A 69,055-nucleotide genomic window follows, 5' to 3' on the forward strand; every position below is an offset into this window, starting at 1 on the left:
TATAGCTGATGAACAATGTTGTGATGTTGTGGTAGTTGCAAGTGAACAGCAAAAGGACTCAGCCATATATATATACGTGTAAATATTTAAAACATTTCTTTTAAATGTTTCTCTTGTATGCAACATATTGCTGAAAATAATTTTAAACCCAATCTGAGAATCTTTTAAGAGGTATGTTTCTTTTGTTCGTCTTTATTACAGACACTGGAACTTCCCTGATGGCTCAGACGGTAAAGAATCTGCCTGCAATGCAGGAGACTCAGGTTCTATCTCTGGGTCGGGGAGATTCCCTGGAGAAGGGCATGGCAATCCACTCCAGTATTCTTGCCTGGAGAAGTCCATGGACAGGGGAGCCTGGCAGGCTACAGTCCATGGGGTCTCAAAGAGTCATACAGGACTGAGCTGATAACACACATTACAGATATCTATATAGTATTAAGACTTATTCTGCCATTTTATTTTGATTTTTCATATAGTGTGCTTTTTTGGTCATTTCCCCGCACTTTTTTCTTTCTTGCTTTCCAAAGGGTAAAGCCAACTTTCTTCTTACATTTCAAAAGTTATACCTTCTCTATTTGAAAAATGTTGTGATTGCTTTAACTTGACCCCGTGTTCCTCCTTGGAATAATTTCTAAGTGTATCATTCATTTTATATTTCCCTTAACAGGAAAAGTACTTTTTCACACCCTCATATTCTTTCAGTCTTGTCCTTTCCTCTCTCTCATATCCCATCATCTTGACAGTCCCTAAAATTCAGGTTGATTCTTCTTTTGCTTAAGTCCCCAACCAAATGCTAGCTGTCTTGTCCTTCGAGTGCTTTCCCTCAGGCTAATAATAAAATTCTGTGCCAAGTCCCTTGTCTTTTTCTTTTTGCAAATATAACCTGCAGCAACTGGAGATTCTGCTCTCCAACTAACCATTTCATTCTCTCTCTCCCCATTGCCCTTTGGCCATTTAAAATAATCAGATTTTATTTTATTTTTTTGCCACACTACACAGCTTGTGGGATCTTAGTTCTCTGGAGTTGTCCGCTTTCCCCCGCTCTCCCCTGAAGTGGAATCACAGAGTTCTAACCACTGGACAGCCCTGAGGATATTTTTTAATACCCTCACATTTGATTGACTATTTGGCTCTTTGCAAGATTCCTCTGAATATTTTAAAACTTTGTGGGAACCTGCTATAAAGCACAGGAAGCTCAACTGGCACTCTGTGATGACCTAGATGGGTGGAAAGGAGGTTCAAGAGGGAGGGGATATATGTATACATATAGCTGATTCACTTCATTGTACAGCAGAAGCTAACACAACATTGTAAAGCAATTATATTCCAATAAAAAAAGAAAACTAGGGAAAAAATTGCTATTTTATCTTCTTGCATTTAGTGTTTCTGTTGAGGAGTCTGATGTCACTTTGACTTTTATTTTTTTTATTTCTTTTGAAGATATTTAGAATTTTATCTGATTTGATGTTCTTAAATTTCGATATGAGTTTGAATGTGTTTTCCCCCTCCCCCTCTTAGTTACTCCAATTACCACTTAGCAAATGTGTTCAACCTGAGACCTTTCACCTTTCTCTAATTCTCAGAAATCTATTACCATGTTTCTTCAGCTATATCTGCCCCTTTTTTTTCTTCCGCTCTTTGGGGAATCCTATTATCCTGATCTCACACTTTTTATGTCGTTTAGCATCTTTTGAAATATTCTGTCTCTTTAATCTTTTCTTCTGCCCTCTGGGAGACTTTATTTTCTTGGGTTCCAAAATCACTGCAGATGGTAACTACAGGCATAAAGTTAAAAGATGCTTGCTCCTTGGAAGAAAAGCTATGACAAACCTAAATACCATATTAAAAAGCAGAGACATTACTTTCCTGACAAAGGTCCGTATAGTCAAAGCTATGGTTTTTCCAGTAGTCATGGATGGATGTGAGTTGGACCATAAAGAAGGCTGGGCTCCAAAGAATTGATGCTTTTGAACTGTGGTGTTGGAGAAGACTCCTGAGAGTCCCTTGGACTGCAAGGCGAACCAAACAGTCAATCCTAAAGGAAATCAGTCCTGAATATCCATTTGATATTCAATACTTTGGCCTCCTGATGAGAAGAACTGACTCACTGGAAAAGACCCTGATGCTGGGAAAGATTGAAGGCAGGACAAGGGGACAACAGAAGATGAGATGGTTGGATGACATCACCAACTCAATGAACATGAGTTTGAGCAAGCTCTGGGAGTTGGTGATGGACAGGGAGGCCTGGCGTGCTATAGTTCATGGGGTCACAAAGAGCTGGACATGACTGGGCAACTGAACTGAACTGAACTGGGAGATTTCCTCAGCCTGATCTCCCAGTTCACCCATTTGTTCTCCAGGTGTGTCTATCCTTTATTTTTTCCCCAATTGTTGTGCTTTTAATGTCAGTGAATATGTCTTTTATATTTGATAAGTCTACTCAGTTCTTTTTTTTATGGCTTCTTGTTTTTTATTTCTATCATTTGTTCTTTATATTTTGAGGATATTTATGATCTTATTTTAACTTCTTGGTTCATCAAGTTCAACATTGCTGCTCCAAACAGTTTAGGTTGCTCCTTTATCTATGTCATTATAATAGTTAATCACTTCAGGTTCTGATTGTTTTGGCTTGCAAGTTTCTTGGGCTGGGGTGGGATTTGTTCTCAGTTGGTTCAGAGGGTAAAGTGTCTGCCTGCAATGCGGGAGACCTGGGTTTGATCCCTGGGTCGGGAAGATCCCCCCTGGAGAAGGAAATGGCAACCCACTCCAGTATTCTTGCCTGGAGAATCCCATGGATGAAGGAGCCTGGTAGGCTACAGTCCACGGGGTCGCAGAGTCGGACACAACTGAGTGACTTCACTTCACTGTGTCTGGTGATGGTGTTGGGCCCCTCAGCCAAAGACACCAGAGAACTAGGGTCACTATTCTCTCTGCTGCCACTCTACTAGGCAGCATTGTGGGGAGGGATATACCTTCAAACTTTAATTTAAAACTCTGGGAAGAGGCAGTCTCTTTAATCCTTCAGCTCTGGGGATTTACAGAAGGAGGAGGCTTGGCTGCCTTAGGTCAGTCCACACCTATTTTCATCAGCTTCTTATCTTGACAAGGCTTTTATGTTGTCCTGTTTGTAGTCAGCTGTCAAGAGTTCTTATCTTTCCATGGAGGCAATCATCTTGTTATTCTTTTTCTAATCCTTAGACCTTAAGAAAAATGGTCATAATCTTCAATTTAATGTTGAGTAAGGTGGTAATAGTGGGAATCCTTTCCTTGTTCTTGACTTTTATAATAATTTAAAGCATTCATTTACTATTGAGAATGAAATTCCAGTGGGTTTTTGATAGATACTCTTTGTTAGTTAAGATATTTTTTCCATTCCTGGATCACTAAGAGTTTTTATTATGAATGGGTATTGAATTTATTCTGGCATCTGTTGAAATAATCATATAATTTTAATTTTTAATCTGTTAATGAGGTGACTTACATTAATACAGTTAAAACCATCTCTGCATTCATGGCATTGACCCAACTTAATCATGATGCATTTTTCCTGACTGTAATGCTGGATTCCATTTGCTAATAGCTTATTTAGGCTTCTGCATCTGTAAGCATAATTGAGATGGATTTCTAATTTTCCTGTCTCATATGGTACATTTCTGGTGCTAGCATCTAGGGTGAGCTACTTAGTCCACAGATTTGGCTGTGTGTAACGAATACCAAAAATAGCAGAGGCAAGGAGGAGGCAGAAATTGATTTCTTTATCTTGTACTATCTGGAGGTTTGTGGTGTAGGGCTGGTTTGGTGGTTCTGCTTAGCTGTCTCTGGTTTGTATGGTTCAAATGGCTCATCTTTATTTTAAGCAGCAGTGAAGGAACGATGGCATGTTCTCTGCCATTCAGGGCATGAATCAGAACTTGCATGTATCAAACAAACCAACAAAAGTTGCGTATATCACTGCTACTGGCCGGAGTTGGGACCAAATCCAGGTTCAGCTCAGAAGTCAATGTTTGAGAGACAAGGGTTGATGGGAAAAGACAGATGCTTTATTCAGGAAGCTGGCAACCTAGGAAGATGGATCAGTGTTACCCAAACCATCTCTCAGCTGCCAGTTAGATGGAAAAGGATTTAATAGGGAAAAACTGGGAACTTTCAGGGTGTGCAGGCAGGGGCTACATGCAGAACAGCACAGTCAGCTCTGACAAGCATCTCAAAACCGGCCATGCAGTGACCTGGTCAGTATCAGCGTGTTTTAAACGTAATCTACAGCTCCAGGGTTGATTTGTTCACATTTCCTTGAGGCCCATTTCTGATGTTAGGCAAGCTGTAGATATCAGTACTGCTCAAGATGGAATAGCTTATATCAAGGCTACAGTTTGGTCATCATGCAGCTAGCCTTTTCCCTCTGGTGATGGTTTTAGTATCCACAAAACAACTCAGGAATTTGTATTGGACACTGGTTTCCATGTCCTTCAGGAGAAGCTAAGATTTCTGGGACTGCCAGATGGTTGACCTGTTGTTTAAATTGTTACTGGTTCTCCTGGCCCAGCTTCTTCTATCTTTTGTTATTATATATTCACATTCTTTCAATCCCTGACTCTTGAGCTGGCTTTTTGTGACTCATGGAATGCCTGGGAGACCAAAGGTTTTCTATGAATTAGCAGCAAGTGGAGGGCATGGATGGTGGGGTGCGGTTTGCCCTGGGAAGGCCCCATAGTTTCCTGCTCTGTTCCATCACTTTTATCTACTTCTCTTGGCCAGAGCTTAGTCATGTGGCAAGGAAGACTGGGGACTGTGGCCTTTACTTGAGCTTAAAAGTAACCGTTCTTTTGCTACGAGAGATAAGAGGAGAATAGGTAATGGGACAACCAACAGTCTTTACCTCAAAGATTATTGCATATCTGCCTCATAAAGTAAGCTATGCACTATTTTCTCTTTTTCTGTTTTCTGGAAATATAAATTTTGTATAAGATTTTTTTTTCTTGGCTATTTGGTAAACGTTGGCAAAAATCATCAGGATCTGTTTTATTTTTAATTTTTATCTTTGTTGTGTGGATTTATACTACTAATCAATTTCTTTAATAGTTACAGGGCTTCAGTCTTCTTAGTCCATGTTGATGAGTTTTATATGTAGATATATATTTCTCCCCTGCAAAACTGCCTATTTTATGTAATTTTTCAAATGTCACTCTCAGTTTTATCTGGGGAAATCCTGGTTAATCTGTTTTAAGAGTTTGGGCCTTCAAAATCATTTTGCTTTTATTGAGAACCCCAGGCCATTACCAGTTTAGCACCACTTTTTATGCTAACTTTTTATCTCCAGATTTTCTGAACCATGCCAGCCCCGTAAACTAAAACCCCAAATCTGCACAAAGGCAGACCCAAGGTTAAAATTTCTCTAGGAAGACTATTTTTCCCCATCCAGAGTCCAGATCAAGCTATAGGAGCTTCCTTGTAATCTCATTTTGCTGGTGGGAGATTTTCCTTTCAGGCCATTCTTTCACTATGGAAGCAGTCCTTTGAGGGTCTTTGCTTCGTGTAAAGGGCTTTCCAATTCCCAGCTACTTGCAGATAAAAGACTCATTTCTTCTCAACTGAAGCCCTTTGTTTCTGAGACTAGAAACCACCCCTTCCCAAGGACAGCTGTAGCATTAACTCATACTCACTCCTTAGTTTTTAGCTTCTCCTTTGCTTTGCGCCTCTGAAAATTTCCTTTCTTGTGAGCTTAGCTATGAATTAGAAAAAGTATGAAAGTTACATCTCAATCAGAGGGAAATAGAAGTCTAATTCTTTTTTATTTCTTCCTTTTTTAAACTGACGTATAGTTAATCTACAATGTTATGTTAGTTTCAAGTGTCAGCAGTGATTCAGTTACACATACACATTCCACATACTCTTTTTCAGATTCTTTACCATCAATATAGACATTACAAGACATTGAGTGTAGCTCTTTGTGCCATACAGTAGGTCCTTGTTTTTACTTCTTTTGTGTACAGTAGTGTGTATATACTAATTTGAGATTTTTCTTGTTTCTCGAGGTCAGATTATATTGCTATAAACTGCTCTCTCAGAACTGCTTTTGCTGTGCCCCATGGGTTTTGGACTGCTGTGCTTTCATTGTCATTTGCCTCTACTTACTTTTTGATTGCCTCTTTGATTTCTTCAGAGGTCCATTGGTTATTTGGTAACATACTGTTTAGCCTCTACGTAATTGTGTTTTTTCCAGTTTTTTTTTTTCCTGTAATTGATTTCTAAGCTCATAGCCTTGTGCTTGGAAAAGATGCTTGATATCATTTCAATTTTCTTGAATTTACCGAGGCTTGATTTATGGCCCAATATGTGATCTATCCGGGAGAATATTCCTTATGCACCGAGAAGAAAGTGTATTCTCCTGCTTTTGGGTGCAATGTCCTGTAAGTAGTGCATATATGTTAATCCCAACCTCTTAATTTATCATCCCCCATCCCGTTTGGTAACCATAAGTTTTATGTCTGAGTCTATTTCTGTTTTGTAAATAAGTTCACTTATATCATTTTTTAATTTTATTAAACACTTTTGATTAATTAGTTAATGTTTTGGCCTCACTGTGCGGCATGTGGGATCTCAGTTCCCAGATGAGGGATTGAAGCCATAGGCCGTGCATTGGAAGCTCAGAGTCTTAACTACTGGACTGCCAAGGAAGTCCCCATATCATTTTTTGAGATTCCACGTATTAAGTGATATCATATAATATTTGTTTTAACCTGACTTACTTCACTTAGTTTAATAATCTCTGGTGTTTCCATATTGCTGTATACTCCGCCATTTTTCATGGAGAGTGCCCCAGAGTCATGTTTAAAGACTGAAATTAAATTTTACCATCCTATTACTTAAAATCCTTCCCCGGTTTCCTATTGTGCTTAGAATAAAATCCATAACACCGGCCTACAAGTCTCTGTATGACTCAACCCCCTTCTGACTTCTGCAGCTCTATCTTGCGCTATTCTTTCCCTCGCCATCCACGCCCCATCCACACTGATCTTCATTTGCTTCTTTCACACCCCAAATTCCCTCCCATCTCTGGGTCAATGCCTGGAATGCTCATCCTCCACTCCCTTTGGGGGAACTCCTCACCCCTCAGGAGGCCTTTCCTGACCACCCTGCCCAGGTGATGATTCTCTCTCATTGCACCCATTGGTTTTCATGCATAGCTCTTACTACAACTTGTAATTTACATTTACTTGCTGTTATCCTCACTTGATTACATGCCCCACCAGTGTAAGGAATGTGTCTGTTTTTTTTTCACCAGTGTATCCCCAGGGCCTGCTGCAATGTTACTACTTAATTAACATTTGTTGAGTGTATGAATCAGGAATGAAATAGCTATACCCTTGAGAGCCACACTGAGGAGTTTATTTATTTATTAAAAAAAAAAAACTTTTAATTTTATATTGGAGTATAGCAAATTCACAATGTTTTGACAGGTTCAGGTGCATAGCAAAGAAATTCAGCCACACATATACTTGTATCCATTCTTCCCCAAACTCCCCTCCTATTGAGGCTGCCACATAACATTGAACAGAGTTTCCTATGCTACACAGTGGGTCTTTGTTGATTATCCATTTTCAATACAGCAGTGTGTACATGTAGGTCCCAAACTCCCTAACTATCCCTTCCCCCATCCTTCTTCCCTGTTAACCGTAGGATTGTTCTCTAAGTCTGTGAGTCTGTCTCTGTTTTGTAAATAAGTTCATTTATATAATTTCTTTTTAGATTCTCCATACACACTGAAGAGTTTAAATGATGTGATGGTCAGTGAAGAGCTCCAGAAGTTTCTTGAGTAAGTGAGGGATAGAATGGATAGCTATGATCAGAATGAATGAAAGGAGGGGCTGTGGTCCAGGAAGAGACTGGTGAGGAGGTTGCTCTCCAGGGCAGCTGGGGTGAGGCTGTAGCTACAGGCACAGAGAGGAAGAGCTGGCCAGGTGAGGTTCCCTGGAAAACCCGGCAGCACTTGGTCTCTGCTCAGTGAGGACCTGGGCTGGTGAGGCTGCCTGGCTGGGCCTGGGGTTTCTACAGAAGAAGGCAGGATGATGCCCATTGGATGACCAGGGGAGCAGTGAGAGCCTGAGACTCTCAGGGGAGGGTGGGGCGGCCTGAATGCAGATTCATGCTCTTTCAAGTTGGTAAAGAATCTGCCTGCAATGCAGGAGACCTGGGTTTGATTCCTGGGTCGGGAAGATCCCCTGGAGAAGGAAATGGCAACCCACTCCAATATTGTTGCCTGGAGAATCCCATGGACAGAGGAGCCTGGCAGGCTACAGTCCATGGGGTCACAAGAATCGGACACGACTTAGTGACTAAACCACCACCAAAGTGAAAGGATGATGATGCTGTGAGAAAGAGGGGGAGAAAGAAAGAAGATGGAGGGAAGCAAGCAAGAGAGAAAAGGATAGAACACTAATGTCAGCCACCAGCAGAGATAGGGAGAAGAGCAACCAGGGAAGTGACTAGAGAAGAAACTAGGGTGAAGGAGAGGCAGGCAGTGGGGGTGATTGAGGAGTGGTGCTCTGCAGCCAGACCAAGCTGCGTTTCAGTCCTGGCTCTACGCTTAATCCCCTGAGCTTCTGTTTCCTGATCTATTAATCACAGACATTCCCCACATTACAGGGTGGTTGGGAGGATTAAATTAGATAATGTAGGTATAGTACTTGAAACAATGTTTACACAGAGTAAACACTCAGTACATTTGAATTTCTCCCCTCCTACTTGACTGCTGCCCTCTTTCTGTTTTAGAAGCAGATGTTTATCAAGCCAGAAGCTGGGCAGGTTTAAAAAGTCTTTATTACTTAACTCAAGGATGAGCTTGTTCTGAGAGACTAATTCTTGTGAATTCTTATAACTGTGTGATAAACATAAACATTCCAGAAGCCAGCTCGATTTCTTACAGAAGGAAAGTTTCTGTGAGAATCCAAATAAAAACCAGAGGTTAGTTGCTAAATAAACAGCCAGGAGAACTAGAGGTGGATGATCTTAACATTCTGAGTAACCTGGGATGATGACGTGTGTGTTTCCCCTCTTGTAGGGAATCAATTTCCTTATCCATGACATGGGGCTCAGGGAGGCATTGAACCAGATCAGCCTTGGTTGTCACCAAACTGCTATACGTGAAGCTGGTCCTAGATGTTTTACCAATTATTTGGAGAAAATATGTTCATTTCCAAGCTAGGAGAATGAATGAAGGAAACAAGCAGATTTTCCTCAATTTTAAGATTTTCTTTATTATTTTTATATTAAAAACTGTTAACACCTGATACTGTGGGTGTATGCTCAGTCATGTCTGACTCTTGCTGCCAGGCTTCTCTGTCCATGGGGATTCTCCAGGCAAGAATACTGGAGTGGGTTGCCATTTCCTCCTCCAGGGGATCTTTCTGACCCAGGGATCAAACCCACGTCTTCTGTGTCTCCTGCATTGACAGGCGGATTCTTTACCGTTGAGCCACCTGGGAAATCCCTGAGATTAGCAGAAGACAAGCTAAGAGCTCAAAAAAGTGTATAAATGTTGACAGGGAAACTAGAAATAGACTACGGTCCTTGAGTTTCAGTGGATGTGTGGGGCTTGATCCTGGTTTCATGTTGCTGACATGTCAGACGACCCTATCCGGGCAGTGACATTGTTTCTGAGTGCATATCCTGGCTTCTTTTACTGGTGTATCTAATAACATTCACTGAGGGCTCTCTGGGGCTCTACACGTGTTATCTCGTTTGATCTGTGTGGTAGATGGTGGTGTGCTCATGTTACAGGAGTGATAGGAACCTCCTGATTCTCAGCGGGGGTTAAGTCATGTTTGTAAGGTCACAGGTGAGCATCGTGACTGTGGTAACTTGCTTCCTCCATTTGCAAAGAGATCCTTGATGGTAGGCTGGGTACCTTACCCACGCTGGCCATTGATAACACCCTGCGTCCCTGGAAACAGGGATTGGTCAACAGCTGAACCATATGGGACCATATGGTGAACCATTATGAACCATATGAACCATATGGGACCGATCAAGGCTCTTCCTGGGATATGTGAACCCTGGGTTTATGAAGCTGGAACAGTCTGCGGCTACATTCCTTGATATACAGAGAGACCTTGGTACAGTAAGAGTGAAGCCAGCACGCAGAGAGACAGTGATGAGAGAAGGATGGACAGATAGATGGATGGTCTTAAGACCCCTGTTCTGGGCCCCAGGGCTGTGGCTCATGGACCTGTGAATTATCACAGTGGCCTTACCAGTTATGTAACACAGTATATCCCCCTTTTTCTTCAGTGAGTTTACCTTGGACTGCCATCTCTTATGGCTGAAAGATCTTGATCAATGGAGCTAGAATACAGTGGAGTTAAGATTCAATCTCAGACTCCAGCCTCTTAACTTCTTTGCTACAACCATTTCCTAGTATTATACATTGATCTCTTAGAACATCTCTCTTTAAACCACTTCCTCATGAGCAATACCCTATGCTTTTAAAAATCACTGCTCACTTTCCTGAGTCACGTTTCTTTTACTGAAACTGCTTTTAGCTCCTTTCTGAGATTTGGGAAGTTCCTAGATGTATCAGAACACATCAGAATGCACCTCTCAAGCTGAGCGTCTCTGGGAAGAATGTTAATCACTCCCCTTTGTGTTGACTCTGGTTGGCACTAGTTTCACCAAGTGATATTCTCCATCTGTGGCCCCATCTTCTGGCAAATGGCAGAACCCCACTTCAGACCTAGGTCTGTCTGACACCCAGGCCTGAGTGCTTGGCAACAGGACAGCCAGAATCTAGGCCCCTGAGTCAGGCATCAGACTGTAGCAACTCACAGGCCCCTGTGCTCTGACCTTGTAAGGAGCTGTGGGCTGGAGAGGCAAGTCCCCAAACCTGAAGTCCAGCAGTGCGGGGGAATGGCCCAGAAGGTGCCTGTGCCCCTGGGAGCCCACTCTCATGAGGACACAAATGAGGGTGAGGGCGGCAGGAGGTGGGCAGGTACAAAGAGTGGTTTGTTCCTGGCCAGACCCCTGAGGAATGACCCTGGTTAAAAGGTGTAGATAGCAGTAGAAGGGCCGAGAAGGAGGAGACCTAAGTACTGATTTTTCTGAGGGTACTCATTGTTCACACTCCACCTCCTTTTTGAGTTTGGAGAAAGTGGACCAGAGAATATAATTTAGAACTGGAGGCCAAAGCCCTTTAAGTTCCTCTCCTGCTGCTTCTTGAGTTGACCATCCCCGTCTCATCACAGAGGGCAGCTGCCCTCCTGCCCCTGCCCCTGGGGGCAGTGTGGTCACCAGGGAGGTGAGGACAGGATAGGGCTGGCTGGTGGAAAAAGAGAGCAGCAGGCTAGGAGTGCGGCCTCTTCTATCAGAGCCAGGAGGGAGTGCTGGGGGGAGGCGTGGACCGGCCCCTCCCTCTGAAGAGCCCTTCTGAGGAGTGGGCTGTTAAGTTGCCCCCTCCCCCAAACTGGCGTCAGTAAGAAGGCTGCTTCTGGTGACACTGGAGATGGCTGGATTTGCAGGATTGTAGAAAGTCAGCTTTTATTTGTTTGTTTGCCTGCGCCTTGCAGCTTGTAGTATCTTAGTTCCCTGACCAGGGATCAAACCCAGGCCCCTGACAGTGAGAGTGCTGAGTCCTAAACAGTGGACCACCAGGGAACCTGCAAGTCAGCTTTTAGAAGGTTCAGGGATGGGGGTAGAGGATTTAGAGTCTTGGAAATGTGGGGTCAAAGGGAGGAGAAAGGGTGGTGGCAATGAGGGACTGTGCTTGTGCCTCCTTCTGGCCATTCACGGGACACTTGCTCCGTGTCAAACACCGGGGATCCTAGGAGTTGACCATACTCAGCATCCATGTCCCAGCAGCCTGAGCTAGTTGGGGAAGACATATAAATAAATGGCCACAACTACACGTAAAATGTGCTGTTACAGGGAGATTGGCAAAGGGCTGCAGAAGTACATAGGAGGGACACCTAACTTAGCCCAAAACCCCACTCTGTGTGTGTACACATGAACACACATGTACACCCATGTGCTCTAGTATGTGAGGAGGCTGGGGAGTAGATCCAGGGATGCTGCACAGAGGAGTTGCTCTTTGAGCTAAATTTAAAGGGTGAGTAGGAAGAACTATATAAAAAAGATCTGCACGACCCAGATAACTACGATGGTGTGATCACTCACCCACAGCCAGACATCCTGGAGTGTGAAGTCAAGTGGGCCTTAGGAAGCATCACTACAAACAAAGCTAGTGGAGGTGATGGAATTCCAGTTGGGCTATTTCAAATTCTAAAAGATGATGCTGTGAAAGTGTTGCACTTAATATGCCAGCAAATTTGGAAAACTCAGCAGTGGCCATAGGACTGGAAAAGATCAGTTTTCATTCCAGTCCCAAAGAAAGGCAATGCCAAAGAATGTTCAAGCTACCACACATTTGTACTCATCTCACACGTTAGCAAAGTAATGCTCAAAATTCTCTAGCCAGGGTTCAACAGTACATGAACTATGAACTTGCAGATGTTCAAGCTGGGTTTATAAAAGGCAGAGGAACCAGAGATCAAATTGCCAACATCCGTTGGATTATCAAAAGAGAGTTCCAGAAAAACATCTATTTCTGCTTTATTGACTATGCCAAAGCCTTTGACTGGGTGGATCACAGCAAACTGTGGAAAATTGTTCAAGAAACAGGAGTACCGGATTACCTTACCTGCCTCCTGAGAAATCTGTATGCAGGTCAAGAAGCAACAGGTAGAACTGGATATGGAACAACAGACTGGTTCCAAATCTGGAAAGGAGTATGTCAGGGCTACATATTGTCACCCTGTTTATTTAACTTCTATGCAGAATACATTGTGTGAAATGCTGGGCTGGAAGAAGCACAAGCTGGAATCAAGATTGCCAGGAGAAATATCAATAACCTCAGATATGCAGATGACACCACCTTTATGCAGAAAGTGAAAAAGAACTAAAGAGCCTCTTGATGAAAGTGAAAGTGGAGAGTGAAAAAGTTGGCTTAAAACTCAACATTCAGAAAACTAGGATAATGACATCTGGTCCCATCACTTCATGGCAAGTAGATGGGAAAACAATAGAAACAGTGAGAGACTTTTTTTTTTGAGCTCCAAAATAACTGCAGATGTGACTGTAGCCATGAAATTAAAAGATGCTTGTTCCTTGGAAGGAAAGCTATGACCAACCTAGACAGCATATTAAAAAGCAGAGACATTACTTTGCCAACAAAAGTCTATCTAGTCAAAGCTATGGTTTTTCCAGTGGTCATGTATGGATGTGAGAGTTGGACTGTAAAGAAAGTTGAGCACCGAAGAATTGATGCTTCTGAACTGTGGTGTTGGAGAAGACTCTTGAGAGTCCCTTGGACTGCAAGGAGATCCAACCAGTCCATCCTAAAGGAGATCAGTCCTGGGTGTTCATTGGAAGGATTGATGCTGAAGTGAAACTCCAATACTTTGGCCACCTGATGAGAAGAACTGACTCACTGGAAAAGACCCTGATGCTGGGAAAGATTGAAGGCGGGAGGAGAAGGGGGATGACAGAGGATGAGATGGTTGGATGGCATTACCGGCTCAATGGACATAAGTTTGAGGAAGCTCCGGGAGTTGGTGATGGACAGGGAAGCCTGGTGTGCTGCAATCCATGGGGTTGCAAAGAGTCGGACACAATTGAGCGACTGAACTGAACTGAGGAGGAAATTCCCTGGCGTTCCAGTGGTTAAGACTCTGAACTGCCAGTGCAGGGGCACTTGTTTGATCCCTGGCCAGGGAACTGAAATTCCACATACTTTGCAGTGTGGCTAAAAAAATAAATAAATAAAATAAAGGATGAGTAGGAGATTGACGACTAAGGTCCATATAGTCAAAGCTATGGTTTTTTCAGTAGTCATGTATGGATGTGAGAATTGGACCAAAAAGAAGGCTGATTGTCAAAAAATTGATGCTTTAGAGCTGTGGTCCTTGAGAAGACTCTTGAGAGTCCCTTGGCCTGCAAGGAGATCAAACCAGTCAATCCTAAAGGAAAACAACCCTGAATGTTCACTGGAAGGACTGATGCTGAAGCTGAAGTTCCAATACTCTGGCCACCTAATATCAAGAGCCGACTCATTGGAAAAGACCTTGATGCTGGGAAAGATTGAGGGCAAGAGGAGAAGGGGGTGACAAAGGATGAGATGGTTGGATGGCATCATCGACCTGATGGTTTAAGCAAACTCTGGGAGACCAGTGAAGGACAGGGAAGCCTGGCGTGCTGCAGTCCATGGGGTCACAAGGAGTCTGACGTGACTGAGTCACTGAACAACAGGAGATTGACAGGGGGACAAAGCAAGAAGAAGCTTCCTGAGAGAATGAATGGCTCGGGCAAGGGCTCAGAGGTACAGAAGGGCATGGCATGTGCCTCAACGCAGTTGGGTACCTAGGAAAGTGTGCCACGCTGCATAGCCTTCTTCTAAAGTTAAGGGAGATCACTCAGTGTTTTTACTTGTGGAGTGACATGGTCAGATCTGAATTTTAGGAAGATCACCCTGGTGGCAGAACTGAGAATGGGTCAGAGTGGGGGACAAGGTTTGAGGTGGGGGAAAAGGCCAGATGTACTTGCAATAGCCTAGGAACCAGGTGATACAGTGGGATCTCAGGCGGTGTAGACAGAACTGAGCAGTATTTAGAAGGTCAGGTTGCCTGACTGGGTAACTGGAGGGCAGTAAGGGGAGGATAGGAAGACAGCCACGTTTTTGATTTGGGTCACTGTGTGAATAGAGGTATTATTTGTTGCAACAATAAGAGTCAAGGGAGGTGGCAGATCTGAGGAAGGTTTTTTTTGTTTTGTTTTGTTTTAAGCTTATTTTAGATTCAAGCCAGAGTGCATTTGGAGGGAAAGGAAGAGGGGTCACTGAAGATGTCAGACCAGAGCAGGCAGAGAGATGAGCTCCTGGATACTGGGTGAGGTCCAGAAATAAGACTCAGAGGTTGGGTATAATGTGAGGGGATGGATGGTGGATGGTTGGTCTGTGTAGGAATCAGAGGTTAGGATTCTATGGGATTCTTTTTTTGATGTGGACTATTTAAAAAAAAAAAAGTCTATATTGAATTTGTTAGAAAAATGCTTTGATTTCATGTTTTGGCATTTTGGCCACAAGGCATATAGAATCTTAGCTCCCTGACCAAGGATTGAACCCATATCCCTCACATTGGAAGGTGAGGTCTTAACCAATGGACCATGAGGGAAGTCCCTAGGGGATTCTTGATGATTGGCTCTTCTAGGGAGGTTTACCATTGTGACCACCTGTATTTAAGCCATGCCTCATTAATTGTGTGAACTTGGGAAAACTTCTCTGAGCCTCAATTTTCTCCTCTGCAAAGTGGTGGCAAGACTGTACCAACTTTCTGGGATTTTTGTGTAAATTAAATGGGCTGATATATGGACATCACTCAGCACATAGCAGGTGCCTCATAATGTCAGTCTGGACTCCTCCAGTAAAGGATATGACAAATTCATTACACATGGAAATCCAGAATGACCCAAACCCAGTGTGATAATTGCAGGTTCTCTCATGCCGAGTAGGCTGTCAGGGGATGTGCTGTGCTGGGCTCACTCAGTCGTGTCCAACTCTTTGTGACCTCATGGACGGTAGCCCGCCAGGATCCTCTGTCCATGGGATTTCCCAGGCAATAATACTGGAGTGGGTTGGCATTTTCTCCTCCAGGGAATCTTCCTGACCCAGGGATGAAACCCTCGTCCCCTGTGTCTCCTGGATTGGCAGATGGATTCTTTGCCACCGAGCCACCGGGGAAACCCCATCAGGGGATTGCTAGATAAACTATTTCGTGCAGTTTGTTAAGAGAAAATATCTCAGCAGATTTGGGGAGGGCAGAGGAATAATAAAAAGGATCCTTGTGGTGAAAAATTTTGAGTTCAGAGGTTGGTGCAACTCCCCCAAGTCGCATGCTTAAGTCAGGGGAAAGCAAGGGCCCTAGGGCCCCAACAGCGAGACCATTTCTCTTTCCCTGGAAATGCCCCAGGGATGGTGGGGAGGTTGACAGAGCTTGACAGTGTTCAGCCCCTCACTTCTGCTACCTAGGTCCTTCCTGCCTCCTCCCTATGGCTTTTAAACTGTTTACAGGCATCCAACTTCCATTTCAGAAGTCCACCTGGGCGTCTCAGCAGGACCTGTCCTGGAAACACTTCATACGTCATGCAGGTGTGAGAGGTGTGGGTGTGGGAAGGCTTGCTGGAGATGAATCAGCATTGTCTTCTCCTGCCTGAGTCAGGAGCAGGGCTGGGCAAGTGCTGGCCGACCCAGACCGGAGGGCGGGAAAGAAGAGTAGGGAGACCAGCCTGCAATGACACGTCTCAACCACCAGGGGGCATGAACAAGACGGGGAAAACCCAGGAGTTGCTGATGGGAAACCTTTGGCGCCTGGAACCACGCCTAGGGGAAAGAGGACACCCAGCTTCCCAAGCCGGGCATGGGCTCAGTCACTGCCAGGATGTGCCCACTGCCTGCTTGCGTCCTGGCTTCTCTGCCTTCATGAAGAAGTGGAGAGAGTAGAATGGAATTGGACTTTGAGGGGTCAGCCTGTCCAACCCTCCTGTTCTGCAAGGGGGAAGGAATTACTCTAGATTACCCAGCAAGTTAGTGGCAAATTACTGTGATTTTCATTCAGTTTCAGGAATATGGCTCCTTGATGGGCACAGCCCTGGTCTCAATTCAGGGACAGGTGTCCTGATGCTACTCCTAGCATCAGAGGCGCTCTCTCTCCTCTCTGGTCTTCCCTTTTCCCTCACACTTTCTGTGACTCTGTTTTTCTTTGACTTTTTCTCCCAGTTTCCGTCTGACTGCCTCTTCGTCTCTTCCTCTGTCTGCCTCCTGTCTCCATCCCTGCCTGCTGGGGACTTTGCTGTGCTCCTTCCCTCAATGGGTCCCCAGAGCAAGATATTTCCCGCAGTCACTCCTCAGGGACTCATAGCTCTCTGAAGCTCTGTTTTCCAACCCAGAGTCTCAGTTCCACTCCTGGGAGCAGGCAGAGAAGTTATGATTTGGTAGCATAATCAGTGATGTGATTTCGGGAGGTGGGAAGGCTCCCTGCTACTGTCCCCAGCACCCCACCCCCTACGGTGCCAACCGTAAACTTGGGATGGCACCTGGTGTGGACAAGACCCTTTGCTCACGCGCTCCCTGCCCGGTGAGCTCACCACGTGGGAGTGAGGGCTAGAGAAGACAGGCGCACGAGTGATTCAGTCGAGATCAGAGTGCTCTGAGCACAAAAGGAGTGCTTGATGTGGGACAGAGCAGGTGGAGGCAGACTCTGGTTAGCCCTGGGGCGGCTCCGTGAGGCGAGGGCATTGAACTGGCCTTTGAAGGATATGTGGGACTCCGGGAGGCAGGGATGTGGTGAGTGGGCACATTCTGAGCAGAAGGATGGGCATAGGCAGCCTTGGCCACTCCAGGTGCTCAGGCACAGTGAGCAGGCAGTTGGGAGACGTGCAGGAGAGGTTGGATATGCAGGTAGGGGCCAGAGCCCGAGCACCTCACTTCCAGCAAGGGCCATGGGGACGCCACCGCAGAAGTACCATCTGCCGAAGTCCCTCAGTTAAAATGGAAGAAGTGTTGTAAAAAGCAATGCATTGCACCCCACTGATCCTTACCCTCGGGGAGAACAATTTTTATTCCAAGCTCGATCTGAAATAGGTTTTGACAGAGAAGAGCAGTAGCACAAGGGGGCCAAGTGCCTTGGGGAGGAAGGACACTGGGTGGCTTTGCAGAGGTGTAGGTGGGGGTACTGGGGGCCCCCGAGGCCTGATTTCATCTATGCTGCTCAGGCCGCCCCCAAGTCCCACTGCGAGTGACCTCCAGGGAAAGAGCAGCCTGGCTTGATGTCTGATCCTCTGTGGGTTCTCAGGCTGAGTTTCTCTGTGGTGTCATGACCCAAAACTCCCCAGAGTGGGCCTGATGAGGGGGTCTCTGTTCCAGGGCCCTGTCTGCCAGAGCTGGGTTGGGGTTTCCGCCTGCTGCCCCGTGACTTCGGCTGCCCTAGCCCTGGGGGAGGAGGGCGGTGCCGCTGAGTCACTGCCTGAGCCTCTGGGCCTGGAACCAAGGGTGAGTCACCTCGGACTCGGGCCGCCGGAGGAGAGGAAAGAAGCTGGTGGACATCTGGAGGGGGGAGGGGAGCTGGCACACAGGAAGGGCGGTGCCCGGACTGGATTGAGGCAGTAGGCAAGGGGGCCTGGGAAGGGGCCGTGTGAAGTCTGCTCTTCTCTGAAAGGCCCTCCCCTGGGCTGGGTCCTAAAAGGCCTCAGTGTTTGCCTTTCTCTGGGGAGGGGCCTGGACGAGTGGGTGAGCGAGGCCGAGGCTGTGGCCTCGTCCCCGGCCTGGCCTCCTGACTTGGGAAGCTGTGCGGGCCCCCTCCTCACCTGCCCACCTCCCGACCTGGAGGAGACTAGCGTTTTCTCCTCCTTGCAGCCCTCCTGGGCCTTCCTTACACACAGAGACTGCTGCTCACCCCAGCTCACTATAGCAGAGGCACCTCCACCTCACTGTCTCCCTGTCTCCTGCCAGACCCCTTCCTACCCGAAGGGGGCCTTTCCAGGTCTTTTAAAGCACACCCACTTGCCTTGGTTCATCACTGAAAGTTATTCCTGGGCCGGCTATTAAAAGTCACTGTTTCCCTCGTTCCCTGCGGTCACCCCTGCCCTCTTCTTCCTGATAGCCCCCAGCTGCCTGCTGGTTCCCAGCACACACACAGGCCCGTGAAGTCCCAGCACGCACCGGCAACTTCTGGCCCGACAGTGAACTGTGACTCGCAGGCATTTGTCATGAGAACAAGGCTGGGCCTGAATCACCAGGCCCCTGTGAACAGGGGCGGCCTCCCCTCGCCCAGGGCCCAGAATACCTTTTCCCGGTGACACCTCCCGCTCCCGCTGTGGCCAGGGTGGGGCCGGGGGAGGCGCTGCCCTTGGCTGCCCAGGAAGGGAGGGACTGGGAGGGGGTGTGTGGGGGTGGCAGGAGGCCAGGCTTTGGCGGGATCAGGTTAGGGCAGGTTTGGTTTCCTTAAAATGCAAAGTTGGGGGCCAGTGGGACTAGCATATAAATTCCGACTCTGGGCATCTGGCCCTTTGCTTTCCTTCCCGAGTCTCTCTCTGCTCTCTGGTCTGGTGAGTACCTCTGTCCTGGGCAGGGCCGGGTGGGCAAGACCCCCATGGGTTTCTGCCTTTGTCCCTTTGGCATTTTCTTTTTTTTTTTTTTAATGGATTTTTAAGGGAGCAGAGCTGATTTACAGTGTTCTGTTAGTTTCTGCGGTATGTGCCCTTCGGTTGCTCTTGTCTCCTTCTGGTTCTCTTGGTGGAAGGCCTGGGGCCTCTGTGGGTCTCTGCATTTGGGGGGACCTCCTCCCCAAATGTGTCAGATAGAGGCTTTTCCCCAGTTCCTCTGTGAGGTTTAGGGGTTACTCTTGTGCTGTGTCTGCATCTTTCAGCCTGAGTGTCGGTCTAGAGGTACTTCCTGGGGGTTTGGGCCTAGGCATATGAAGTGTGTGTGGTGGTGGGAGGATTGGGGGGGCGGTGCTTTAAGGAGAATCCTGGTTTTTTTTTTTTTGAAAAGTCCTGGATTCCAGCAGGACGAAGAGCCAAGGATCTCAAGCGAATGGGCCTGCCGGTGTCCCTGCCCTGAGCAGCGGCATAGCTCTGCTGCGTCGGTCTTCTCCCACCTCCTGAGGGCAGGGCTGGCAGGATGGGCCCAGGGGGCTTCTAGCCTCTGACGCCTGCTCCTCCGGCCTCACCCTGGGACCTGCCTAATCCTCCCAGGGTGGTGTGACCGCTCTGAGAGGCAGGGCCTTGGAAAGGATGACTTCCAAATTCTGCCCTTGGTCTCAGATTCTATCCTGATCCTGGGGTACTGGGCTTTTGATTTCTTGAATTCCCGTCCCGGGAGAATCCTTCCTGTTAGGGAGAGTGTTCAGTTGCCAGCACCCCTGCCCCGGTGCCTCCAGTGTGAGGGGAGACACAGTCCCTAGCTGGTGAGAGCCCCTGGTCTGATGGAGGATACAACCTTCCCAAGGGAGCTTTCAGTTAGATGGGGAAGTCACTCCTCAGGGAACCTCGTACCCCTGGGCTGTAGCCAAGGACGCTGCCAGAGCCCAGTGAGCCCCACTAACTAGCACGTGCAGACTCCTGTCTCCGCAGCCCTGGCACAGAGCCCACTGGCCTATGATAGAAGCTGACAGAAAGGATCCCCAATGGGACTCTGGCCACCCTGCCGTTTTTTTTTTTTTTTTCCCCCCATAGACGCTCTGGGCCCCAAGTATGATGGGAGGAGACATGGGGCCCTTCCAAATACAGGGAAAGGTCTAGCCTCTGCCTCACCCACCTAGTGTGAGGTGGAGGTATGGCTTCTGGCCAGGGAGCCACAGGCTAAGGAGGAGACAGCCCTGCCTGCCCATTCAGAGAGGGACTTGGAGAGGCAGCTTGGGGCTCAAGGGCAGCAGACGGTCCTGCAGGCTGGGCTGAGGCATCTCCCTCACTTGCCACCCCTGTAGCCTCGGATCCAAGATGTCCAGTCCCCTGGAGCAGGCGCTGGCTGTGATGGTCGCCACCTTCCACAAGTACTCTGGCCAAGAGGGAGACAAATTCAAGCTGAGTAAGGGGGAGATGAAGGAGCTTCTGCACAAGGAGCTGCCCAGCTTTGTGGGGGTGAGTGGGGCTGGCCGGGGGTGAGAGGGGCCTGGTATACGGGGTGGGGGCCCAGGATGAATCTCTTCTCCCTCCCTGGGTGGGGGTGAGTGGGGCTGGCTGGGGTGAGAGGGTCCTGGGGTACAGGATGGGGGCCCAGGATGAATCTCTTCTCCCTCCCTGGGTGGGGGTGAGTGGGGTTGGCCGGGGTGAGAGGGGCCTGGTATACGGGGTAGGGGCCCAGGATGAATCTCTTCTCCCTCCCTGAGTGGGGGTGAGTGGGGCTGGCTGGGGTGAGAGGGTCCTGGGGTACGGGGTGGGGGCCCAGGGTGAATCTCTTCTCCCTCCCTGCGTGGGGGTGGGGGGGGTGCTGGGGATGCAGACACCAGGGTGGGGTCAAGCCTTTTATGACCTCACCAGAGTGAGAGTGAAGCCTTTGTGTGAATGCCTGAGGGGGTACTCCACTGCTGGCTCCTCCCTGCAGCTTTCCAGAGAAGGGATGTGCTGTCAGAGCCCAGAGAGGGGAAGTGACTAGCTCAAGGTCACACAGCTCTCATTTGTGATCTCCTTCTCTCTCTTCCTCCTTCCATCCTCTCCCTCTTTTGTTTTTCATATTTACTTGCCAAACTAAGAAGGTGTCTAGGGAGAGAGAAGCTCAGCGCAGACACACCCTGAGATGTTTTGTAGAGAAATGCCATCAGTTCTCAATTTGCCACTTGCCCTCCCTTTAATCAACTCCTCATATGTGCTCATGTGCTCAGTCGTGTCCAACTCTTTGCAACCGTGTGGACTATCGTCTGCCAGGCTCCTCTGTCCATGGAACTCTCCAGGCCAGAATACTGGAGCAGGTTGCCATTTCCTACTCCAGGGGATCTTCCTGACCCAGGTATCAAACCTGAGTCTCTTATGTCTCCTGCATTGGCAGACGGATTGTTTACCCCGAGTGCCACCCGAGAAGTGCTCCACTCCCCCTCCGCCCCACCAAAAAAATATTTATTTGTTTGGCTGCACTGGAGTGAGGACAGAGGGAGGTGCATGGGCAGGAAGGTCCAGCTCTCCACCTCCTTCCACAGGCCAGTGGGCTCTGTGCCAGTGCTGCGGAGATGAGCATCTCCCTGGGCTGGTTAGTGGGGCTCACTGGGCTCCGGCAGCGGACTTGGGTACAGCCCAGGGGTACGAGGTTCCTTGAGAGTGCATGGGCGGGAGTCTTAGTTGCGGCATGTGGGATCTAGTTCCCCGACCATGGATCGAATCCAGGGCCGCTACACTGGGAGTGTGTAGTCTTAGCCATTGGACCAAATCCCAGTGGAGTCTTAGCCACTGGAACAAATCCCAAAGTCAGATCTCAGGCTTTGGACATACGAGGCATGTCCTTTTTTCTTAAAAAATTTTTTTTGATCATACTTTCCTAATTTGGTTTCATTTTATCTGGTATGGGAAAGAGTCTGCCTTTTTGGAATTCATTTTTCTGGTGATGAGGCATGGTGGTGGTTTCAGAAAGCTTGAGTTCCCTCATCAGCAGGATGTGGGTAATGCCCATCTCGCTGGGCCCTTGTGGGGAGCAGAGCTGATCCTATGAAGGGAGGGTCTGGAGATCCCCCAGCAGGGAGAGCTGGAGACTCTGGCTCATGCACTTCGCTGTGTCCCCACTCACAGGGCACCCTAGTGCTCCCAGGGCCTCCCTGCTCACCATCAGCCCCAGGTGCTCCCTGCTTACCACGTACCTGCTGCCCAGGGAGGAGGGGAGAGCTGGGTTCCGCCCCATGAGAGCAGATGGCCTGACTGTCTCTTGCTTTCAGGACAAGGTGGATGAGGAGGGCCTGAAGAAGCTGATGGGTGATCTGGATGAGAACAGTGACCAGCAGGTGGACTTCCAGGAGTACGCCGTCTTCCTGGCCCTCATCACTATCATGTGCAATGATTTCTTCCAGGGCTCCCCAGCGCGCTCCTGATGCAGAGCTTGTGGCTCCCTGCTGTGGGTCTCTTCGGCTGGGGAGGACTCTCTATCTTTTTTAGTTTTACTCAATAAACTGTTTTTGCCGGTTGACAGTATTTTCATTGCTCAGTGCTGCCCTGTCACCTGGCTGGCCCAGGTGCTGTGCTGAAAGTTAAAGACCCAAAGCTGCTTTTCCTTGTGAGCTGTCTTTATCCCTTTCAGTGCAAGATGATACAATTCCTTTAAAAATGTTGTGGGTTTCCTGTGTATCAACTTACAAGTTCAGTTAGCCAAAAGCCACATTTATAAATCTCTTTGAGACTGGCCCTTTCCACCTTAGAGTCAGGGTTCTGGGAGAAAATGTCCTTATGATTCTTAAAGACCCTCTTGTCTGAAAGGGTCAAGAAGACACACTGTTAAAATTATTAGAAGACATATTATGTATCTGAGATCTGAGACTTGCCCTTAAATCTTTTTGAAGTCCACATGAAATTTCTCCTCTTTGACTTTATCTTACCCTGAGGCCCGTTTCCTTGGCAGGGCCAAGGATTTGATCTTGGCCCCAAGGCCATTGATTACTTTGAGAGCCATTTGTTGTCTGGGAAGACTGTCTGGGGCGCCCCTGGTGGCTCAGAATGTAAAGAATCTGGCTGTAGTGTGGGAGACCCAGGTTCAATCCCTGGGTCAGGAAGACCCCTGGAAGAAAGGAATGGACACCCACTGCAGTATTCTTGCCTGTAGACTCCCATGGACAGGGGAGCTGGTGGGCTACAGTCCATGCGGTCGCAAAGAGTCGGCCACAGCTGAGCAACTAACATGATCTTGTACTACAACTGCCCTGGGCCCTCTATATTTTCTCTAAATTCTACTCAAATTGAAGAGCTCCTTTTTTTTTTGGCTGAACCATGAAGCATGCAGGATCTTAGTTTTTCCACCAGGGATCCAACCCATGCCCCCCTGAAGTGGAAGCAAGGAGTCAAAAAGAGTTTTAATGATAAGGAAAGGGGGGATGGAGAGTAGACAAGTCATAGACAATATTTTTGTGAATTACTTTCTTACTTTTCTCACTTCCCTGGGAAGCTCTGATGCTTGGGAACTGCTTACAGAGTAGCTCAGACAAAAGCTCCCCCAAAATAAAGAGTGAGAAGGTTCTGGGACATCCTGCTTATTCTCACTGTTCTGCTTTAACTACACATCTGGGGCTGGTGCTGGGCAAGGTTGGGCAGGCTGAGCAATGAAAAAAGGGGAGCCCATTTCCTAATACCCTGTAGGAAAAGGAGCCAGTGGTATTCACCTGTATTAGGTCAGGGATGTAAATGTATGATAATGGTAATTAACATTTCCACAGCAGTTCCCAAAGCTGCTTTCATGCACACTGTTTCTTCAGCCCCATGGTAACCACCAGAGAACTATCATTAGGCCTCTTTTATAGATAAGGAAATCGAGAGGAGGAGGCGTCTGCCATTCAAGGCGCTCTCGTTTTGTGTGCGGTTGCTGAGTTAGACGCAGGGCCCTCCGCTCTCACACACTCCACAGGACCGTCAAATGATATGAAGAACTTTCACACTGAAGTCTCAGGGCAGGAATCTTCCAGATCAAAAAAAAAAAAAAAAAAAAATCAAGACCCAAACAAGGTAAAGGACAGGCTCAAGGTGGAGGGAGGAGGGTGGAGGAGCTCAGAGTGAGGGCTCAGTGAAGCGGTCTTCTCAGGACGGTGCTCCAGCCCCAAAGCACCTCCTCCCAGACCTTCCCGTCCACCCGCCCTCCCCCTCAGCTGTCACCTCCTAGGGCGAGCTCCTGCCTGCCTCCTTCTGGGCAAACAAAGGGGCGGAGTCCCGGGGAGGTGCAGCCAGGCTGAGAAGCAGGAAGGGCTGGGGGATGAGGGCTCAGACTGGGAGCAGGTTACCCGGCTCTTCCTTGACCGCTCACATAAAGTACCCCAGGCCCCGCCACTATAGCCCTGCTTTCTTGCTCTTGCATTTATGTTACCCATCTATCATACATATGTTTGTTACTGTCTGTTGCCTGCGTTAGAGGGTCCTTCCCACAGAACTTGGATTTTGTCTGTTTTGTTTATGGCTATACCTCCAATGCCTAGGAGAGGTGCTTCTATATATTCACATGAGGACTTCTTGGTGGTGCAGTGGATAGGAATCCACCTGCCAATGCAGGGGACACAGGTTTGATCCCTGGGCTGGGAAGATTCCACATGCTATGGAGCAACCCAGCCTGCGTGTGCCTAGAGCTCACACTCTGCAACAAGAAAAGCCACCGCAATGAGAAGCCCTCACACTGCAATGAAGAGCAGCCTTTGATCCTCACAGCTAGAGAAAGCCCACTGTGCAGCAACGAAGATCCAGCGCAGCCAAAAATAAGTATACTTTAAAAAAATAAAATAATTATTGACATGAGTGACGAATGGCTCTTACCCCATCACTAATTAGTTGTGTGACTTGGGCAAGTTACCTACCTCTCAGTTAACATTTACATCCTTACCAGGTGCCGGCGTGCCAGCGCTATTTGTCTATGAGCTGTGTACCTGTTAACTCATTTATGCCTCACAGCAATCCTATGAAATGGTGACCATTATTTTCCTTGGTCATCCACAGATGATGAAAGTGAGGCCCGGAGAGGTGAGGTGATCTGCTTAAGGAAGGTGGCTGCTCGTGGCATACCTGGGATGCCACAGGTGGGAACAAGTGCTTGACCCAGAACTGAATTAATCGCTGGTCCCCACTGGGCCCCTGCTTCTGTCCCCTACTCCCCATAACTCCTTGCCTATAAAACAGAGATAATCACAGCCCTCCCTTCCCTGCCCTCCCACTGCCTGCTTCCCTCATCTAAAGGGGCTGAATCTTCAGGGAGCTGATGGCAAGGTTGAGCTTCAGGTGCAGCGGGGTTCAAGGGAGGCCAAGGTGTCATGAACTCTCTGGCTGCCCCATAGTAAGCATTAGGATTTCTTCCCCATTCCACACTCTTCTGGATCTTGAGTTCTTTTCTGAGAAATGAGGAGGGGTCTCTCGGGCCCAGGAATCAGGGGCGGGAGGAGAGAAGTGATATAAAGGGATTTCCATTTCTGGTAATATGGTGATCTGTGCCGGTTCTAGCTAAAAACAACAAAAAGTGCTGGAGAGAATAAAAACAGCTTTTCAAAGCCTTAAAGAGCTCACAAGGCGGTAAGGAATGAGATCAAAATCTAAGTGAAAGCAGATTCCAGGAAGAAAGCCCGTCGCCAGGCCCCTCATGTCCTGAGGACATAACTAACCTGAGCCAAAGTGACCTTTGGCTTTGTTTGTGGAAACAGGAAGGGTTCATTTGAGGAGCAGAGGCAAAGGGGAGACCCCACATACAGCTGGGACCCCAAAGGGCTATACCCTTAAGCCCCAAACCAGAGGAAACCTACCCCGAGTGCAGGGAACTCGGCCTTGGTGCCATGTGGAGCCAGGAGGACAGGAAACCAGAGCTCTAGCTCCAGGCTGCCCTGGGGTGAGTCTGTGCTTGGTGTGGTGGGGTGAGGCGGGGACCAGGAAAACACAGCCTAGACTTCTGGAAGGGCCCCTGGGAGCAGCACACCTTCCTCCCGGGTCTCAAAGACATTCTACTGATGATCCCCCCAGGGAAACAAGCGTGTCCAAGAGAAATCCTTAGGTACTGTTTCAGGGGCTCCAAAAAGCTCCAGTACCGCAGTTCTTTATGTCTCAGCACAGAAAAGAATTCAGGGAGAGGTGAAGTGATATAGTGAAGAAATGATTTACTGGAATAGGACGCTTGTGAGACTCACAAGCGGGAGGATGAGTGATGCCACACCGTGAGAACTTACTGGGCTACAGTTTTATAATCAGGAAAAGTGGGGAGAGGGAGAAGACCTTCTTTGTCTTTCTTGAGTAGACATCAACACTTCTATCATCAGCTCCTACTCCAGGTTGAGCAAGGGAGTTTTCTTGTCTCTACACAGACAAGCTAGGTTCACAAATTATTGTTTTTTTATGTGTACAGACAGCATGTCTGAGGGATCATCAACTTACTGAGCTCACTGTGCAGTGTGTGGGTCTCAATGTTTCATTGTTTTGGGGGATGTCTTGTGCTTCTGTTGTGTGGTTTTGTTGCTAAGGAAGCCTGCTTGCTTTTGTGGTTAAGCAAACCTGCTTTCAGGCTTCCCTGGTGACTCAGTGGTAAAAAATACACCTGCCAATGATGTGGGCTCGACCTCCGGGTCAGGAAGATCTCCTGGAGAAGGAACTGGTAACCCACTCCAGTATTCTTGCCCGGGAAATTCCATGGACAGAGGAGCCTGGCAGGGTACAGTCCATGGGGTTGCAAAGAGTCGGACATGACTTAACAACTAAACAACAACAAACCCGCTTTCTTGAGTAATCATTAACATTCAGGAGTCTTCCATATTTTTTCTACTTACCATCCCCTAGTGGGATTACCTATTCAATCACCTATTTTGTCCCTTTGAAAGGGAAAATGTTAGTAGCTCAGTTGTATCTGACTCTTTGTGAGCCCATGGACTGTACCCCCAGGCTCCTCTGTCTATGGAATTCTCCAGGCAAGAATATGGGAGTGGGTAGCCATTCCCTACTCCAGGGGATCTTCCCGATCCAAGTATTGAACCCCAGTCTCCTGCATTGCAAGCAGATTCTTTTTTTTTTTTTTTTTTGCAAGCAGATTCTTTACCGTCTGAGCCACCAGGACTATGCCCCCATCACAAAGACTGTTGGTCTGGGGATCCAGCAGGGAGAGTGATGGGCTCAGTGGTCTCACCATAAATGGGGGGCTGAACCAGAGGCTCACCAGGATCCTCTCTGACGCAGGGATTCTCTGGGGGTGAGGCAAAAGTGTGTCCTCATTTTGTCTTCTGGGATGCCTCTTCAGCATGAAGAGGTAGGGGGCGGCTGTGGAATGACCTGTCTCCTCTAACCATGCAGGAAGGAGATGGACAGGAGGCCGTGCCCTGTTCCCAATGCTGGGGGAGGACAGAGGGAAAATGAAGAGGTGGTGGTGTCTGCAGCCTTTGATGTGTGCATTGCTAGGTGTGTGAGTGGGGCTTGTAGTAGGGGTTGGCAGGGAAGGAGGCAGGGGAGCCCCTGGGGGGCATCCTGAGCTTGACCTACTTGGATCTCCCCATAATTACTCCCTTCCTTCATCGGGAGGCTACAAATAGGGATGTCCTGTCTCTAGGTTCCTCCACTTGAAACGTCAACATCAGAGGTGAGTGCAAGCTGCTTGGGTCCTGCCCTGGGCTGGGTGTTGGTCAGTCCGAGTTCTGTCTCCTGGCTCAGGGTCTGAGCTTGGGGCCAGAGGGGTGACCACAGCAGGGACTGAGGAGGTGAGGGGAGTCTGATGATAGACTCAGGGGTTCCAGGCACAGTATGGCGATGCTGAGGAGCTTGGGTTTAGGGGTGTGCAGAGCTGAGGTCTAGCTGAGAGATGGACAGATGGGCTTAAACCACTGCTGTTGCCCATAGTTAATTCCCCCCTTAACCCACTCTCTTCATTCCTGCCAGGGGAGTGAAATGGGCAAGGGAGGCGGGCAAGAGAGGATTCCCTCTAGTCTCCAGGCACCAAGCTCCTGAAAAAGCCACAGTGGTGGCGCCAGGCAGGCTGGCGGGAGCCCAGAAGGGCAGGTCAGCTCCTCGGCATTTCCCTATTCCCTGCCATCACGGCCCTTTCATCTCCTGGGAACCCGGAACTCTGCTCCAATCCTGGGCTGTCACAAAGCGTTAAAACCCAGGCAGCACTTAACCCCATTCTCTCTCCCTACTCTTGACCATCTGCAGGGCCCAGCAGAGGGCAAATCATTAGGGAGGGAGCGAGCCTTGGCCCAGGCTGCCACATGCTGCAGGACTCCTGTCCCCTGGGGGAACCGGGAGTGAGTCACTCAGCTCACGTGGAAACAACACATGCCTTCCTGGCTGCCTTAGGGTTTCCCCAGGCCGGAGGCATCTCCCAGGAGGGCGGTGGGAGGGGCCAGTGGATTGGGGTGGGTGGGCAATGCTGGGGAGGGCTTCCCGTCTAACAGAACGGGGTGATTCTCTGCAGAGCCTTCTGTCTCAAGACCCTCAGGGGTCAGGGGGATGGCCATAGTTGGGGCATATCATGGATTGGTCCCTACTGGAGCTGGCTGCCTCCAGAGACCATCTGATTCAGGTCCCTGATTAGGTCTGTGAGGTGGGATTAACCCCATTTCACAGATAAGGCACCTGAGACCCAGACCGGGTAAATGTTCATCCTCACCTGCATAGCTAGTCAGAGGCATAGTGGATCTTTGGATGCAGCTTCCCTGAATTCAGGGCAGAAGGGATGGTGAGGGGGTGGTTGTGAGACTGTAGGGGTTCCTCTGAGACCTGACTCTCCCTAAGGATGCTCAGCTTTGCCAAGGGCCTGAGGCCGGGAGCCCAGAGCAAGGATCTCCATGCAGGTTCCTATGGAAGGGGCTCTGGGGTCCTGAAGGGGAGGAAGATTCTAGGGTCAGGGGGCTGTGTCTCAGAGGGTGAGGCAGAGCTGGACTGAGCCATTGTTGGGTGTCAGATGAGAAAAGATGGAGAAAATAGGTGGGGGTTTCCCTGGTGACTCAGACGGCAAAGAACCCTCCTGCAAGGCAGGAGACCCAGGGTTTGATCCCTGGATCGGGAAGATCCTCTGGAGAAGGAAATAGCAACCCAGTATTCTTGCCTGGAGAATCCCATGGACAGAGGAGCCTGTCTGGCTACAGTTCCTGGGGCCACAAAAGAGTCCAACATGACTTAGCGGCTAAACTACCACCACTGTGGGGGAGTGAGGTAACGGGGCGGGGGGGGGGGGGGGGAAGAGCACTCTCCCTGAGGGGTTTGCAGTGATGTTGGGCAATTAAGGCCTCTGTCCAGAAATAGAATGAGTGATGGTGGTGGGAGAGGGTGGGGGCGGTCAGAAAATAAATGAGGAGGAGCTGGTGTGGTCAAGGAGGGCTGCTCAGAGGAGGGGGAGCTTGTGGGTCCGGAAGCATGTAAGGGGTTAATCCAGGTCTGGGCACAGTCCCTGGGACACTCAAAATGCAGAGATGAGAAGAGGGGCTGACTTGGCTTCTGCCATGAGTCCCACCTTTGTTCCATGACAGTCAGTATGGCCAGTCTTCTGGAGCAGGCGTTGGCTACTATCGTGAGCACCTTTCAGGAATATTCACAGCTGTCTGGAAACCCGCTCTGCCAGGCGAAGTTCAAGGAACTCCTGGAGAAGGAGCTGCCTACCTGGACCCCGGTGAGCACCTGGGCTGAGCCCGCGAGGGAAGCACTGCTTGGAGTCTGCGAAGAGACCCTGCTCTGAGTCTGGGGCACAAGGGGGTGGAGGTTAGACTGTGGGGAGGGATGCTGGGAGGGAAATGGGCACAACCGTTTCTTCATCTGTAAAGTGGGAGAAAGTCACCTCCCAGACTGTCTGGCAGGGCAGTTGGGAAGGCTGAGTGAGAGCTCTGTGAAGAACGCCTGACACGCAGTCGGCAGTCGGTGAATGAGCTGAGAAAGAGGATTTGGGAGGGGAACTGACACGGTGAATCCTCAGAACAGGGAGGCTGAGGTTGACCCCAGCGGGCATGGGTTGCTGATGGCTGGGACCACTGCGGAGAGGAGGCGTGGAGGCGAGGGAAGCTGGCTGTGTGCACCAGGCTGCCCTGCCCTCCTCAGCCTGCCTTCTCATCCCTGCCCGCCCCACCCCACACAGACGACGCTTCGGGAGTGTGAGTACAAGCAGTTCATCAGTGTCCTGGACACCAACAAGGATTGCCAGGTGGATTTTGTGGAGTACATGCGCCTGCTCGCCGGCCTCTGCGTCTACTGCCACGAGTCCTTCAAGGACAGCCCCCTGAAGCCCTCCTGCTCCCAGTAATGGGCAGGGCAGCTGTCGGAGGGCAGAGGTCAGGGTCCTCTCGGGACCCACTCCGTCTCTGCCCCGAGGTCATCCTGGGCACATCAGCTCTCCCCTTCCCAGCCCCCCGGGCCCCTCCTTCTAGAATCTCCCAGGCTTGCCCCTGGTGTGCCAACCCATGAGTCCAGGATACATGAGAGGACCATCCCCAGAATCACAGCTAGTGATCTGAAGAGGAGCCAGCCGCTGCCTCCCCCCACCAGCCACAGCGGTGGTGGCTGTCAAGGCCCAGAAGAGCATGTCTGGGAGAGAGATTGTGGCAGCAAAGGCCTCTTTTGTTCCTAATAAAGAACTGGCATCACTTGGCTTCGTTTGGTTCTTCTGAGACGACGGCCTGGGATCAGAGTCCCACTGAGGCATCTCTCCTCCCTGGACTTTTCCACGGGAGGACAGGAGGTTGAGGGCAGTTTCAGACCCTGCGGAAATGAAATGGTCCCAATGTCCAACAGGAAGGCATGGGGGCAACTCGGGGACAATGTCCATGGGAGGATGGTGGGGTGGGTGGGCTCTCTTGTCTGTCTGTGTGTATCGGGCGGGTCTCTGAAGACGAAGCTTCCTTGGGCTGTGAAGGAGGTGAGGGGGGGTCAAACTCAGTCCCCTAGACCGGCTGTTCCGGGAGGAGGGTGGGGCTGTAGGGGAGAGGGCGGGTCTGTTCCCCGCCCTGGGCTATGAGAGCCCAGAATGCAGCACTAATCAGATTAGGGGTTGGACCAGGGTGTTGCTCCCAGATCATCTGGGGATGGGTGCTCTGCTGTTGAAGGGGGAAGGAGAGAGACCTTTAGGCAGACAGACCCCTCTCCTTGAAGCCACAGCCACCTGAGGGGTTTAACCCCTGACTCCTGACCCTCCCTCAACCCCTGAGCTCATACCTTACCCTGGGAGGGTCCCCTGATCCCTGCCTCCCCTCATTTTGTGCTGCATCACCTCTAACTTTCCTCTGCTACCTGCCGTCTTCATCCCCGACACCCAGCCCAAATCCAAGCCCCCTCCCAAAGCCCTCTGCCACCCTACTGCTCTAGGTCTCTTCAGTCCCTCCCTGAGCCCCAGGGCATACCCCTCCTTCCCCATTCCATCACTCCTGCATCCAGTGCCTTTCTCCAAGGATGTGCCTGGGGTGTCCCCAAGCCTCCTTTGGGTGTTAGCCTATTCCTCCTCCCAGACCCCCAGCTCCCGTCCCTGGGCTCACTCAACACAGTAGGAAGCTCTTTGGGGAGGGGCGCAAGGCGGCATGAGCCGCCCCCAGCACTGATCCTGAGGTGCCCTCCCTGTGTTCTGGGCTGCCACGTTCCAGGGCAGTTTCCCACCTGCCACCTTCCACCCCTCTATGCTGGCTGCCTGGTGGGACCACGTCCTCCTTGTCCCTCATACCCCAGGCACAACCTGTCCCTTGCCCCAGCTCCCTAAAACTCAAGCTGAGCTGTGCACACCCACCCTCCAGGCCCCCGCCTGTGCCCCTGGGGCTCTCCCGTGTCTGTCTGTGCCTGATGGGGCAGGAAGCTGGCTTTCCAGGCTGGGCGGGTGGAGGGGGGTGGAGGGGGGCCGTGGCGTTCACCACATCAGCCCACGATAGGAGGGCTGGGTCCCGTTCTCCCCCATCCCTTGCCATGGGCAGGGCCTGGCCCGGGTATAAATAGGTCAGACTGCTGGGTTCTCCCCATTCTTCCTCTCTCCCCATCATCTCTCCCCAGCACTTCCTCTCTCTCTCGGTGAGTTGTGGTCGCCTGATTGGCACGCAAGAGGTGTCAGGCTGAGGCTGGGGGCAGGAGAAAGGGAGGTAGGCGGGGGCCAGAAGTGCTAAACAGGTCCAGATGTGAGATTCCGATGTGGAGGCTCTGGGATGGGTGGTGTGTGTGTGCACAAGTGCGTGTGCATTCAAGGAAGAACAACAAGGGTGCAGGTGGCTGGATGGGAGCTGTCTGGGGGGTTCTGTGATGCTGGGGCTTGCGTGTGTTGTCACTGCTGATGTTTTGTGGTGCATGTGACTGGTGGGTGTGCACGATGGCTGGTGTCTGCTGGGGGGCGCACTCGGGTGTGGAAAGCACAGTGAAGGCAGAAGGCGACTGTGGGCTCTGGCTGGTTATGTCCTAGGAGCCTCGGTCTTGCACACAGCAGCCCGGCCCAAGGGAGGGTGGCCTCCCTGTCCCTCCCCTGCATCCATGCTGCTGCCACCTCACCCTGTCCCTCCCTATGCACTGTTTTTTTCCGCTAGGCCCCTGGGCAATCCTCCAGCAGCCTCGCCCAGCCCAGTGCTGGGAGGGGGAAAGAATGGGCTGGGGTGGGGCTGCTGTGGGCTGAGCCCATAGGATTGAGTGAATGGACCAAGTGAGGGTGGAGAAAGTGCTTCTGGGGAGCTGGCTGCCTGGAACCCGGAACCTGAGCACCAGGCCCTGCAGGGGTTTGCTGCCCCAAGCATAAATTTCCCACCCCAGCTAGGAGCTGAACCCCTTTCTGGATGGGAGCAGTGTCACCAATGTGCTCCCCGAGGGATGGGAGTGGGGGGCATTTCCAAATACATAGCTGGGGGTGGGGCGGGGAAAACAAGGTTGTCTCTGTGACCCTGCCCCCAGCTCCTGACTGCTGCCATGGCATATCCCCTGGAGAAGGCCCTCGATGTGATGGTGTCCACCTTCCACAAGTACTCGGGCAAGGAGGGTGACAAGTTCAAACTCAACAAGTCTGAACTAAAGGAGCTGCTGACCCGGGAGCTGCCCAGCTTCCTGGGGGTGAGTGACACTGCCTGGGAGGCACCCGTCCTCTGCTCAGCACTACCTGCAGCTGGCATCTGCTGCTGACACGGGCAATTTCCGGGCAGAGAGCTTACCCTGGCTGCCTGGGGCCAAAGCACAGTGGGCACCCACCGCTCACTTGCTAGCACCCTCAGAGAGAGGGCAGAGTGAGCAGACAGGGTACGGTGCTCTGTACAACTTCCCTGGAGGGAAACGGATGCTCAGAGAGGCTAGGTAACTTCCCAAGGTACCCAGTGTTTAAAGCTGAGATCATGAACTAGGATGGTTGAGCTCTTGCCGTCACTCCAGCAATGAACCTCTTGTTTTTTTTTAAGATTCTGTGAAAGTTGTATGCCTTCCTTTTTTTAGTTGAAATATCGTTGCTTTACAGTGTGTTCATTTCAAGTGTACAGCAAAGTGATTTAGCTACATATACACATATCTGTTTTTTCAGAGTCTTCTCCATGATAAGTTATTACAATATTGAATACAGTTCCCTGTGTTATACAGTAAATCCTTATTGCTTATCTCTTTTATATACAGTAGTGTATATCTGTTAGTCTCATATTCCTATTTTATCACCATCCCCCTGCCCCATAAACCATTTTTGAATTTCTATTTGGCTTGTAGACGTGAAGATATAGTTCTCTGGAGACACTCACACACCTACAGAATTCTCCTGAGCAATTCCAGATGCCATCTGTATCAACCTTTATGCTGTTTATACATTGCTTTCATGACCATTGTATAATTGGACTCTTAAAATGACCTTGGCAGAAGATGCTGTGGTCTCCTTTGTCCAGTTGTACCCGGGTCCTCAGACTTCATCTGAGGGGTAGCTTAGCCCCTAGGGCTGGAGGTCCAAAACCAGGCCCGCCAAGGGGTGCTGGTGCCTTCCTGAGCGCCCATCTGGAGGTGCCAACCTCGTCCAGTCCTAGCTCTGCCCCACTCCCCCACCCCGACTTCACTTCCGGTTTTCACCCGTAGCCTCTTCCTCCTGCAGAAAAGGACGGATGAAGCTGCGTTCCAGAAACTGATGAGCAACCTGGACAGCAACAAGGACAACGAGGTGGACTTCCAGGAGTACTGCGTCTTCCTGTCCTGCATCGCCATGATGTGCAATGAGTTCTTCGAAGGTTTCCCTGATAAGCAACCCCGGAAAAAATGAACGGTCCTCAGGTGTTGGGGTGGGGGGGCTGCCAGCTGGGGTCTTCCCTGTTGGCGGTGGGCACATCACCTCACCCTGGCTCCTCCAGACGTGAGCACAATACTGAACAAGTTCAATAAAGATTCTTGAAAGCTATGAGGCTGATGGTCTGAGAAACTCTGGGGGCGTGGGGTGGGGCGTGAGGGGTACGATGTGGGGGCAGTGGGGAGGGGGTAACGGAAGATGCTGGAGTTGAGTTGTAGTGTTGTGGGGAGTGGAGAGCAGATGAGTGAGGGTGGGAGAGGGATGCGGGTGACTCTGTGTGTGTGTGTGGCGGAAAGAATCGACTCTGGATGGGGCCAAAGGCAGGGCAAGGGACCCCAGAGGCTTGGAACATCCCAGCTGTAGGATCTTAGCCAGTGTTCTCACCCATCCCACCTCCCCAGCCTTGCCTCTGGCAGGACCTCTGACTGAGGCTGGGATGAATTCGAAGGTCACATCTGCTCCTGGTTGGAGTCTGGAAGGGAGTGTGGGTGCCCTGGGGTGGTGGGGAAAGGGCTGAGTCACGGGGAGGAAGTAGTGAGGCCAGAGTGGAACGGGGAGGAAGGCTCAGTCCTGACACTTACAGCTCGGACCCTGCCTGCCACCTGCCCCAGCGCCCTGGCTTCAGACCCCAGGAAAGATGAATCCTTCCTGTCCAGGGTCAGATCAGGGAGGTGAAGTGGAGGAAGGGCAGGTTGACGGCCACAGCATGAGATATCATCCTTCTCTAACCTCATCTCTCCCGGAGGCCCTAGGCTGAGATTCGTTACCAGTTAACAGTCATGCTCCATGAGAGGCAGACAAAGGACCTTGGAACTGATGAGTGGAGGACAGCAACTGGGTTGGGAGGGAGGGAGACAGTGGGAGGTGACCAGAGTTTTGGAGACAAAATTCCAGGCATGAGATCTGATAAGTGGATTGAGATTCCCCTCCCCCACCCTCCTGAACGTATCAGGCATGATAGTGCTTCTCTTTAGGTTAAAGACCAGCGGCTCCAGCCTGCAATGGGTGGGGGTTAGATTTCCAGGCCTTGCTTGGGTGGTACAGGGACCTTCAATGAAGAGGTGCGTAGAAGGCAGGTCCAGAGACAGAGAAGGTCTGGTTCCCGTGACCTTTCAAGCTTTCCCCTTTTCTTCTCATCACATTGTTTTTCTCTCAAGTTGCAGAGGAGTGGGGTAGGTGACTCAGATGTTCCTTCAGAATATGACTACAGAGACTTGGATAGAATTTTGATCCAGGAAAAAGTTTGCCACTTCTTCCTTCTCCCCCCTCACCCCCGCCCCGGTCTGCCCATCTTCCATTGGAGTGGCCTCCCCTGAGTCTCCCTTCTGCATCACTCTCTACTTTGGAAACTCCTGTTGCTTAGCGACCAGTCCCTGCTGCGTCTTTACCTTTGGCAGCTGAAGGTGGGAGTGGAATTGGGGGCAGCAGGGAGCATCTAGGCAGGCTAGGGTGAGGTGGCGTCAGCCACAGGCACTAAGCCCCTAACTCTGTTCTCTTCTCATTCTTGAACTGGTTGGTGGTAGAACAATGTCTGGGCTTCCCTGGTAGTTCAGTTGGTTAAAAATTTGCCTGCAATGCAGGAGACCCCGACATGGTTCCTGGGTTGGGAAGATCCTCTGGAGAAGGGATAGGCTACCCACTCCAGTATTCTTGGGCTTCCCTGGTGGCTCAGACGGTAAAGATTCCACGTGCAATGTGGGAGACCCGGTTTCAACCCCTGGTTTGGGAAGATCCCCTGGAGGAGGGCATGGCAACCCACTCCAATATTCTTGCCTGGAGAATCTCATGGACAGAGGAGCCTGGCAGGCTACAGTCCATGGGGTTGCAAAGAGTCAGACACGACTGAGCAACTAATCACAGAACAATGTCTGAGTCTCTCCTGGGATATAGGCAAATCTCCTTGACCCACACCCTGGTCATTACTGCACCTTGAACCTGCTCCCCAGGGTCCACAGCCTCTACCCCATCACCCAGCCCTACCCTGCCCCGATTTCCGCCTTGGTCTCCCTGATTCTCAGTTCCCCAAGGGTCTCTGACAATTTTTTCCCATCGTTACCAGTGAGGTGTCGAAGAAATCATCATTGAAAAGTCCTTTAAAAATCTTAGTCTCCATACTCGCTAATGACCTTGACCATGCCCTTGGCAGGAAACATCTTCCCCTGCTGATTCCCATCTTGAGATGCATCTGTTCTGCTCTTGGGGTGGATGGGAGGGCTCCAATACAAAGAACAGCCTAGGGTATGGGTGGATATCCTGCATACCTCCTGATTCTTCTTTCCAGGGATCCTGGCTTTCGTCCCATCAGATTGTGAGTTCTGGGTTTTGGTTGGACAGACAAAGCTTCTGGGATTGAAAATGTATGTACAAAGGTAAATTCAGTATGCTCCCATCCCCTCTGTTTAGAAACAAGGAAGATGAGATTGGCAAAAGGGGGTTTCTTTGCAGCCACATCCCAGGAGGCTCTGACCCAGGCCTCTTTGTCCCTGGCCCCTTCTTATTGGCCCTTTCTTTCCCCTGGTTTCCTGGGGACTGGAGCAAGGGAATAAAGGCAGAGAGCAGTGGCAGGCAGCCTGTGTCTGCCGCGTGAGTTCTCCAGCTCCCTCCTTCCTTGGTGAGTCCTTCCTTCTGATCTCCCTGCTCATTTATATGGTAGGGCAAGCTGGGTGATGAGGCCAGAGGCTGACAAGCTCTGGTGACCTCCACCAAAACAGGCTGGGTCTGATGAGTGGGCATGTCCTCAGGGAGGAGAGGGCCAGGTATTTGGCATCATGGCTATGAGAATTTCCTGAGAAGTGGCTCTGGAGGTGGAGGTGGGGATCAGAACCAGCCAGGAGGCTGCTGCAACTGTCGAGACACTCGCCTTCCACTGCGGTCCTGGCTGAGTCTCCCGGTGGTGGTGAGAAGCTGAGGGTTTGGGGTGGTAGGAGATGAATGACTGGGTCCAGTTCAAGAATAGCCAGGTGGGCTTCGGGCTGAGGGTAGGAGACAGTAGCTTCCTCCTCCTTTCCTGGCTCAGGACTCTACACAGATTTACCTGCAGCCCCCAAGTTCCTTGGGCGTTGGCTCCTTCCTGCCTAAAGGGGAAGTGGTTTCCAAGTCTGAGTCACAGGAGCTCCAACAGCTAAGAAGCTTTGGAGGGGTGTGTGGCTGTGCTGGTGGACTGGAGGGCCCCATCAGACCCAGTTTCTGGATCCAGCTCTCACAATGACCCTGGAGAGAAGGCCCACTTCCTTCACTGACTCATGACTGGTCTGTGTGTACAGTTCTCTGGGCTGGAGCCTGGGGACCAGGGGAACAAGTCCTGTCACCCCTCTCAGCTTCCTGCTGAGATCTTATCTTCTAGTTCCAGCCCCAGGTTCCTCCAACCCCGGACTCTCTGTTCGCCCTGCTCCCCACTTCTGTAAGGAGACACTCCCTGATAGCGGGTGGTTCAGGCTCCTGGGCCAAGGAGGGTGACTAGGGTAAGGAGAACGATCTCTGGAAAATGAGTGCCCAAGCTGGGTCAGGTCGGAAGAAAACCCTGACCCTTCACTGGCTCCACCATCTGCCACCAGTTCTTCTGAGGAGGTCAGCTTGTTACTCCCTCTGCCCCTAGACCTTTTTTTCAACATCTTCTAAGCAGGAGAGTGTGCAGTCTCCTTCCAGGGCTGGTCAGGCTCTGGCTCTTCCAAGTTTGCTGCGGGTCTCACTATAGCCTGTCCTGAGACATTGAGGTCCATGTGCTAGACTTTGGTCCCACCATGCGTTCTAGTCACTGGTCCTTGAAGGATAAGCTTGGAGAGGGGTTAGTGATGGGGTCCGGATTCCTGGGGAATGTGATCTTTCCCTCTCCCTTCAGCCTCTGGAACTGCACACCGTGATGGAGACGCCTCTGGAGAAGGCCCTGACCACTATGGTCACCACTTTCCATCAATATTCTGGGAGAGAGGGCAGCAAACTGACTCTGAGTAGGAAGGAGCTGAAGGAACTGATCAAGAAGGAGCTGTGTCTCAGTGAGGTGGGTTCCGGTCCCTCCCCTGCACCCCAGAGCCCCAGTGCTCCCTGGGCATGGTGGGGGAGGGGAGGGAAAAGAAGAGGAAGCAGGGATGCCACTGTCAGGGGCCCCCCAGCACGAGGTGGGGAGGCCCCTCCAGAGGGGACACATGTCTGTCTGCAAGGTACACTAGTCTCAGCCAGGACAGGATGGCCAAAAGTAGGGGCGGAGACCCAAGGAAGACGGTGAACATCTTGGGCGCATACGACTCTAGACCTGGTGCTAAGGGATGAATCAGGTATCACTGGGATCAGAGAAGAGCAGCGTTTGCAGGGTGGACCTCAGCCTGGGTGAGGGATTCAGAGAAGGAGATCAAGGAGACTTCCAGGTTGAGGCTGGGTTCCTGCAGCTGTGGAATCTGTGAGAGGAATGGGGTGGGTGGTGGGTGAGGGGATTCAGGGGTCCAGGTCAGCTATGCATAACTCACAGGCAGGGCTCCCACCTGGTCCTGCTGTATGCGTCCGCCACTGCCGTGGCTTTCAGCTGACGCTGACATGGGACCCAAAAGGACCATTCTGCTAGTTTGTGAACACAGGTTGGAAGGAAGCAGAACTGATTCTTACCAGATGGAGATGGTGGGAGGGAGGCAACTGACAGAGGGAGAGGCCTATGAGGTAGTCATCATATTATTGTTAGTGTTAAAAAAAAAATTAAGGCTCAGATACATTATATAATCTCCAGCTAGTGAGAGGTTGGAATTCTAGGCCAGCCCCATGTATCACTCTCACTCTTTCCTTTAAAATCAGCCTGGGTCCACTGAACCTTAGTGGACTTCCCTAGAGAAAAGTGGGAATGTGTCTCTGCGGACAGGAGACCGAAGCAGGGTTGGGTGTCACCAGACCTCCCCTCTGGCCTTCCTGCGTACTTCTCTGCATCCTGGAGTTAATGAGGGCAGAGGGAGGGGCCGTGGGTCCGGCAGGGTTAATTACAGGGAGACGGAGGCCCTGGGGAGGGCCTGGCTATAACAGGAGCCCAGACTGGGGACAAGCGTGGCTGTCACAGAGAGGCTGTTTCCATCTCCGTATGTCCCGACGTCCTGTCTCCTGTGCCAAAGCTGGAGTGGAGGGCAGTGAAGAGGAGAGGGCAGGATGTGCCTGTATTATCCTCCTGTTCCCCCCAAGTGCCCTGTCTCCCTCCTCTTGTAGAGCTGGGCTGGGAGGGCAGGGGACCAGACAGAGAGCAGGCCTGGGTGCCATGCACTTATTCCATACAGCTGTCCTGCAGGCTCTCCTAGCTAGGGAACCCAGAGCTCTAACCACTGCTCTCGTGGAGAGATGTGCGATCTGCTTGAGTTTGAGCGATCCTCAACAGGGACAGAGTAAGACTGGGATCCTGCTCAGTGCCAGTATAGTCACCAAGCTGTTTCTATGAGGTGGTGTAGGAAATCTAGCTGTTTCTTTGAACGGTAGAAATTGTTGAGAGGAAGAGGGGGGCCTGCACTAGCCTGCACTCTAGTCATTTATTCAGATTCAGGAGTCAGCTCACGGAGGCTCTGCTTGGTGTCAGATCCCATGCTGGCTGTGGCCTGGGGGAGACTCTGGGGGTTGAGATGCTCTGTGTTGCTGACTCAGCTGAGGATCAGCCTGAGGCCACCTTCCCAGGGGGCACGGCAGGGCTGGGAGAGGAGGCTGGCTGACCTATCTCTCTATCTGGACCCTCGAAGAAGATGAAGGAGAGCAGCATTGACGACCTGATGAAGAGCTTGGACAAGAACAGTGACCAGGAGATTGACTTCAAGGAGTACTCGGTGTTCCTGACCACGCTGTGCATGGCCTACAATGACTTCTTTCTGGAGGAGAACCAGTGACCGGGGCCTGGTCCCTGGCTGCTGCAGCTCTGCTCACAAACCCTCCATTGCCCCTCGCCTTCCCCTCCCTCCCAGATAGAACCTGCTTCAGCCTTCCCCTCCAGCAGAAGAATAAAGGTTTTTCAATCCAGGTGTCCAGGGTTGGTTTGGTAGATTCTTTTCCACCTTGGCTGGGGGTGGGGTGGGGCCAGGCAGAGCTTCTTCCTGAGTAAGTGGACAGCCTCTGGGAGTTAGGGTTCTGGGTTTCCTTCAGAGTGGGTGTGACTAATCTTAACCAGGCTGTCTTGCCCTCCAAAAAAAAAAAAAAAAAAATGGGGAAGTGGGGCCAGCCTTTTGCTTGCCTCCAGGGAATGCCGCAAGTATGCAGAGAAAGCTGCTGGGGGAAAGTGCGTGGGGAATGAGGACACTGGTGAAATCCTTACATGCTGTTTCAGGAGCTCCAAAGAGCTCTGGTACCATACCCCTTTATGTCTCAGCACAGCAAAGAATTCAGCAAGAGGCTAAGGGATAGATAAGAAGTGATTTCCTGGAAGAGGATTGTGAGGCTTGCAAGTGGATGAGTGAGAGATGCTGGTCCCTAAGGATTTACTGTGTTACAGTTTTACAATCAGAGGGAAGGTGGGGAGGGGGAGAAGACCTTTGTCTTTCCTGAGTAGACATCATGCTTCCATCATTAGCTCCTCCTCTGGGTTGAGCAGGGGAGTTTTCTTGTCTCTGCGTGATCAAGTTAGGTCCACAAGTTACTGTTTTTTATGAGTACAGAGAGCATGACCTAGGGATCATTAACTTACTGAGCTCACTGGGCAGTATGTGGGGCTCATGCCATCATTGTTTTGTTGTTTGGGGGTATGTCTTGTGTTTCTGATGCATTGTTTCGTTGCTAAGCAAGCCTGCTTGGTTTTGAGGCTAAGCAAAGCCAGTTTCTTGAGTAATCATCAATTCATAGGGGTCTCTCATACCTTTTCTACTTATAGTCCCCTAGTGGGATTAACTGTCCCACTACTTTGCCCCTTTATTCTGTCCCTATCACTGGGGGCAGCTGGGATGTGGTTCCTGAGGGCAGTGGTGGGCTGGCGAGAATGACTTGTCCCGGGCTCACAGGAGGCTCTCCCCACTCCCCCCCCCACCCCAACACACTGGCCTTGACCTCCATGCCAGTCCCCGGCTCCTCCATTTCCCCTTTGCAATGAGCCCCGCCCCCATCATCCCTGGGGGCCAGAGATTTCTGCTCTCCCCACCTCTCCATGTCAAAATCCTTTCTTAGGAGAGGATCTGAAAAACTTTGCAGTTGAGGGTGAATAACTACTGACACAGGGCTCCCTCGGGTGGGTGGGTGTGCGTGCAGTTTAAAGGGCAAGTGGTTCCCAGTGGAATTCGGGAGGGGGTGGGGTGGGGGGAGGGAGAGGGTGGTGGCGGCAGGAATTTATTCTCCCTAGTGGGATGGGTGTTCCAGATGCCCTGTCAATTCTATCCTTCATCTAGGGTTTCCCCTGCATCGCCACCCCCTTAACTTCACAGACAGACAGACAGACAGACACACACACACAGTCGCTGCCCGGTTCTCCGCCTCCTCCCCTTGCCCCGTCACATCACGACATGGGGGACACGCTGAGCTTTGGAGATTAGGAGGGTGTGCAGGTCTTCCTTAAGCCCCTCACACCCAGCCCACGGAGCCCCGAAAAGTCCCCGGGGCAGGGGGTGTGGAAAGTTCGGGCCGGGCGGCCGTGTAAAGAGCCGGCAGGGTGGGGCGTGGGGCGGCACGTGGGCGGCGGGGGGCCTTCGCTGGCCGGCTTCCCTGACGCGCAGCTATAAGGCGGGCTGGCGGAGCACACAGCCTTCCGCTCGGTCGGTCGCTCCCTGCTCTTTCGCGGCAACCCCGGTCCTTCTGGGCCGGCGCTCCCGGGTTAGTCCGCCCGCATTCAGAGCAGGCCGGTGGCGGGGAGCGGCAGGCCCCGTCAGGCTGGCCCCGGGCTAAGGCGTCCTATGGGGCAGCTCCCCACAGCGGGCCCTGTAGGGTGCGGGAGGGTGTGTCCCGGGTGTGGGGTGTGTCAGCGCCATGGTGTGTGGTCCTGTGAGGGGGTGTGTGTGTTGTGGGGGGGGGGGGGCTGGGTGTGCAGCCTCCATCCCACACTCCCAACATACTCCCCAACTTTCTTGGAATCCCTAGAGGAGAGTTCTCAGCTGTGGTCCTGTTTATTCCTTCGGATCCTTGAACCACCTCTGCTCTGGTTCTCTGCTCTGCAGGGCACTTATCTCTTGGCCCTAGAGTCTGCCCTCCCCCTCCCCTTCCAGCCCTGGGCTTTCTCCTTTCTCCACCAAGGTTTACCTCACCCTAGTCAAAGGGGTTGCTTGACGGTGGTCTTGAGGCGTGTGGGTGAGTGAGAAGGCCTTGCTGCTGAGGGTGCTGACCTGCCCCGCTGCCTGCAGCTCTGAGCCCAGTCTTCAGCTATGGGGACCCCCCTGGATCAGGCCATTTAGCCTCCTGGTGGCCATCTTCCACAAGTAGGTAATAACACCCTGAGAAAGAAGGAGCTCACCCTTGGGGAAATGAGTGAGCCTCCCAGGCCCCCTCTCCCCACCTCCCACTCTTTAGCAGCAGGATTGGGAGAGGGCGGGGTGCCAGGTGCATCTGACTCACCCCTGTCCACATTCCAGGGCCCTAGACAACATGCCTTACATTGGTTCACACTCCTGCAGGGCTGGGGATACTCCCAGCCTGCTATCCCCTTCCCTTGAGTGAGGAACAGAGGAGAGGTAAAGCCAAGTGAACCCAAGGTGGAATTGGGTCTTTGGTGACAAGTGAGAACAGAGACACTTGTATGAGAGAGGGCTGCCTGCGAGGGGGAAATGCAGAGAACTCAAGGTCTCATCACCGTTGAGTCTGGCTTTCCCGTTCTGACACATTAAAAGATGCAGGATGCTGAAATCACAGAGCTAATGGGCGAACTGGACCAGAACAAGGACCATGTGGTGAACTTTCAAGAATATGTCACCTTCCTGGGGGCCTTGGCTATGATCTACAATGAACTTCTCCGGGACTGAAAATAAATTGGGAGGTGGAGACGCCTTCTATCTGGTCTGTTGCCGGGAGCCAACACACGAGACCCTACCCCTAAAAAGGCCATAAGGGAGAAAACCTGACGGGCAAGGTGGATCAGGTTTTCAAGGATTCCAAAAAGGTTAGCTCACGAGATCCCACCCTTGACAAGGTCATGGGGAGAAAGCCTGACGGGCAAGGCGGATCAGGTTTTCAGGGATTCCGAAAAGCTGCCCCCGGCACTCACCTTAAAGATGATATCTGTCTTTCTGATGCCTGCCTCCATGGACTACTCCCTAATTTCTCTGACACAGGCAGGAAGGCCTTCCCCAATCTCTTTCCAAATAAGAATTAATTTAGAACTTTAATCTATAAGTTTTTAGGGTGGTGGTATTTTATGAGATTATTTAGGGTGAAAGGAGTGTTTTAATTTGAGCTCCTTTGCTGGTAGTTAGTTAGTTAAATGCATTTATGCCTTTGGTATTATTATGCATGATTGCTTATGATATTTTAATCATAGAATAGTATAAAGAATCTAATTATATAAAAGCCCTAATAGATATAGAGCATTTTTGAGGGATGAAGGAGTTTAATTAAAATATATAAGAAAAATTATTATAAAAGTGGTTATTGGGTTAACGTTTGCTTGCTGTGTTTTTGCTTTTAGTGTGCTAAGGTTGTGCTATGGTAACCATTGTTAATATAGTTATAAATCCAGAAAAATAAGAGCTTAGCCCTAGTATTGTAACAATGAAATAGTTGTTAATTATTAGCCAGGAGTGCTAGGCAGAGGCCGTCTTATTAGAGCCACAGAGTCTGTATGGGGTAAAACTTTTAGATAAATTTAACTGACAACTTTTGCAGAAGAGTTGATGTTGGTATTAACAGGGTCATATTTTTATTATGTTGTGACATGCTGTCCTGTTGCCCTATGAGACTGTAACTTTTCTGTTAAGGTCACCACAGAAACAGAAAACAGGCCTATATTCACCTGACTTACATAAAATGTTAATAATCCCTAAGGCCAAAAGATAATGTGTAAAGATTTATTATAGAAACAAAATGCAGAAAGCATCTTGTTCTTCCTTAAGGACAAACTGACGTAATGTAAACTAACCCTGTATAGACATGAGTGAGCATCTTGTATCCTGGATACACTCTGAGTGAGGGTATAAAAACTGTTGTCAAAAAATAAAGACAGACTTGGCCCTATCAAGGCTAGTCTCATGTGTCTTCTATCACTTGCCGACGCCATTCATCCTAAGGGAACCCCCTGGATCCTGCTGGGGCTGGACCCCGGCAGTCTGTCTGTCTAATGGTGGTAATTGTACAATAAATGTATTATTATTTTTTGGTTAAATCTACCCCTGTGTCCTGGCTTCCCAGTGATTTCTGTTTCCTCCTCTGACGCTGCATCAGCCATCAGAAGGTTTTCTCACAGGTACCTCTGTGAGTGACTCAGTGAATCACCAGGCCAGGAAAACTGGTGGGAAGGCTCACAGGATGGTGGATGTACCCTAACAGAGTGGCTGTGAGCTCATAAGTTGGCTTTTATGTCAATTAGAAAAGATGTCCACTCTGGGTGAAGCTATCTTAAGGAAAGGCTCCAGTGGTCCCCAGGCTTCCCAGGTGGTGTCAGTGGTAAAGAACTGCCTGCCAATGCAGGAGACATAAGAGATGGGGGTTTGATCCCCGGGTCAGGAAGATCCTCTGGAGGAGGGCATGGCAACCCACTCCAGTATTCTTGACTGGAGAATCCCATGGACAGAGGAGCCTGGCGGGCTACAGTCCATGGAGTTGCATGAAGTGACTTAGCATGCACACACACACATGAGGTCCCCGGGAGAGTGGGTTCTGGGATGGGCTTGGAGAAGGAAATGGCGCCTGAGTCAGGCTGTGTTGAGCCCATAGTGAAGCAGAGATAGTCCTAGCAAGGTCCCTGATGATGAAGACTTATTTTTGCTCTGAGTAAGGTCAGAGTGGAAGGGCCAGAGCGCTGGGGGCGGGGCTGGTCCACATTCTCAGCACAGCAAAGTGGGGGCAGAGAAGGCACCCCTGACATGCCCAGCACCTGGTCAGAGAGTGTTCTGTCATCCTGTTGAGACCACCACAGATGGACAGGACACTGGATGCTTGAGTTCTGTTCTGCTGCCTATGGTCTGGGTGGTCGAAGTTGGGAAGCACGCTTTGGGAGTCTGTCCATGCATTCAGGGGGCAGGGTTCTTTGTACCAGGGGCGGTGGTCTGAGAAGCTGGCAGCTGTGTGAATATGTGAATCATGGGGTGTTCGTGAAAGGGGTGGAGTGGGGGGTCCCCAGGATGGGGTGGGGATCCCAGGGCTGGGCAACCACGGCTTCAAGCTTTTCTGTCAATATTGATCCAGCCAATCCCTACAGCCTTAGCAGAATGAATCACCCCAGTTATTCCATCAGAGCCACGCCTCATTCTCAGCCCCCATCAGGGAAGGTGAGTAACTGTCTGAATTATTGCCTGAGTTCATTGTTTGCATTAGTGTTTTCACGTGAGGGGTGAGGGTGGGGGCAAGGGGGCAAATTGTGTCTCAGGGTGATGGGGCAGTTGTCACAGTTCTGTCCCCTGCAGGCCTGGTGGGCCCCAGGAAAGTTCCTCTGTAGGCTCTGGGGACCTCAAAGGGAAACCATATCCTCCTTCTCCTCTTACCTCCGCACTTCCCTGGGGCCCAGGTTTGTGGCATTGTCTTCTTCCTCCTTGGGGTGGGGATGAGTGGACAGTCTCAAGAGGACTGGAAGCCTTACCTTTTGGTGTCCTTCCTTCTCTAGTGGCCTCTCCTTCCCCGCAGGGTGCAGTGACTGGCACAGTTGGGAACCAGGAAGGGACCCAGGGCTTGAGATCCCAGGCTGCAACCAGCCTTGGTTGTATCCAACACCACCTGGAAAGATACCTTCCCAGAACCCCAGAGGCCTACATATTTGGGGCGTGGACTGAGCGCCCTCTGGTGGGTAGAGAGCAGGACACTGCAGACGGGGGTTGGCTTTCTCCAGCCCCTGGGGAGGGGCCGATGGTGGTTGGTGGAGCCCTTCCAGTGAAGAAGGAAACGCCACTTGGTGCTCAGGGAATATCAGCCGGGCGATCTTTTGTTTCCTGGCACCTAACCTTTGGACAGCAAGATCAAACCAGTCAGTCTGAAAGGAAATCAACCCTGAAGGTTCACTGGAAGGACAGTTGCTGAAGCTGAAGCTTCAATACTTTGGCCACCTGATGTGAAGAGCCGACTCGTTGAAAAAGACCCTGATGCTGGGAAAGACTGAAGGCAAAAGTAGAAGGGGGCGGCAGATGATGAGGTGGTTAGATAGTGTCACCAACTCAACAGACGAGTTTGAGCAAACTCTGGGAAATAGTGGAGGCAACTATTAATAGAGGAGCCTGGTGTGCTGCAGTCTATGATGTTGCAAAGAGTTGGACATGGCTTAGAGACTGAACAAACACAAACCTAACTTAATCCTCAAATAAAGCAATTCAGCTTCATCTAAGACACACCTACCACCAGCAAGTCAAAGAAAGGAAGGCAGTTTGCAAAGACAAATAGAATCTGAACCCTTCCTCTCCCCTCCCTCAATTTCAGGGCTAAGTAGGCCTTCATACAAAGAGGGAGGAGGGGTCATTTCAGTGGGTGAAGATCCACTGCAGAGGGAGGGGCTACTCAGACCAGACCTTCAGCCCTGCATCTTCAGGGAGCTCTGGTGGGTGGGCAGGCCGTGAGGCTGGAGGAAATCAATAAACACGCACAGTTCACATGCACCTTAACAGATGTGCCCTTTGTCAGCTGTCTTTCCATAGTAGTGGAGGGGAATAGGAACACAGATTTTAAAAATAAAACCGCAAACAAATAGCAGATTTTCTGTTTGCTTTGAAGTTATGGTTTTTAAGTTTTTTTTTTTTTTTTGTGGGGGGAAGTGGGAGACAGCAGCATTTACAATGCAATTTGGTGGATGCTCTACTCAGAAGGTGGGATTGGGTGTGGAGGGGAGACACAGACTGGTCATGTTTTATTGCATTTGCTTCCAACTGATGTAAGGTTGGAAGTGAAGCCTTTAGCTCACGCTGTGGAACAGGGTTCTGGGCTTAGAGCAGAAGGAAATGTTCAGATGTGAGCTGGGGGCTTCACACCTTGTCCCTTTGCTGAAGCTGATCCAGGCCTCTGGCGGAAGTGGCTGTGTGTTCCCCCACGCCCCTTGATGAGGCTCCCTTTTCCCTTGCGGTGTGTAAACAGGCGTTAATCCTACGACCTAGTCAGCCCGACTCCCGCGAAGCTGAAACAGCAACATCACAGCCCATGTCTGTAAGCTGGGGCGGGCCCCAATCAAAGGAGTTTAGGACTGAGTCACAGTATGTAGCGCTTTGTTTTCTGCCAAGCGTATCCAGTACAGTGGAGAATAAAGCCGCTGTACATTTGTATAGCACTTTTAGTTTTACAAGGCACTTTCTTATCCATTGTCTTTTGTGATGCTCAGAAGATTCGTGGGTAGTATGAATTATTAACCTTGTTTGACAAGTGAAAAGACCAGTAAAGGAGTAAGTGCCTCCACCCTGGGCAAACTTTAAGTTCAGAACTGGGGCTTCTCCATTCTCTTTGCCAGTTCATCAGTGCTTATCGCGTCATGACATATTTTGGCCATTTCTCCTTCATGTTCAGTTTTTCTCTTAAATGTTTTCATCACATATTGCGAGTGTACAAAATGATTTATAGAAATAATCAGTGAGTCAGAGTTGTCTTGGCCTGGGTCTTATTCTGGGCTGGGTCCCATTCAAGGACCAGATATTCAAAGACTAATGACAAGGAAAGATGATTTTTCACTACTTGTATGGCAGGAAATAGCAACCCACTCCAGTATATTTGCCTGGAGAATTCCAAGGACGGAGGAGCCTGGTAGGCTACAGTCCACGGGATTGCAGAGTCGGACACGACTGAGCAACTTCATTTAAGGTGGGAAAGGGAACTTGCTCTCTTCTTCTGGAATGGTCTCCTTGGGAATGTCACTGGCCTGAATCCTAACACCACCCTTTGGAATGTAAATAAAATTTCTCTAGGAAGAAGATAGCTCCAGGAGTCTCCAGTTTTTAGATCCTAGAGATCTCTAAATTCCGAGTCTTCATCTCTTTTGAAGTATAAATACCTAGAGAGATAGCTTTGTTTTCTTGAGCTCCTTGGAGCTTAACCTTGGGACCTACCACAGGCAGTAAGCATTTGACTGTCTCTCTTTGGGAGACAAGTGAAAGAAAAGTGAAAGTGTTAGTTGCTCAGTCTGACTCTTTGTGACCCCACAGACTGTAGCCTGGTCAGGCTCCTCTGTCCATGGAATTCTCCAGGCAAGTATACTGGAGTGGGTTGCTATTTCGTACTCCAGGGGATCTTCCAGACCCAGGGATCGAACCCAGGTCTCCTGCATCGTGGGCAGATTCTTTACCATCTGGGTCACCAGGGAAGCTCTGGAGCAAAACAATTAAGTACAGAATGGCTGCAAGTTTAATTCTCAAGGTATGTGAAGAGTCCCAGTGTTAGGGGAAGCACACTGACTGAAACTGCCCACCCTGGCCAGGCACCATAGTAACCATTTGCATGAGTTGTTTTCCACAGTAGGCCCTGGTAAGGAACACAAAACTAATAAGCCATCACCAACCGGAAGGTCAGAAGAAGACACCACGTGTCCGACCACCTCCCAGAATCCCTCTCTCCGGCATCCATCTTGGCTGAACAAGGCATGCACCACCAGCAAGGACTCTGAGTCAGAATGATTGGCTAAAGACAACCCAGAAACTAATCCCATCACCATAAAACTGAAGACTGAGAGCCACATGGCAGAGCAGTCCTTCTGGGTTCCCTGGCCATACTGCTCTCTGCCCGGGCACCTCTTCCCAATAAAATCTCTTGCTTTGTCAGCACATGTGTCTCCTTGGACAATCCATTTTTGAGTGTTAGACAAAGAGCCCACTTTTGGGCCCTGGAAGGGGTCCTGCTTCCTGCAACACCAGGAAGCTGGGGCTTGTGCTGGGGAACTGAGACATTCACTGAAGTTTTATTTTCTCACACTCAAACAACTAATGTTAATAAACTAGAATGCATTATTCCATAGCTTGTTTATGACTGTGTTACATTATATAAATGCAGTCCCACATATAAGAGATGTTTTGTATAATTGCATTATAAAAATGGCATCACGATCTGTACATGTTTTTCTCATTTTATTTTTCTCCATTTATCAATATATCATGAAAATCCTTTCAAGTCAACTGGTAGAGGTCTAAATCTTTCTTTTTAATGGCTGTATATTATTCCATAGTACAGACACACCAAGCGGGGCTTGATGCTCCCTATTTCCTATTTCCCTAGTGGTGGGCATTTTCTACCCCCGATTTTTTCACTATCAACAATAATAATATTGATGAATAAACATCTCTGTATACACATTTTTAAGAACTGGTGGTTTTATTTATTTAGTACAGAATCTCAGGAGTGAAATTACTGGGCTAAAGGGGTTATACATATTTAATTTAAGTAGCTATTACTATATTACTTTTTAAAATGACAGTAACAGTTCCCACTTCCCACTAGTGGTAAACTAGGTTCAGCATCTTGGACAGCCTTAGGCAGTATCATTTTAAAAAGTTTTAGCTAGTCTGATAGCATCTAGTGGATTTGGAACTACAAGAGCTCTCGTGGGTCCTCAAAGGTGATTTAGGGGCTTGCCCACGGTGGGGTGGTTCTCATTAGGTGCAGCTTCTGACCACTGACCATGTCACCCAGTGCTGTGTGCTTAGTCGCTTCAGTGGTGTCCAACTCTCTGCAGTCACATGGACTGTAGCCCGCCAGGCTCCTCTGTCCATGGGATTCTCCAGGCAATACTGGAGTGGGTTGCCATTTCCTTCTCTAGGGGATCTTCCCAACACAGGGATTGAACCCACATCTCCTGTGCCTCCTGCATTGCAGGCAGATTCTTTACCCATTGAGCCACCTGGGAAGCCCTATTTTTAGGTAATTTTCAGAGACCAGCCTCCTCCATGTTTCCTTTTCAGAAAGGGTTCCAAGAATAAAGGGCTTCCCTGGTGGACTCAGACAGTAAAGAATTTGCCTGCAATGCAGGAGACTAGGGTTCATCCTTGGGTTGGGAAGATCCTCTGGAAGATAATGGCTTCCCACTCTAGTATTCTTGCTTGGAAAATCCCATGGACAGAGGGCTACAGTCCGTGGGGTCACAAAGAGTCAGACATGTCTGAGCCACTAACACTTTCCAGGGATAAAGGAATGTTTGAAAGCCCTGCATACTATGGGTATACTGTAGATATTGAAGGTTTTGAATGAGGTGGTGATTTGATGAAAGCCTGGACTTCAAAGAGATCTGGAGCCCATGAAGAGGCCAGGAAGCTGGTGACCCCTGTGAGTGGGACAATGAGGATCTGACCTGGAGTGTGGTGGGGTGGCAGGAATAGGGCAGGCAGTTACCCAAAGATGAACCTGTAGGATCTCCTGGATATGTGGTGAGGATTGAGTTGTAGACAGCTAGGATGCCCCAGGTTGGCACCCAGTGGTTGGCTAGGAGGCCTGTGATGACACTCCTGGAGTGAGCACCCCAGTCTTCCTGGCACTTTGGGAATTAATTTATAAAGCTAGCCCAGGTGGTTAGTAGGGACAGACCCGGAGGAGCCTGAAAAAGGAGCTGGGTAAGGGGTGGTGGGGGGTGTGTAGGGTCGGAGTGGGGCTGATTGCAGCTCTTCTGGCTTCTTGTTGAAAGGGTGTGGTGGGAGAGCGGGAGGGGAGAAGGGGAGAAAGGGAAACCCTAGTCAGCCACCGGTCATTGCTCAATGGGATGTCCAAGCAAACCCTTTCCCCTGTCCTCTGAGGGCCCTGCCTGTGTCCTCCCAGAGTCCAGGGGAAAGCAACCCAGGCCTCTGTTTAGGGGGGGTGGGAAAGGTGGGGAAGGTCTGGAGGCACTCCCTCACACCTCTCCTTGGGAAGGCTACACTCACGGCCTCAGGAGGCTATTCTCCTGCCTCCAGGCTTCCCTCGTGGCTCCGATGGTAAAGAATCCACCTGCAATGAAGGAGACCTGAGTTCAACCCCTGGGTTGGGAAGATCCCCTGAGAACAGAATGGCTACACACTCCAGTATTCTTGCCTGGAGAATTCCATGGACAGAGGAGCCTGGTGGGCTACAGTCTGTGGGGTTGCACATAGTCTGACACGACTCAGCACTACACTTTCACTTTCCAGGTCAACGGTAGGGCTCTCAGGTGGGGAGTCCTACATGGAAGCTCCCTCCATGGAGGTCTCCTCCTCACACGGTTCTTTAAGCCTCCAGACTCTGAGTTTCACACCCTTCCCTCAGCACACCCCTCTGCGCTCCTTATTTAAGGGTGTCCCAGCATTCAGGCCCTTGGTGCCTTGGGAGCTAATAGAGCTTTTGCTCAGACTCTGCCTTCTCTGGAGGGTTCAGGGTTGAGGGGAGGCCGTAGAGTTCCAGGCCGAGGAGTAGGGTCGCCAGTCCTGGTTCTTTTCTGCAGCACTTGAAGGCTGTGACCAATTTCCTCACAAATTACCTCAAAGCGGGACTGCTTTTGACTTCCATGAGCTCTAAGTACTTTTGCCTCTGTGAACTCTTTCCTCCATAAGAGCATAATAAAAATCGTCTTTTACTACTGTATTGGTGTAAAGACAAATGTGAACCAAAATGGATTCATTATTATATACGCATTATTTATATATTCGGATTTCTCACACTTTTAATGGAGAAGGCAATGGCAACCCACTCCAGTACTCTTGCTTGGAAAATCCCGTGGATGGAGGAGCCTGGTGGGCTGCAGTCCCTGGGGTCGTGAAGAGTTGGACACGACTGAGCGACTTCACTTTCATTTTTCACTTTCATGCATTGGAGAAGGAAATGGCAACCCACTCCAGTGTTCTTGCCTGGAGAATCCCAGGGACGGCGGAGCCTGGTGGGCTGCCGTCTATGGGGTCTCGCAGAGTCAGACATGACTAAGTCGGAAGCGACTTAGCAGCAGCAGCAGACTTTGAAAAGAAATGAATATGTTTTCAAGGCCCTCGGCACAGTGCCTTCTGCGTCTAATAGGTGCCCCCTACCCAGAGGCTAGCACCTCACCCAGGGACTGTTTTCATTACACGAAAAATTAGCTGTGTCTCTTTTTTTTAAACAGGTTTATTGAGGAATTGAAATTAGAATCTCTCAGAGACATCTGTGCTCCCATGTTCTTTGCAGCATTACCCACAGTAGTCAACATCTGGAAACTATCAAGTGAATTTCAGTGGATAAAGATGCGGTGTATATACATACACAATGGAGTCTTATTCTGCCCTGAGAAGAAAGGAAACCCTGCCATGGGGACAGCATGGATGGACGTTGAGGGTGCTAACACACATCAATGGAGCAGAATAGAGTCCAGAAGCAAATTCACACGTACGTGGTCAGTTAATCTACAAGAAAGGAAGCAAGAATATTCAAAAGGGAAAAGAAGGCCTCTGTAATAAACGGTGCTGGGAAAGCTGGACTCGGTGTGCAGACAGGGAGGAACCTAGCACAGTGTGATAGACTTTCTCTCTGTGTCTTAATCTTTAAATCACCCAGCAAACATTTGTTTACCAAACATTTGCTTTTCTGTCTCCACGGGAATTACCTTCTTCCCCTTTGAAATCCAAAACCACTACCCCCAACATCTTATTTTGTCTTTCACTGAAGATGGTATTTAAGATGGGTGTTTTGGCCATTTTGGTGAGTTACTCAGTTTTTCTGGGTCTCTCCCATGTATCCATGCTATCAAACTTTTGAGTTTCTCCTTTTAGTATGTCTCATGTCAATTTAATTCTTAGACCAGACAGAAAAATGTTAGGCAGGTAGAGGGTGTGTATGTTATATATATGATATTCTTCTATCTCAGAATCATATTGCCAAAATTAATTTGAAAAAGTACTCTATTTAATTGGCTTAAAGGTAAGTAGTTACAGGAGTTTCCCAGTGACTTAATTGTTAGGGTCTTGGGCTTTCACTGCTGTGGCCTAGGTTCAATATCTGGTTGGGGAACTGAGATCCTGCAAGCCATGTGGCACGGCCTAAATAAATAAATGCAACCACTTATAGATTAAATATTTCCAAAGCTCAAAAGTATAATAGAAACTACCCCAAATGTTTTCAAGTTCACATGATATAGGATTAATCATTGGTAAGTAAATGAAAACAAGTTTAAAGGTATTGGTTTAATTAAAATAAGAGTGTCTTTAGAGTTATTAGCATTAAATGTAAAATTTTATAATATACAGGTTTGCCAAAAGTCAAATAAAGTTCATGTTATCTCAATTACAAAATGTGTTAGCAAGAAAAATAGCTTGGCGTGATGGCTGACTTTGTCTAATGTCTCACAAAGTTTCCATGGGTAGCTAAACATAATTGTTGGGAATAAATGACTTAGAAAGATGTAAATCTATCTAAAGATCTAAAGATAGTTTCCAAGATCTTTCAGGAACTTAACGCTTTAGTTTTGCTAAGTTAAATGATGGAAATTCTTTAGATGCCTAGATTATTTCCAGATAAGATAAAATGTTGAAACATTAATTGCTAAATAAGCCTAAATTTACCTACTTTTTTCTTATTATTGAAAAACTAAAGATGTTCGGGTCTATTAGAAAAATGTCATGTACCACTGAAAAAAAATGTTATGCTATGAGGAAATGTATATTTTTAGAAATTATAAAATGCATAAGTTTGCCAAAGAAAAAATACTGGTATAATAAACAGTCTACAATTGGTTGCTTCCTACTTTTAAATAGAAATTAAGGTTTCCAAGGGTTAATAATTCTAATTAACATATGTAATTAAAGTTACTAAAATTAAGAAGAAAAACATTCTCATATGTAAAGAAATTTTAAAAGTATAAAGTTATGGAAATGCATTTTGTTAAGAGAAAAGAAAGTAATTTTATACTAAAGAGAGGTTGAGAGAGGAGAATGGGACAAAAATCTGAATGTAAAGAATTAAATTACCATCTTTCTAAATTCCATATTATGCGTTAGTATACTGTATTGATCTTTATCTTTCTGGCTTACTTCACTCTGTATGATGGACTCCAGTTTCATCCATCTCATTAGAACTGATTCAAATGAATTCTTTTTAATGGCTGAGTAATATCCATGGTGTAAGTGCTCGGGCCTGGTGCACTGGGAAGACCCAGAGGAATCGGGTGGAGAGGGAGGTGGGAGAGGGGATCGGGATGGGGAATACATGTAAATCCATGGCTGATTCATGTCAATGTATGACAAAAACCACTACAATATTATAAAGTAATTAGCCTCCAACTAATAAAAATAAATGGAAAAAAAAAGAATTAAATTATAGAAGATTTGTGGAAAAGAAACCTTGGAAAAAAGAGTTTTATATATGATCAAGGTGGCTAAGATTAAAATGAATTTAATTAAGTGAATGAGTTTTAATATAGAAGTAAGCTGATACAAAATTAGAATCTGGTTTTCTCTCTCTAATAGCAGGAGAGCGTTTTCTTGGAATATTGATCTGTTTTGAAGGGCCACAGCAGTTAAAGTGCTGAGTGTTAACTACTGGACCATCAGGGAATTCCCCATTGATTTTTTTTTTTTGGTAACAAATTATACAAATTTCTTTACCTTTTAAGTATTAATAATATGTTATAACTTTCTGTATTTGTCCTTGAAATCTTTTATTGAAACTTTGGTTAAATAGATAAGCATTGTTTCACAGTGACTTATGATCCTATTTGACCAAAAAAAATCTTTGATAAAATTCCCCAAATCAAATTCTAAATAAAGCCCTTTGATTGCTAGCTGACTTAGAGAATCAAAGGGCCCCTGAAACATCTCCGAAAGAGATATTAAACTAATTAGTCTCATTTGTCATGTTAAATTACATGTGATACATTATCAAATAAATAATGATAAATCTTCTTAGGTTATATTGTGTGGATAAATCTCATTAACATAAGTATTCTAGAAATTGTATAAAATTCCTAAAAGTTGGATATGTCCTGTTATGTCATCAGTTATATTTCTAGTTATTATGTTAAAATGTTGTATGTCACAGAAATGACCAAATATCTTTTTCAATTGCATTGTAATCAGATCTTTAATGTGGCATTTAAAGTCTTTTGGCACTTATAGAGAGTTATTCTCTTACTCTAATGTTTTTGGGGAAATGCTTGAAGCTTCATAGATAGGACATTTTTTAAAAAAACAGACAAGTTTCTGATGACTTTTAGATAATACCAGTGAAACTAGGTAAGAAATTATAGAACTCTAATGAAAACACTGATGGCTTTCTGAATATACTAAAAATACTAACAAAAGATCGAGATCAACAAGAAATAATTACATGGGACTAAGATGAACTGATGAGTACGATTCTAATTTTTATGACTTTTTGTCTGAAGTTTCAGTTCAGTTGCTCAATCGTGTCCAACTCTTTTCGACCTCATGGACTGCAGCATGCCAGTCTTCCCTGTCCATCACCAACTCCCGGAACTTACTCAAACTCATGTCCATCAAGTCAGTGATGCCATCCAACCATCTCATCCTCTGTCATCTGCTTCTCCTCCCACCTTCAATCTTTCCCAGCATTAGGGTCTTTTCCAGTGAGTCAGTTCTTTGCGTTCAGTGGCCAAAGTATTGGAGTTTCAGCTTCAGCATCAGTCCTTCCAATGAATATTCAGGACTGATTTCCTTTAGGATGGACTGGTTGGGTCTCCTTGCAGTCCAAGGACTCTCAAGAGTCTTCTCCAACACCACAGTTCAAAAGCATCAATTCTTCGGTGCTCAGCTTTCTTTATAGTCCACCTCTCACATCCATACATGATGACTGGAAAAACCATAGCTGGAATATTACTGACTTTTTAATCTTTGTTTTCCAGTTATGAGGATACTTTTCCTTTTACGCTAACTATGACTTACAGCGATTTGGTAAATTATACCTTTGTAAGGACAATTGAAACATTTATTTTTTTTCTCTCTCTCTCTGGTCCTTTCAGAAGTTGGCAACTCTTAGTGGGTGTTCTTATGTTCGCAGTAATACATGCGTGTGTGCTAAGTTGCCTTAGTCGTGTCCAAGTCTGTGAGACCCTATGGACTGTAGCCTGTTAGACTCCTCTGTCCATGGGTTCTCTGGGCAAGAATACTGGAGTGGGTTGCCATGCCCTTCTCCAGGGGATCTTCCTGACCCAGGGACCGCGTCTCTTATGTCTCCCCCTCCACATTGGCAGGCGGGTTCTTTACCACTAGTGCCACCTGGGAAGCCCTGGCAATATAATTATTTAATATATTTGCTAAGAATCTCTTCTCCTTGTAAAAGGACACAATCGAAAACATTGGTTATTTTATGAAGACTTTGACTGGAATATCATATTTGAAGGAGACATGCATAGAATCATATGTCAGTTTTAAGGATCTAAGATTGATGTTAGTGAGTCTTAAAGACCCTTGGAAAAATAGTCTGGAACCTTCCTTACAGGGTTCCCAGCACTCTTACCAGGTGAGTAAGAATGGTCACTTCCTGGCAGGCACAAGAACTCAAGATATTTGGGGGACCTCAGACAGGGACCTCAGACCCCAAATTTGTAGGGATCACAGGCAAGTCTGATGGCAGGCTATTGGCATGGTTTCCTGGCCTTGGAGGCATTTAAAAGTTCAATCTGGAGATTTCTGATGAAAAGTTCTCAACAAGCTGGTTTGAAAGAGCCTATTGGTCAACAGCTATTCTTGCTGGATTTATATTAAATAATCAGACCAAGTTTAATGAACCTAAATTTATTTTGCAAATACATTATTCTTAATTTGGCTATCTTCTTTAGAAATGAGGGTGATCTTAGAAAAAAATTGTTTCAACTGAAACTATAGTAAATACTTGTAGATTTTAATTAATTAATTAATTTTGGCCATACCACGAGGCTGGACTTTCCTGCGTATGTATGTTATTAAACCTCTGTTTGATGTTTTCCCGTTAATCTGTCTCATGTCAATTTAATTCTCATACCCGCCAGAAGAACCAAAGAGGGCAGGGAACATTTTCTTCCTCCCTGACAGAATAAACTGGTGATGGCCAGGGGAGGGAGGTCGGGGGAGGATGAATGAAATAGATAGGGAGATTCAGAGGTAGAAGCTTCTAGTTGTGAAATAAAATGTGAAAATTATAAATAAATAAATGCAAAAAACAAATGTGATTTTATATCCCCATAGGATATAATATACTGTATAGGGGACATAGTCAGTAATATTGTAATAACTCTGTATGGTGATAGATGGTAATTAGACTAATTGTGGTGATCATATTGTAATGTAACATTGAATTACTATGTTATACACCTGAAACTAATATAACATTGTAAACCAGTTATACTTTAATTTAAAAAAGAACACAATTTAAAAAAGCAATCATCATCAGTGGTGCTGTCCTTGAGCTGTGAATGTAATTTTGTGGACAGTTTGACAGTTACTGCCAGGGGTGAGGGGCAGCTGATTCCATCTCCTAATGACCTCATTTCTTTTTTAAAACAATCATGTTATTTATTTTTTGTCTGTACTGAGTTTGCATTGCTTTGTGTGGGCTCTCTCAAGTTGCTGGGGTGGGGGAGGGCGCCCTTCTTTGCTGCAGTTCGCAGGCGTCTCCTTGCTGTGGCCCCCCTTGTTGTGGAGAACAGCCTCTAGGCATGCAGGCTTCAGTAGCTGCGCCTTGGGGAGGTAGGAGGGGGCTCTAGAGCTCCGTAGTTGTGGCAAATAGACTTAGTTGTCCCAAGGCATGTGGAATCTTCCCGGACTAGGGATCAAACCCGTGTCCCCTGCGTTGGCTGGTAGATTCTCAACCACTGTACCACCAGAGAAGTCCTCATTTCTTGCTTGATAACTTTTTTCTTTTTAAATTGGAGGCTAATTACTTTACAATATTGTGGTGGTTTTTGCCATACATTCACATGAATCAGCCATGGGTGTACATGTGTTTCGCATCCTGACCCTCCCTCCCACCTCCCTCCCCATCCCATCCCTCAGGGTCATCCCAGTGCACCAGCCCTGAGCCCCCTGCCTCATGCATTGAACCTGGACTGGCAATCTGTTTCATATATAATATACATTTTTCAATGCTATTGTCTCAAATCATCCCACCCTCGCCTTCTCCCAGAGAGTCCAACAGTCTGTTCTTTACATCTGTGTCTCTTTTGCTGTCTCGCATATAGGGTCATCGTTACCGTCTTTCTAAATTCCATATGTATGCCTTAGTATACTGTATTGGTGTTTTTCTTTCTGACTTACTTCACTCTGTATAATAGGCTCCAGTTTCATCCACCTCATTAGAACTGATTCAAATGCATTCTTTTTAACGGCTGAGTAATATTCCATTGTGTATATGTACCACAGCTTTCTTATCCATCTGTCTGCCGATGGACATCTAGGTTGCTTCCGTGTCCTGGCTATTATAAACAGTGCTGTGATGAACATTGGGGTACACGTGTCTCTTTCAATTCTGGTTTCCTCGGTGTGTATGCCCAGCAGTGGGATTGCTGGATCATATGGCAGTTCTATTTCCAGTTTTTTAAGGAATCTCCACACTGTTCTCCATAGTGGCTGTACTAGTTTGCATTCCCATCAACAGTGTGAGAGGATGCCTTTTTCTCTGCACCCTCTCCAGAATTTATTGTTTATAGACTTTTTGATAGCAGCCATTCTGACCAGCGTGAGATGGTACCTCATTGTGGTTTTGATTTGCATTTCTCTGATAATGAGTGATGTTGAGCATCTTTTCAGCTGTTTATTTGCTTAATAACTTTTGAGATGCTTTTGAATTTTTTTTCAGGGCCTCCTGTCTTTGTTGTTTATTGTAAGGTACAGTTTCTGTTTTAAAGAATATACATTCAGTTTGCTTTGCCTTCCTGTGCTGTGCTTATTCACTCTGTCTCGTCCGACTCTTTGCGACCCCATTGACTGTAGCCTGCCAGACTCCTGTGTCCATGGGATTCTCCAGGCAAGAATACTGGAGTGGGTTGCCTTGCCCTTCTCCAGGGCATCTTCCCAACCCAGGGACTGAACCCAGCTCTCCCGCATTGCAAGCAGATTCTTTACCATCTGAGCCACCAGGGAAGCCCTTATCTTCCTTATTGACTTCATTTATGAATATGGATGATAATTTGGAGGAACTGGTATCAATTTCCGTACTAAAATGTCCAACATCCTTTGCTCAGGGATAAGAAGAATTATTTTTTCCTTTGTTGATTGCCATTTTCTGTCACCATCTACAGATTATGGAGGTATAGAAAAATGTTTCCTAATAGAGTTAACCTTTGTTTGAGTTGAAATTTTAATGTAATCTATAATTTTTAGGTATACCTAAATACGAAAATGGTTAGGGTTTCCGGTTTTAAAAAATACTGAATTAATGTTGCTATATTGACAAAATGTTAATAGTTTGGTACCTATTTCTGTATTGTATTGTACCAGAATACAGAAATATAGAAAACAGGCATTGTAATCACTTATTCTTTAAAATAAACGAGCAAGCAATCAAATTCCCAACCAAGCAGGGTACTCCTCTGCCTGCCCTCACTCTCTCTCGGGGGAGGAAGACTACATTTGCCTCCAAGAATGAGTAAAACCTTTTTTAAAAAAATCTTTGTATTTTATATTGGAGTATAGTTGACTGAGAATACTGTGATAGTTTCAGGTGTAGAGCCAAGTGATTCAGTTACACATTTACATGTGTCTATTCTTTTTCAAATTCTTTTCCCATTTTGGTTGTTACATAATACTGGGCAGAGTTCCCCATGTTATACAGTAGGTTCTTGTTGGTTATCCATTTTAAATACTGCAGTGTATACATGTCAGCCCCTAATTCCCTAACTATCCCTTCCCCCCTGGTAACCATAAATTCCTTCTTTAAGTCTATGAGTCTGTTTCTGTTTTGTAAATAACTTCGTTTGTATCATTTCTTTCCAGATTCTGCTCATAGGATATTTCTCTTCCTCTCTCTGACTTCACTCAATATGATAATCTCTAGCTCTATCCATACTGCTGCAAATGGCATTATTTCATTGTTTTAAATGGCTGCTGAGTAATATACATTGTATATCTGTACCGTGTCTTCTTTGTCCATTCCTCGGTTGCTGAATGTTTAGGCTGCTTTCCTGTCGTGGTAAACAGTGCCTCAATGAACACTGGGGTGCATGTATCCTTTCAGATCATGTTTTTCTCTGGATACATGGCCAGGAGTGGAATTGCAGGATCACAGGGTAGTTCCATTTTTAGTTTTTTAAGCCACCTCCATACTGTTCTCCACAGTGGCTATACCAATTTACATTTCCATGAACAGTGTAGAAGGTCTCCCTTCTCTCCATTCCCTCTCCAGCATTTATTATTTGTGGATTTTTTTTTTTTTTGATGATAGCCATCTGAGTCAAAACTCTTTTAGTGCATCCCTCTTCCCCTACAAAAAGAAAAGAAAAGACAAGCATTTCTACCTTCTTACCAAATTTTGCTACGAGTACATAATTTCCATTTTACTGATGACACAGTTCTTTCCTGTTGATGTTCCACATTTGCTAGTGTCCCTTAATTTTGGACATTTAGATGGTCCTTTCCTCCTCTCAGTTACAGATCACCTATGGTAAATATATTAATAAATATAGATTTAAATTGTGAGTTACTCTCAAGAGTGTGAATTATTACCAGATTGTAATTAGTTCTGAGGCTCACACCCAGCTCTAGCTCGTGATTTTATGTTCTGAGAAGGGTCCTTGCTCACAGCTCAGAGCATTAGTTTAGGAACACACAAAAGTATGACCCAAAACTTGATCAGGAAATTACTGAGTTTGGTAAGTAAAAACCTTCCTAAGAAACTGGGAAGAGCCTTAAAAAAAAAAAAAAAGTATGTGTGTATGTTTGCCCTGAATTTGGGGGAAGAAAAAATTCCACCTCCTTCCTTTTCTGATATCTTATTTGAGGTCAGAGTGGGGTTGGAGTGAGGGGTGGGAGAGGCTGGGAATGATGGAACCCAAGGGATCAGGCTGTGCCAGGGTCTGGAACCTGGAAGATTTTCCTTTTCACCACGTGGTGGGAAGGCTCTGGTCAGCCTTGTGACAGTCCGATCACCAGTCCTCTGGTGCCCCCTGCTGACCATTCAGTCTCCACTCAGCGTGGTCCTGTATACGGTGAAGCCTGAGAGGCCTGGGGTAGTGAGATTTTGCGAACAGATTGCCTGGGAGAACCTGATGGCCAGATGTCTTGATCAGAAGCCAGACCCTTCCTCTTTAGTGTTGAGTCACACAGCTCTGCTAATGAGCAGCCCTACAGTATAAGGAAAAATTGAGTTAGACCTGATTTGTCTTCCACATTGCTGTCAAATTTGTCTTTCTGGCTAATAAAGCTGATTCTGTAGCTTAAAATCCTATATTGACTTCTGCTATGGACTGAATGTTTCTTTCCCCCAAATTCATATGTTAAGCCCCAACGTGATGATATTTGGAGGCTGGGGCCTTTGGGAAATAATTGGGTTTGGATGAGGTCATGGGGGTGGAGCCCTCAGGATGGGATTGGTGCCCTTGTAAGGATGCCCTCTGCTGGTAGAAAGAAGCACTGCACATATGCTGGACGCTTGCCCGGGTCCCTAGACCTTGCCGTGTCCTTCCCATGATTTGTCCAGGCAACTTCTCCTGTCTCTCGGGAAACCCACTCCAGGCTCAAATGTCACCTGCTTTGTGATATGTTAGGTCTCTGCTCTCAACTCCCATAGCACCTCTTACACCTGTCTATACTAGTCCTGCTACTCGTTAGTGTAAACACCTGTCTGTAAGTCTGTTTTCCTTAATTTCCCCTTCCTTCCATCCCCTCTCCTGATACTCACACTTGGAGCTACTCAGAGCGAGGGACCGTGTCATCCTCATCTTTATTTTAGCCAGAGCCTGCCACCTAATAAGTGTCCCATACATCTTTGTCGAATGGATGAATACACTTCCACACTCTGGAAGGTTGGGGGATAAAGGGATAGGAATGGGGGATTTCTGCATAAGAATTTTTACATAGAACTCGGAGCCACACATCTTGAAGCTGGAGAACAAGTTCAACTCTGAGGCAGGGGGATGGAGGAATTGATTAGTCAAGATCAGGCTCAACATGTGGGTCCTGAGTCTGCACATACCAGGCAGAGGGTATCCATGAGTTACCCTTTCAGACACATGGCAAGGGTTCAGTCGTGCTGCTGAGGGGTGGTGGGGAAACACAGCTATGGGTGGGCATAGACCTGGAATTCCACTCTCATATAAATGCTAGAAGGATCACCAGGAACCCTGGATGTGTTCATTGCTGTGTCCCTCATTCCCAGCCCCATGTGGGGTGTAGAGCAGATGATTCACGAAACATAACCAGCTTATTGAGTGCACTGCACTCAGTGAAGTATAGATAAAAACGAATCTCTATTCCCTCCAATTGCTCTCCATTAAACCTGATTTCTCATTCTTCTCTACCCCTGGAGGAAATCTTGCAGCTCTTAATTTTCAGGAAGTGAAAAGTTGAGTCCAGAGTTGCATCTCTCATCCCAGTGAAAGCACTTGGCCTGCCTGTTGGCGGCCTCAGAGGGGTGGGGGTGGGGGTTGTGGGGTAGGGAGGTGGCCCCTTCACTGGTCCCTCCTACCCTTTCACCCTCCTTCCCTGCTCACCATGTCACCTCTGGCCCTTCTAGGGATACACAGACAGGAGAGACAAGGGGTCACAGAGGTCTTAGTGACCAGGGCATGCATCAGCTGGCCTTGGAGTCCTCACGCGTGGGGGTTCAAATGCTGACTCTCTTAGGGTGAGGGTAAGTTTTGTGGGTTTGTCAGACCCCCCTTCAGATCCTTTACAGCATTTCGCCTCTATTCTGCTCTGACTTCCAGCAGAAGTCTCCATGCAGGCCCTCATCTGGGGTCCCTCCATCCTGGAGGCAGGCCCCCTTTGGTGGGGGTCTGGCCATAGGACCCCAGCAATTGCCCCACAGTTGCGGGAGGGCAATCTCACCCCTTCACAGGCATCTTTCTGTACCTGCTGTTGGAGCAGCCAGCCTCTTGCCTTGAGGGTTCAGGTGTCCACGGACACAGCCCACGCCCTGAGTGGCTCTCGCTTGGGTTAAGGTGAAGGAGAATGCCTTGCCTCCTACCTCTTTGGGGTGTGCAGGAGGGAACAAATAATAGCCTTGCCATACCACTCTGCCTCCCTCCTGTCTCTGACTGACCCCAGCCTTTCCTTGCCCCGAGATGAGGGATAGATAAAGACATTGCCTTTTTGCTTCCCTCCTTTCTAGGAAGTTCTCCATAGTTGGTCAATAGCCTCTCTTTAGAATGTGTAGAAACCTAACCCTTTGCCCTCAGCATGCGGCCTCAGTCAAAAAGAAGACAGTTGAAAAAGTTCCATTTTTTTTTTTTGACATCCTGTTATGTCAAGGTTGTCGGACAACAATCAGTATCAAGACCTCAAGGAACAAAGAACTTCATTTGGGCTCTTAAGACCTGCAGTTTGGAGGCACAGATTGGGGTCAACCAGAAAGAGTGTTCTGAGGAAGAGACAGTCAAGGGCTCATAAAGACAAAAGCCACAAAGATGTGTTCTGACACAAGGAAGGAAGTATTGTCCTTAAGGGATAGGCTGTCAGGAGTTATTTTAGGGTGAGTGTCTGATAAGTATCTTGGAACATTGAGCAGATGCTCTAGATGTCTTTGTGAAGACAATGAGAGGTCAAAAGGTCAGTTTCCATATGGGCTGAGACGTGCAAAGGTCTCACTTCCTCAGTGGCCTCTTGGCTCCATTTTAGGGAGCTCTCTTAGCAACACTGACTCTAGGGTTTGTGGAATGAATAGAGATGACCAGGATGCTTCCTGGGTCAGCCATGAGGTGGCAGGAGAGCAGCGAGGGGGGCCCAGCTTGGATCCCCAGAGTAGACTTGGACCTGAATGCTGGCTCTCTCATTTCTTCAATGTGTGTTTTGGGGACAGCTGCATATTCTCTCTACAATTGGCTCATCTCTAAATAGGGATAATTATAGAAGCCACCATACGGGGTTAGGATTAATGAGATGATGTAGACTAACGAGAGCCCAAGAATCTACCTGCCAATGCAGGAGATGTGGGTTCCATCCCTGGGTCAGGAAGATCCCCTGGAGGAGGAAATGGCAACCTGCTCCAGTATTCTTGCCTGGACAGTCCCATGGACAGAGGAGCCTGGCAGGCAACAGTCCATAGGGTTGCAAAGAGTTGGACATGACTGAGCCACTTAGCACATAGATTAATAGATAATGAGCCTGCAGGAGAGTCTTCACTCTGGTAGTAATACAGTTGTTGGGGTTATTGTTCTGTTATAGCCACGCTTTCCGGGAAACAAACTCACTCAGAAGAACAATACAGATAGTGGAGTGCAGTTTATTACACCAGCGGGCCCAAGGCAGAGTCTCCTCTTGGTCAAGGACCCCGACCAGCATTTGTGAAAATCTTTTATACCCAATGTATACGTGTCCAAACCCACCACTCCAAATCCCTTGAGGCTTACAAAGGAAGGGTAAATACAATCACAATAACCCCATCATTCACATGTTATGTGTTCAAACAGTTAATAATCAATAAGCCCGCAGTTACATTCCAACCAGTTAATAACCGATAAGCCTGTGCTTACATTCCGATAGATACTGTCTGGAGGCAGGGGTGATTAGAGTATGTTTTCTCTTAGGCGATGAGTAACCTGGATACGATCTTCAATGTTCCCCTGTCCGGAGGGGGTCTTATCCTTCCATTGTCGTTCCCACAGGCGCTAAGCAGAGAGTTCAGAGTCCACTGGAGAGGCGGCCGAGCACAATCAGCACGGACAGGCCTGAGATGGAGTCCAGGCCCTATGAATTCCTTCTTCATTTCCTCAGAGGCCAGGGGGTGGCTTTGTCAGCAGGCTAAGGGTGGGGTCGGGGCTCAGGCTTGGCTGGAAGCAGCAGGAGGAGAAGAGACAGGGAGTGAGGAATTCAGTCCAGAGGGGAAGCCAGTTTCCAGCTCCTGGATTGGGCAGCTGTTGGAGGAGAAATTCAGAGATGAATCCTCACCTCCCTAGCCACCCTCCCCCCTTCCCAACTCACTCAGCCCGGTTGCAGGCAATCTGCACCCCCTCCCTGCGTGGGGAGGACCGACTCAGCCCTGGGCTGGGTCCCTGGAGAGTGGCTCTGGTGGGCAGGAGAGAGGGTCCTGTGCCCTCCGAGTCCCAGTCCACATTCTCCCCTCCCCCTTCCTCTCTGCTGGGCCAGCCCCTCCTCCCTGCCCCAGGACCTGGGCCCTCAGGGCTGACTCATGCGCTCTTGGGGTTCTCTGGCCAAAAATTCCACAGCCTCCCCTCTCTGGTCTTGGAAATGGAAACTCTTCTCCATGGAGCTGGTGTAGGAAGCCAGCTGCGCAGAGCTGGCGAGTCAAACTGGACCTCATGACCAGTGAGAAGGGCTCAGTAAGGTCAGATGCCCCATGAAGGCCCATGGAGGCCAGTCGGCCCTTGGTGCTTGCTGCTTTCATTTTCATGCATGCAGGTCTGAGCACTCTTTCTTCCCCTTTTGAGGAACTTTCCTTCCCCACTCTCCCTTCATTCTGGCTGTGCTCCCACTCACACCGCTTTACTCCCACAAGCCCCAGGAGTGTGTGAACGCAGGTTGGCTGGTCCGACAGCCTTGTCCCCTGACGCCAGGGCCCTGGCTGGCCGGCTGTGCTCCGTCCCTCCTGGCCCTGGAACAGAGGAGACACCTGGTGGATGAGGGCCGAGGACCATCCTGACTTGGATGAAGTGTGGCTTTGCATGCAGGAGTGATACAGCAAGATGGGGCTCAGAGCCAAGAGGAAATTGTGCCTGAAACTAGGGATTGGATCCAGGTGATGTGGTTTTCTGAAGGTCAGTTTTTTATCTTGTCACTCTGGAGTTTCAGTGTAACAAAGTTGAAAGCATGAGGGGGAATTGGAAAACTTCAGAGAACCGCTTCCAGCCTGACATCCTCTGGAATGTCTTGTGGGATGGAATTTTTGGGGTCTTTTGCAATAAAAACAAGCTACAGAAACGAGGTGTCAGAATGCTCTTTTCTTCAAGCCTCAAATCCAGCTCTTGTGGATGATGTCAGCCTGGCCACAGTGACTAGTGAAAGGTGGTCACGTGACCTTGTTGTTCAGTTGCTCTGTTGTGTCCAACTTTTCTTTTTTGTTAAATTTATTATTATTATTTTTTTGTGTGTCTGACTCTTTGCAACCCCATGGACTGCAGGACACCAGGCTTCCCTGTCCTTTACTTCTCCTGGAATTTGCTCAAACTCATGTCCATTGAGTCGGTGATGCCATCCAACTATCTCATCCTCTGTCATCTCCTTCTCTTCCCGCCTTCAATCTTTCCCAGCATCAGGGTCTTTTTCAGTGAGTTGGCTCTTCCCATCAGGTGGCCTAAGTATTGGAGCTTCAGCTTCAGCATTAATCCTTCCAGCAAATATTCAGGGTTGATTCCCTTTAGGATTGAATGATTTGATCCCCTCCAACACCACAGTTCAAAAGCATCAATTCCTTGGCGCTCAGTCTTCTTTATGGTCAACTTTCATATCTTTACAGAAAAACCATAGCTTTGACTAGACAGACCTTTGTTTACAAAGTGATGTCTCTGCTTTTTAATATGCTGTCTAGGTTTGTTATGGCTTTTCTTCCAAGGAGCAAGTCTTTTAAGTCATGTGACCCAAACTGGTCCAATTGGGGTCCTTTCCTGGGGGAAGGATGCTAGAGGAAGAAAGCTTTATTTCCCTGTGATTGCCACACGTGTGTGATAAAAGCCGTCTGTCTTCTCACGGAGGAAGTCCTCCTATGCAGGGGAGAACGGGATCTTCTAAGAGAAACAGGGCATCAGCGGATCCATCATCTAGAAAACAGGTGGTATCATTTGAGTCTTGGCATTTCTCTGTGTCCTCTAGTGATACAAGGTTTTTTTTCCCCTGAAGCTACTTTTAGATTTGTTCATTTCAGTCAGAAGAGTCCTCATAAGACGTCCCTTCAAAAAGAATTCATTTGAATCAGTTCTAATGAGATGGATGAAACTGGAGCCCACTATACAGAGTGAAGTAAGCCAGAAAGATAAAGAACATTACAGCATACTAACACATATATATGGAATTTAGAAAGATGGTAATGATAACCCTATATGCAAAACAGAAAAAGAGACACAGAAGTACAGAACAGACTTTTGAACTTTGTGGGAGAAGGTGAGGGTGGGATGTTTCGAAAGAACAGCATGTGTATTATCTAGGGTGAAACAGATCACCAGCCCAGGTTGGATGCATGAGACAAGTGCTTGGGCCTGGTGCACTGGGAAGACCCAGAGGAATCGGGTGGAGAGGGAGGTGGGAGGGGGGATCGGGATGGGGAATACGTGTAACTCTATGGCTGATTCATATCAAGTATGACAAAACCCACTGCAATGTTGTGAAGTAAATAGCCTCCAACTAATAAAAAAAAGAAAAAATATAATAGCGAACAAGAAAAAAAAAAAAAAAAAGACGTCCCTTCAGAAGCTCCTGCATTCACACTCTGTCACAGCAACTTATATCCTTGGTGGTTTCTCTCCCTGCCCCCGCCCCCCCCCCCCCCAAACTCCTTGGGCCACTGTCTTTTGTCCACCTCCCCCCGCCGCACATACACATACAATCAAGGATAATAAAGAGATAACTACTGTATTAATGTCTTCTCCTCCCACTTGGCTCTCCAAACGACTCTGTGAGGCAGATGGGCTGGGCAGGTCAGGTGAGGAGACAGAGGCTCAGACAAGTGAAGCTCGGGGCCGACGGCCCAGGGCTTGGTGGCAGGGCTGAGACTCATGCCCAGGTGTTCTGGTGCCGGATGGCATCGCAGAAGGGAGGGAGGTGGACTTACAAAAGGCAGTTAACACCTTTGAAACTTAGTTTCTTCAGCTGAAAAGTGGGGATAACATGATCCATCCCACAAAGTCGCCAAGAGATTGCAAACAGAGCTTCTGGTTGAAAAGGGGTCTGGGCTGCAGCCCCTGATACCGTCATGTTCTCACGGGATGACTCACGAAGGTTAGGCGTGTGTGCATGCTCAGCCGCTCAATCATGTCTGACTCTGTGCAACCCCGTGGATTGTAGGCCGCCAGACTCCTCTGTCCATGGAATTTTCCTGGCAAGAGCACTGGAGTGGGTTGTCGTTTCTTCCTTCAGGGAATCTTCCAGACCCAGGGATCGAATCTTAGTCTCCTGAATTGGGACGTGGATTCTTTACCACTATGTCACCTGGGAAACGCTTCATGGAAGTAGAGACAAAGACAAAATCTCTACAGACATCAAATATGAAAGATGAGGAAGAACAAGGGCTGAGGAAATCTGGCAGCACTGTCTTCTGTCTTCTCTCAGGAGAGTTTTTTCTGCTTGTGAAAACATGGGGAGACATTTGTTATCTGAGCCATGGGTCCCAAACTGTAGCATGCATCAGAATCATCCAAAAGGCTTGTTAATACACAAATCGCAGGACCATCTGAGTTTCTAACACAGTAGGTCTGGTGGGGCTGAGAATTTGCATTTATTGCAGGTTCCCGAGTGCTGCTGGTTCTGCTGTTTGGTGGACTGCACTTTGAGAAGCACGGTCCTCAAGGGTCTGCTCTGCAAGGGCTCAGAGATGGAGTTGGGGGCCCTTGGTGGTCTTCCCTCTTCTGGCTTCACTGAGTGATACCCCAAGCCCTCCTACTACTTAGGCTGCTGGACC

The 69,055-nt window shown here is 48.5% G+C and overlaps 4 protein-coding genes and 1 long non-coding RNA gene across 10 annotated transcripts; 4 read left to right on the forward strand and 1 right to left on the reverse strand.

The window, feature by feature from the left end:
• Positions 1-6,385: 6,385 nt before the first annotated feature.
• Positions 6,386-22,721, forward strand: S100A2 (S100 calcium binding protein A2). 2 transcript variants are annotated; one of them, XM_061120785.1, is made up of 4 exons: positions 6,386-6,407; positions 7,747-7,813; positions 20,523-20,676; positions 22,455-22,721. In XM_061120785.1, the coding sequence occupies exons 1-4, from the start codon at positions 6,401-6,403 to the stop codon at positions 22,605-22,607; spliced, it is 381 nt and encodes a 126-aa protein (XP_060976768.1). In that variant the 5' UTR covers positions 6,386-6,400; the 3' UTR covers positions 22,608-22,721. The 2 variants fall into 2 exon arrangements, with proteins under 2 accessions (XP_060976768.1, XP_060976769.1); XM_061120786.1 differs by lacking the exons at positions 6,386-6,407; positions 7,747-7,813 and adding an exon at positions 18,994-19,143 and having other exon boundaries at positions 22,455-22,717.
• Positions 22,722-28,688: 5,967 nt separating this feature from the next.
• On the forward strand, positions 28,689-30,691 carry S100A3 (S100 calcium binding protein A3). Its single transcript, XM_061119873.1, has 3 exons — positions 28,689-28,756; positions 29,691-29,830; positions 30,290-30,691. The coding sequence occupies exons 2-3, from the start codon at positions 29,696-29,698 to the stop codon at positions 30,452-30,454; spliced, it is 300 nt and encodes a 99-aa protein (XP_060975856.1). The 5' UTR covers positions 28,689-28,756; positions 29,691-29,695; the 3' UTR covers positions 30,455-30,691.
• A 1,427-nt stretch (positions 30,692-32,118) lies between these two features.
• Positions 32,119-34,522, forward strand: S100A4 (S100 calcium binding protein A4). The gene is made up of 3 exons (XM_061119874.1): positions 32,119-32,199; positions 33,061-33,216; positions 34,223-34,522. The coding sequence occupies exons 2-3, from the start codon at positions 33,076-33,078 to the stop codon at positions 34,385-34,387; spliced, it is 306 nt and encodes a 101-aa protein (XP_060975857.1). The 5' UTR covers positions 32,119-32,199; positions 33,061-33,075; the 3' UTR covers positions 34,388-34,522.
• A 2,447-nt stretch (positions 34,523-36,969) lies between these two features.
• Positions 36,970-40,376, forward strand: S100A5 (S100 calcium binding protein A5). 5 transcript variants are annotated; one of them, XM_061119878.1, is made up of 3 exons: positions 36,970-37,022; positions 38,250-38,408; positions 40,108-40,376. In XM_061119878.1, the coding sequence occupies exons 2-3, from the start codon at positions 38,271-38,273 to the stop codon at positions 40,249-40,251; spliced, it is 282 nt and encodes a 93-aa protein (XP_060975861.1). In that variant the 5' UTR covers positions 36,970-37,022; positions 38,250-38,270; the 3' UTR covers positions 40,252-40,376. The 5 variants fall into 5 exon arrangements, with proteins under 5 accessions (XP_060975861.1, XP_060975859.1, XP_060975860.1 ...); XM_061119876.1 differs by lacking the exon at positions 36,970-37,022 and adding an exon at positions 37,527-37,660; XM_061119877.1 differs by lacking the exon at positions 36,970-37,022 and adding an exon at positions 37,674-37,811.
• Positions 40,377-64,695: 24,319 nt separating this feature from the next.
• Positions 64,696-65,749, reverse strand: LOC133040125 (uncharacterized). Its single transcript, XR_009688909.1, has 2 exons — positions 65,597-65,749; positions 64,696-65,342 (listed from the first exon to the last, which is right to left on the reverse strand). It is a non-coding gene; the product is annotated as an uncharacterized LOC133040125 (long non-coding RNA).
• Positions 65,750-69,055: the final 3,306 nt, after the last annotated feature.

Source organism: Dama dama, chromosome 20, assembly GCF_033118175.1.
Source record: "Dama dama isolate Ldn47 chromosome 20, ASM3311817v1, whole genome shotgun sequence".
NCBI lineage: Eukaryota > Metazoa > Chordata > Mammalia > Artiodactyla > Cervidae > Dama > Dama dama.

What these genes read in the sequence shown, in the direction of transcription:
- S100A2 (XM_061120785.1), top strand. An exon ending in GAGCTCCAGAAGTTTCTTGA is followed by an intron (nt 7,814 to 20,522) that starts GTAAGTGAGGGA and finishes CCACCCCTGTAG; the next exon opens with CCTCGGATCCAAGATGTCCA. An exon ending in AGCTGCCCAGCTTTGTGGGG is followed by an intron (nt 20,677 to 22,454) that starts GTGAGTGGGGCT and finishes TCTTGCTTTCAG; the next exon opens with GACAAGGTGGATGAGGAGGG.
- S100A4 (XM_061119874.1), top strand. Translation starts at nt 33,076, where the DNA reads ATGGCATATCCCCTGGAGAAGGCCCTCGATGTGATGGTGTCCACCTTC. An exon ending in AGCTGCCCAGCTTCCTGGGG is followed by an intron (nt 33,217 to 34,222) that starts GTGAGTGACACT and finishes TTCCTCCTGCAG; the next exon opens with AAAAGGACGGATGAAGCTGC.
- S100A3 (XM_061119873.1), top strand. Translation starts at nt 29,696, where the DNA reads ATGGCCAGTCTTCTGGAGCAGGCGTTGGCTACTATCGTGAGCACCTTT. An exon ending in AGCTGCCTACCTGGACCCCG is followed by an intron (nt 29,831 to 30,289) that starts GTGAGCACCTGG and finishes CACCCCACACAG; the next exon opens with ACGACGCTTCGGGAGTGTGA.
- S100A5 (XM_061119878.1), top strand. Translation starts at nt 38,271, where the DNA reads ATGGAGACGCCTCTGGAGAAGGCCCTGACCACTATGGTCACCACTTTC. An exon ending in AGGAGCTGTGTCTCAGTGAG is followed by an intron (nt 38,409 to 40,107) that starts GTGGGTTCCGGT and finishes GGACCCTCGAAG; the next exon opens with AAGATGAAGGAGAGCAGCAT.